Genomic DNA, 72,089 nt, shown 5'->3' with positions numbered 1-72,089 from the left:
ACCAAGCAACCTTTGCTGAATGTTTTCAATTTTATTAGTTTTTTAAAATAAAAATCAATTGCATTTAGACTCAGTTTTGTGTTTAGCGTGTTTCAAACCTTATACTACGAATACATTTTGGTGGAAGTTGTTATTATGTCTATAACTCACCGTAAAATAGTTTGTTTACATCCGATAATCGCTAGGTCAAAGGTCAAACAGGCGCGTCGCGCGTCTCCCGTATTCGGGACTCCGCGTACTATACAAAATACGGAAAGTTATTGGACGGTCAAACTCCCATAGGTTACGGCAGTAGGTGTATAATAATAGTAAGTATTCACCATCTGGCCTACCTATAACTTTTTTATATTATTTTATTGATGATATTAAAAAAAAGATATTCAATTCAATCAGAAGAGAGTTAATTAACTCAGAGACCACGTGAAAAATCGGATGTCGGATAAAAAACTTAATTCTTTGAGTTTTGCCCCACGCCTTGATGAATATTTATCAGATGTTCCCATTTCTTTACTGTGGTAATTCCAATCATACTTAAAACACAATCAGGATGGAAAATTGAAAATACCGACAGTATTCTAATAAAAACACATTTACTTTTGTTAAAAAAATCGGTAAGATAATTCACTGTAACGGTATTTGCGTTTACGCAAAAAAATGCGTATATAGAAAACTCATAACAATGACAAAATGCGTAGAGAGTCAATCCAATGCGTAATAATATTACGCATTGGATTGACTCTCTACGCATTTTTTCATTGTTATGAGTTTTCTATACGCAAACGATAATAGTAAAATGTTTGCGAAAGCACTCTCCGCGACTGAGCTTAGGCGACAACCAGACGGGATGAGTGCCCGCTTGACATTAAATTTGTTGCAACATTTCTGTCAATCACTCATTTTGTGTGGAAAGTTTCAGATTCTCTGGGTGTAGTCTGAAAAATCGGCATCGTAGCTCAGAGGCACGTTATCATGTCAGCTGTGCCTATGAACTTTCTACGTTGCTAATTTTCAGGCGAGCGATAGTTTCTAAAACTTATGACACAAAGTGAGTGATTGACAGAAACGTTGCAACAAATTAAATGCCAACTGTGCATGATCATCGCGTCTCGCTGTCCCCAAATTTGATCAAAGCAGATATGCAGCATGGCGTCGGAAGGAAACAACTCCGTTTTCTTCCAAATTTGCTCCACGAGTCCGTGAAAAAATGATTCAGAGGGTCCATCGCGATATATAAATATCGGGCAACCCAGCTTAGAGAACATGGAGAAGTGCAGTGAAATTGAACCCATGCCGGAATCCACGATGTATTGTCCTGTTTGTCTTAAACAACGAAGGATCAGCCGTGAAGCCGTTCGTGAGCCGTGACGCTGTTGCAACGGTCGGCAACGGTCGGCAACATACATGCCTGTGACCGTGGATTCTGGTACGTAAAAATAATTAATGAAATAAAATACCCATTCAAATTCTAAAACAAAATAATTTCTAGCTCATTTTTTTTAAATCTAGAAAATGCGTCGGTATTGCTCTGAGAATAACTTGATTTGTTGAGAAGATCATATTCGTAGTGACGTTGGCAGCCAGCGCGGCGGCGGAAAACTAGCTTGCCAGTCCCATGAACTTCGAATCGTCGATCAAAATCACAATTTTCGGCACTTTTCTCTCACAAATTCAGCGAAATTGAAGTTTTTCATACATAAACTAAAGGTGACCACCTGTTGAATCGCCTGCTGAGTCATCCGTAAATGCTTGTAATTTTTCTTGGTGGTGAACTAGTATGATCTATTTGTTTTAGTACACAGAGAATATGTTTTCACAAACTTGTAAGAATATTAAGCGTTTTTGTGCATGTGAACATATATAATAATAGGACTATAATAACAGATAGTGATTATGTAATTTACATTTTTGATGAAAATATTTGAGAAATTTGCTGAGTTTATACGAAATGAAAAAAAAGACAAAATCGTTTGCCGTATCTACTGTCATGCGAAGAAAATAAGAAGACATTTATCATCAATACAGTTTTGGTCACAATGCCTATTAAAAGTCACTTTAATGAATAGAATGAATATTGTGACTATCATTACCATAAGGCCACTATGCTTGAACGTTGTGAGAAGGTAAAAAAGAAAGCGATTCAAAGAACAGTTATGCTTTTTAATCAGACAGTCTGAGAGTGCTTTAACAGAAAGCGTTAAAAAATTACTGTTTTCCAAGTTCACTATAATTGATAAAATGAGCCAAGGAGGGATTAGGCCTACTTCACTAATATTTTTCCTCTAAGGATTTTGGACTTCAGTTAAGGGGTCTTGACAACACCTCCAGCGAATTTCATCGGACCAAATCTATCGACGTCAAGGTCCGATCGGTAAGCCTGACGATGCCGAGTGGAATTAAACGTAAGTCTCATTCATTTCATACTTGAACAGCTACCATTTCTGACAGTTGTAGGGCGTTCATAGCATTCTTTGTTTAGTTTGTTTGAATCAGTCAATCAACAAAATATTATGTCAAACATCATTGACAAGGATGCAAACTAACGTAGATTGATATTCAAGCAAAAACGTTGTCTCTAATCTCGACAAATAATAAAATTATCAATTTAGTTAATAATATTTCGCGTTGATTATAAGTCCCGATGGTCCAGGTGGTCTTATGATTTTGTTAATGTCTCTCCGCTAAGTTGGTATCGGGATGTAATCCCATGTCATAGTATCCATGTGGCACGTCGATTTATTTCGCGGTAAGATAAAATGTGGCGACCAGACGGCCATTTATTTCAATTTGCTTCAAAGTCGCTACAATGGCATACCTTCTGTCATACATATACAGATCAATACTCCTGTAAGTAAGACCTGCACAAGAACATAGTGCTAAGTACGCATATGAAAGCCAATTTGTTTTGCGATTAGATATGACATAGTATGGCCGCCACATGACTATTTTTTTCATAGTTAGAGCCGTAAGTTAGACATGCTTGGACCGATTTGTTTCAAAGCTAATACAAGGACACAATCCCTTATCACATTTTTTGATTGCTGTCACATTATGATCGTATATGGCCGCACAAAATCCTCTAGTGCCATCACCAAGTCAAAGTTTATACAAGGACATAGCCCTATGTTACAAACACGTATGTTATTTTTTTTTGGGGGGGGGGGGGTTATCCCAGTAAGGCCGCCGGTCCGCCGACCGGTAATTTCTTTTTCGTTGCAATTGTTCATGTCTGGTGCTATAAAACAGCATGGCAATATATAAACTGATTTCCTTCAATAGTGCAAGGATATGAACCTATTATTATGTCATACATACATATGCATATCGACGTTTTCCGTGAATATGGTCCGGTAATATACACCATGACTTATTCACTCATTCTTATGTGAACACGGTATTGACTTTCACTGAGTTGAAGTTACTTTACAGCATAACATACGGGGACCATTTCATTGGCAAGATTGTTTGGGCAATATATCAATTTGATAATTCTAATAAAACATTTTGATGCCGTTTAATATATGTAAGACCGCGCAACAATTATGTAAATTATTTGTAACATTCGGTAAAATATTTATGTTTTGGACATAGACAGAAAGCCTTTTCTAACACTGCTGGATCGATAATTGCAATCCATAAAACAAGTTTTTTTTAAAAAATAAAGAATGTTCATCTATTCTATGAGCAAGCTTCCATCTAGTCACCCTCTTACATTAAAATCATTGTTCGGTTGTTGGAATAATCTTAAGATCTCGGGAATCATAACATAGCTTGAACCACAGAACTGATGAATTTACTCTAATCTAACTCTACCTGTGATTATTACCTTTACATTCAAAAGGTTACATTACCTGAGGCTACCAAAGCAGTCGAAACTACAAGTATACTGTCTACCATCGAAGATGAAATCGTGGCCACGGAGAAATTTACTGGCGTCACCGTTGAAAAGGAATCGGCCAATATTAAGGCGACGTCCCCTCGGAACACAATAATCATCATTGCCGTTGTTTCAGTGATGGTACCGGTGATTGGAATCTTAATTGCCGTTTGCATTGTTAGAGTTAACGAAAGGAAACTTACATACTACAAATCATAAACTGTTGTGTGTGATAATTATGTCAGCATTCTGCGTACATTTTGTTGATATTTCGTCTGCTTTATTATTTTCAAACTTTCCTTTGTGTCTGTTTTGGATAACAATCGTATGATGAAGATTTTACCGCAGAATGTTTAGGCCGTGGGCTAGAGGGGGTCTACGTGCACCCCCACCCCACAGGACAACAAACCTGTATTTTTCAGAAGCCTTGGATCCCTAGAATACGAAATGGAATTTAACAGAAAAAATATAGGGATGGAATAGCTGGTATGGTCATGTTTTGAAGGGTACCGCAAAATCACGATTTTGCAACCAAATTGCATTTTCGTCAAATTTGTCGTCTTGTAAGTCATCTGTTAAGCTTATTTTTTACATAACCTCACTTGTTTGGTACCATTAGAATGGCAATTTTCTTTAAGATGACATATTGCAACATGCAATATATTCTACAGTTTTTATGATGATATGACCAAAACTTACCCCATTCCCCAAAGTTTAACGTAATTTACAGTAAATCTCAAATTCTACCAATTTTTAGCTAGGCAGAATAAAAAATGCAATGCTTTGTATAAAATTTGTTTTATTTGGTACAGGGACATGTCAGAAATATGAAATAGACTTTTAACAGAAAAAATATTGGGTCTCTACAGCTGTAACAGTCATATTTTGAAGGGTACCGCAATATCACAGTGTTGCAGATTTGCATGCATTTTTGTTAAACCTGTCTTTCTATAAGTCATCTGCTGAGCTTGTTTTTGAACATAACCACACTTGTTAGGTATCATTAGAAAGATAAATTACTAGTCTTTAAAATGACATATTGTAACATGCACTATCTTGTATAATATTCATGAAATATGACCAAAACTTACCCCATACCCCAAAGTTTACATTGACAATTGCAGTCATAGCTAAAATCAAATTCTACCAATTGTTTAGCTAGACACAAAAAATCTGGCCATTTGTGCTATTAAATCTGTTTTATTTGGTACAGGGACATGTCAGAAATATGAAATAGACTTTTAACAGAAAAAATATTGGGACTTTACAACTGTAACAGTCAGATTTTGGAGGGTACCGCAATATCACAGTGTTGCAGATTTGCATGCATTTTTGTTAAACCTGTCTTCCTATAAGTCATCTGCTGAGCTTGTTTTTGAACATAACCACACTTGTTAGGTATCATTGGAAAGGTAATTTACTAGTCTTTAAAATGACATATTGTTACATGCACTGTCTTGTACAGTATTCATGAAATATGACCAAAACTTACCCGATACCCCAAAGTTTACATTGAAAATTGCAGTCATAGCTAAAATCAAATTCTACCAATTGTTTAGCTAGACACAAAAAATCTGGCCATTTTTGCTATTAAATCTGTTTTATTTAGTACAACGACATGTCACAAATACGAATAAACTTTTAACAGAAAAAATATTTTGACTCTACAGCTGTAACAGTCATATTTTGAAGGGTACCGCAATATCACAGTGTTGCAGATTTGCATGCATTTTTGTTAAACCTGTCTTCTTTTAAGACATCTGCTGAGCTTGTTTTTGAATATAATCTAACTTGTTAAGTACCATTGAAAAGGTAATTTATTCTTCTTTACGATAAGATATTGCAACATGCAATATCTTGTATAGTATTCATGAAATATGACCAAAACTTACCCCATACCCCAAAGTTTACGTTGAAAATTGCAGTCATAGCTAAAATCAAATTCTACCAATTGTTTAGCTAGAAACAAAAATCTGACCATTTTTGCCATTAAATCTATTTTATTTGGTACAAGGACATGTCAGAAATCTGCGACACTGTGATATTGCGGTACCATCCAAAAGATGACTGTTACAGCTGTAGAGACCCAATTTTTTTCTCTTAAAAGTCTATTTCATATTTCTGACATGTCCATGTACCAAATAAAACCAATTTCATACAAAGCATTGCATTTTTTTATTCTGCCTAACTAAAACATGGTACACTGTAAATCTATGCGACGTGTGACGCGTTTAGAGATTAAACGCCAGCGTTTGAAAATTAAACACCTGTGTTTATTAAAGTGTCGATGTGTTTAGAAACTAAATGCCTGTGTTTATTAGCATATTCCAACTGTGAGTTCCATGATCACGGGGAACTCTGACATGTTTCCTATTTAAAGTTTACTCGACGAACTTGTGCGTATTGTAACATTTTATCATTTAACATACTTATCGTAAATTAAATGTTAAAATATTAACTTTCAAAATATTACATCATTGCCGTTCGTGTAATTTTATTTAATATCGATTCGGTTACATAACATTCTCATTAATTGATTATTTCACATGGAAAAATACACTATATAATATTTTTGAGCTATATTTTTTATGCTAAACATATTTTTCTTAAACGTAATGTACATGGAGCTAATGAATATAAACGCCGGTGTTTAATACGTCCTCTGTTGTAAACACAACCGTAAACACCTTATGTGTTACTCTCCCATGTTGCACTGCGGCTTTGCAGGGGGTAGCGCATGCGCGTAAGTCATAAACAGTGGCGCGTCCCACGAAGATGTCTGCTGCGTTTCGGACTCGCCGTTTTGACGTCCGTTTTCGACAGGAAAAGCATAATTCAGGTAATTATATTAATGTTTATCTGTAAACACCCAAGCTTATAAAGCGTTTGAATGATTATCGTTTATTTTTGAAGATCTCTTTATTGATAATGTTCACGCGCAGTTCTACGCTACAGTGTCAATACGATAGCAATGCAAATTGCCTATGTATACATCATAATATTGCCGTCACATTGAAGGTGTACGATGTAGATTCCGGACATTATTTGGGACATATGATGCATCTTCTTGACTGAAAACTATATTGTAATTCTTACCGATAATAAAACGATGCGGTTCTGTCATAATATTGGATAATACTGCGCGTGACAAACTGGTATTTTTATCAGTCTATATGCAAATAAGGTAATCGATATGCAAATTTAATAAACAAGGTCTTTGAGGGGTACTACTTGTAAATATCTCTTCGAGTATAAGACGCTGCAGACCGTTTATATTCATTTTATTCCGACGATTCGGACTTAACTGATTGCTGTTTTCAACATTTTGCCGATTCTAATGTTGGGTACTATTTTTAACCCAATTAAAAACCACATTTCGCTGCAGTTTGTTTTAAATTTACCTATGGTATTTAACAACTTATTTTCTTGTGCAATAACAGTCCTAATAAGTGATAATATGCAAACTCTCATGAATGTGTGGTTGACCTCATTTAGATTTTTTTCAAATGGTGGTGAAATATGTATATTTGTATTTTTAAGGTGATGTTTGTTGTTTTTTGGTTAAAAATATCTCAATATCATCTTAAAATCTACTTGCCAGATAGCTTTGATATTTGAGATTAGGGTGTATTGGGTTTACCTATTTCAGATTTATCAAATTGTGCAGAAATATGCAATTTTGTACTTTTATGCCGAAGGCAAATTTTGTAATTTTTGGTCAATGTTTTTTTTTTTTATAAAACCGCTTGTTTGATAGCTTTGATATTTTGTAAACAGGTTCAGAGTGATGATCGAAATACAATATATTAAAATTATGATGAAATCTACTACTTTGTATTTTGGGGCAATTTTTCCCATTTTTGGACAAATAAATTTGTTTCTCAAGATGTAATCATCTGATAGCTTTGATAATTTGGTATGCAGGTTCTTAGGGATTAACGTTAATGTGATATATTAGAATTACAATGAAATTTGCAATTTTGTATTTTCGGAGGAATTTTTGCCAGATTTTTGTAAAACAATTGTTTCTCAAAAACTACTCATCTGATAGCTTTGGTATTTGGTATGCAGGTTCCAAGGGATTAACAGTATGTGATGTATTGATACTGTAATGAAATTTGCAAATTACTTTTTATTGGAGAAATTTTGCCAATTTTTGGTCAAAATATTTTTTTCTAAAAAACTACTTGTCTGACAGCTTGGATATTTGGTATGTAGGTTTCTAGGGATAAACTATGTCTGATATATTGGAATTACGATGAAGTCTGTGATTTTGTATTATGGGGGGCTTTTTTGCCATTTTTTGTAAAAAAAATTCTTTCTCTGAAAGTGCACATCTGATAACTGGGACATTTGCTATGCAGGTTCCTCTAGGGATTACTTCAATGTGATATATTGACATTACAATGAAATCTGGAGTTTTGTATTTTGGGGGCAATTTTTGCCTTTTTTCTTTAAAAGCGTTTCTCAAAAGCAACTTGTCTGATTGCTTTAATATTGGGATGTCGGTTGCTCATGTGATAGTTTAATATTAGGTTTACAGGTTCCTAACGATTAACTAAATGTGATCTATTAAAACTATAATAAAATCTGCAAATTTGTTTTTTGGTGCAATTTTTGCCATTTTTGGTCAAAAAAGTACTTGTCTGATAGCTTTCAAATTTGGTATGCAGGTTCATAGGGATTATCTTAATGTGATAAATTTAAATTACAATGAAATCTTCATTGCGTATTTTGCAGATATTTTTGCTACTTTTCGTCATCCCACCCTGAAATGAGCTATCAAACATTGCCACCTTCATCAACACATGTGTCACAAATAGTTATTCTCTATGTAACACAACATAGATCTTACGACCGTTAGGTCGCTTGTTTCACTAAATTCAAAAGGATGAATCAACTGCCTAACACTTTTAGTGTTGACTTGAGGTATGGACTTGGAGACTATTTTTAAAGACGTAAAATCTATTGCGGTAATCTGATGCAACCATTGCGGAAGAATGAATGAAAGCCCATCATGTCTTCAAATTAAATCTTATGAGATACTGACTTTTTAGCTCTGCTATAAGTGACAAATCATTTAGAAATGTGTGTATTTGTATTCGGGGCAATATTTTGTGTTTATGATAAAAAAATCATCATCACTAAAACCGTTTGTCCAAAATTTGTTATACAGTTTGCTCAGGGTGATCTTAGTCAGTTTGGTTCAAAATTGTAGTAAAATTTGAAAATGTACATTATTGGGGCAATTCTTACTGATTTTGGTCAAAAAATCTTCTCTAACATCACTTGTTTGATTGCTTTGATACTTAGTGTTAAGGTTCCTTAGATTGTCCTCAGTAAATTTTGTTCAAATCATGCTGCAATTTGCCTATTCTTATTTTTTGACATTTTTTTCCGTTTTTCTGTAAAAAAATCTTAAGGTTCCAAGACAAGAAATTTACTTTTTTAATCTAACAATTCTCTGGTGGTTAATAAGCTCAGAACCCCCATAAATTATAATTTTCTAACGGCGTTGATATAGGGAAATGTTTTGGTAACCACTGTATCACCATTGTTACATAACTATCACGTGACAGGTAATTAGGATAACCTTTAAAAAATTGGTTTTTCCAATGTTTTGTCCCAATAGCCTACTTCAAAATATCTGACTCAAACTTTCTGGAATGCAAGCTGTCACAACGCTCTTCTATCGTCCTTAGTTTTTTTGAAGTACAATTTTAAAGAAATCAACTTGGGTTAACTCACCACTCTAGAAGTATTTCTGGCATAAAAATTATTTTAGGAGGTTTAAAAATTCTGAGACACACTTTGGAAGATCCTTAAGACAGCTTGAGCTCACACATATTTCAGCCACATATCTCAAAGCATTGAAACAAAACACTGGGGAAACCGATTTTTGAAAGCTTATGAAAATTACCTGTCACGTGATAGTTATGTAAACAATGGTAACTATGGTAACCAAAATGTTCTCATATATCTAGGCTTTCTGAAAATATAATTTACAGGGGTGTGAGCTTATTAAATACTAGAGAATTGTTATCTTAAAAAGGTAAATTTCTTGTTTTGGAATCTTAAATTGCTCATCAGACTACTTTGAAATTTGATGTGAAGGTTGGTGTGGATGATCAATATCAGTTTTTGTACAAATTGTGAAAAAATCTGCAAAACTGTATTTATCAAGTAATTTTTGCTGTTTTTGTTTTAAAAAATCCAAAATCATCTAAGTTCTTAGAATCCATTGTCCGATTGCTTTTGTATAAAGGTTTGTAGCCTGGGTGACCTGATTCAGATTTGTTGAAATTATTTCAAATCTTGACACATATTTTTGAGTATTTTTGCTGGTTTTGGTCATTCAAATGATATGTTTGTCTGGGCAGTTGGCTATACATGCTACATTATTCTTGCACAGATTAATGATCAATAGTACCACTATGCAATATTACATCCCATAATGTACAGGATAAACTGAATGCAACACATATCACAAGATGTATAAATTATGGCTCAATATCTGGTTTCATGTGCATAGAGTTCATCTGATTTCTTACATGTTTTTGTCTATCACAGCAGACAATTTATCCTGTACATTATGGGATGAAATATTGCATAGTGGTACTATTGATCATTAATCTGTGCAAGAATAATGTAGCATGTAACAATAGCTTGCTTTAGTCATACTTCTAATCACAAGTATATTAATCAATGCATTACACATTCTCTATTTCCAATAGGAGGTTCCAGATGCTGACATTGAAGTTTATTTCAAGAGCAGGGAACTTGAATCGCCGAATCTTGTCGTCTTTCTTGAAGATATGAAACTAAAACGCATTTTGTAAAGGCTGACAGTAAGGTTATTGACTGTTAATGTGAGAGTGTTGAATATGGTAGTTCACAGTGCCAGGTTTATGAACAATGGGACCTTTGATTATGTTTGCTTCTATACAACATGTTTCCTGTGCATTCCATTTTGCGCACTGTATCCAGTCTCTTATTTTGGAAACTACGTCCTATGACATGATTTTAAAGGTAATTGTTAGTGTGATAAACATTTTTGATAAACATGTTTATATGTTTTTTGAATAAACATGTTTAGGTCATAAACACTTGTATGTGTTTAAAAAGTGTAACAACCCAATAAACATGTAAGTCTGTTTAGTTGTTAAACGCGTTGACACGTTTATTAATAAAACCACCAGTGTTTAAATCCTAAATATGTGTGTTTATTTATTAAACATTTCAAGTGTTTACTATATCCTAAACACCTTAACGTGTTTAAAAAGTGTAACAGATAAGTGTTTATTTATGTGTTTAGAAGTTAAACACTTGGATTTACAGTGTAGGGTTTGAGATTTACTGTAATTTGCAATGTTAAACTTTGGGGTATGGGGTAAGTTTTGGTCATATTTCACAAAAACTGTAGAATATATTGCAATATGTTATCTTGAAGAGAAATAAATTGCCTTTCTAATGGTACCAAACAAGTGAGGTTATGTTAAAAAATAAGCTCAGCAGATGACTTACAAGAAGACAGATTTGACGAAAATGCAATTGGGTTGCAAAATCGTGATTTTGCGGTACCCTTCAAAACATGACCATAACAGCTATTCCATCCCTATATTTTTTCTGTTAAAATTCCATTTCGTATTCTAGGGATCCCAAGGCTTCTGAAAAATACAGGTTTGTTATCCTGTGGGGTGGGGGGGGGTGCACGTAGACCCCCTCTAGCCAACAGACTATTTAGCCTTTTGATATGGATATTTTAGATGTGATAACAGGCATGCTTCTCTATTATGCAATTCCTGTCAGCCGAATATACTGTGTAAGTTTGGTCACAATGCTTGGATAGAAAATTGTGGATTGCCTTTGTTGTGTATCATTCCACATATTTACATGTTTCATGAGATATGCTACGATAGTGTATGAACAAACAAGGTTTATTTGTAATATAAGAATCCAGACTTAAGAGTTTTCAAAAAATTAATAACTACTTTTGGAAACTTCCTCGTGTTATATATAAAACAGAAAGTTTACATCATGTAGAATAATATAAATTCGTATATGACACCACATTTTGTCTTTGTCATCTTTGCTCCCTAGTTCACAATTGTACGACGTCATAAGTCTCTTCACTCATGAAAATCAGTGTCAAGCACTCCTCACGAAACATCTAGAAATTTAAAATGCACCATCATGGATTGCAAAAAGATGCGCATACTTTTGATTGAATTTTACGTGAACAACATTTTGAACAATAACAGGTACAAAATGAAGAGAGCGGTTATGGAGAAAGTTTGATACGATTTACATATAAGAAGTCAATCATAATGCTAAATTATTGAATGAGCTTATCCAGTACTAATTAAAGGAAAACAGCACCGAAATAGACATTTGGGTTTCCTGATGACTGATTAAATGGGTTACCTAGAATCGAAAAATTAGACGACTGTGGCAATTAATATCGTCACTCTTCATTCTAGCCAACGACATGTCCTTGTACACTCAGTGTCGGTTTGATAAACGTATGCAGGAAATAGTATACATCCAAGTCATCCTATATTTATCCTCATGCAAGGGAATTTTGGTTTATCAACAATAAGAATATGATTATTATAAATATTTTGAACACTTTAATAAAAACAAACATGCAGAAATATATTATAAGCAACAGTGGCGTGTACTTTAATATATGAGTAATAAGCAAACTGGTTTGGATTTCTAACGTTGATATGATATAATGGTAATAACTCCCTCCACAGGCGGAGAAACGCTCGATACGGTCGCAGTTTGCTTCAGATAGCACTCGCCCGAGCAAGCAATCATAATTTACTGCAAGGAATCGGAGCAATTCGCCAAAAATGTCTCTGAGGTCTACAACTTATCCTAGCGATAGTGCTCTTCGAGGAACCTTGTACCAATATGGCCAGCATTAGCGGTCGTCCAATCAGACGGACGCATTTGCGTACTTGCTCGATTTCGACAGTTTTACACGTCTTTAATTAGATGCACCACATGCTAACATGGTATTTCTTATAATTATTATTTCAATTGTTAAAACATGGAAAATAAAAAAATATAGTGTGTATACTGGAGCCTTATGTAGGGCTCTACCAAAGCTTGAAGTAATACAGAGTATTTAAACTGGCTTCATATGACTTTGAAGGATAAGGTAAAAACGTGTTTTTTTATACTGGATAAGGGAAATTACCAGTGAGAATAGTAAATTGTCGGAGTTTGCTGATCTTTCGTATGGTAAATTTAAGACAGACAGGGATCTGTGTGTGAAGTAAATAGGCTTAAGCTATTATGTATGCAAATTTTAACCGTTTTGAGTATTTGAATTTATTCAACTGGAACGAAAGTTTCAACTTTTCGTCCACCGACGGGTTGTCTAACAGCCGATGGAGGCGACGAACTGTTCAAAATTCTCGATGAGTGGGACAGTTCTAGCGCTATCGAACAGGCAAGTAAATGGTCACCTTCTAAGTAATTTGCAGTCGCCATATGAGTAAGGGCCTGGACAGAATTACCCAGGGGGAGGGCTTTTGTTTTTCAAAGTCTTAGTCGATGAAAAATTGTGGACCTCCCCTAAGTTCTCGCACGAAGATAGTGACCCTCCTCTATTTTCTCGCACGAAAAATAGTGACCCTCCCAAACTTCGTTCATGAAAATGGACAGTAATGGCTTTCTGTATTAGGAATCTTTTTGAATTCTGTGTACCAGATTCATTCAGTTTATCGACTTTTAGCTATGTTTGATCATAAGATGTTTGGTCATAAGATTTTGTTATATTTTATGAAAATTTCCATGCAAAAAATTTAGTGAACCCTCCCCTAAACAGCTGCACGATAAATGATGATCCTACCCCAATCGCACAGCCCCCTTGTTAATTTTGTCAGGGCCCTAAGCTGATTAATCGGTCTAAATATTACTGGACAATTGCTGAATGGAAACGTTGGTCTCATAATCCAAAATCCGTAAATCATTGTCAAAATCTCACAGTAATGCGATACTGGAGGAAAAATTTCTATTTTACCTCAACTAGTTATACACCTGGCCCTTATTTTTGTTGTGTGGGTTTTTGGCGACGTTTTCTTGGTTCTCTCTGTGGCATCTCCGCTAGGCGACTGATGCCGTATGTTGTGGGTTCGAACCCGATTGAAAACTAGCCGTATATTTTAAACACATTTGAAGATTAGAAATCTTTTCATACTGAATACAGAATTCTTCAATATTCTTCTTCAATAATCTAATCTTCAATATGTTTCGACAATTTTCAACGTTTGACTTCCTGAGTTAGAGTTAAGTGGTCTGAGTTTCCATCAGTTGTCGACGGATGTGCTTAATAACAATCCACATTTCCCCTTTGGCCCCTGTAGTCTGTCAGGGTCTGATCTATTTGTGTTCACCGATGCAAGTGCCAAAGACAGTAACAGAACAGATGAAGTAATTGAGTTGGGTCAGGCCCGAGATATAGAGGCCAATTATCTGCTTACCGGTATTTGCGCTCGTCGTCGCCGATCTGCTGATTGTCAGTCTGGCAGTAATCTTTCTGTCACAAACGATTAAGAACTTCAAAACGCAAATATTCGCTTATGTTTTATGTTGACAGAATGTATGCATTCGCTGACATACAATTTTCTCATTATTTTAGGAGAAAGGCGTATGCTAAGGCTGTGTTGACCATAAATGGGGAGGGGCTGGAGGATTTTATTAATACCCGTTTATTATTTCAACCCTACACCGTAAGAAATTGGACTGTGTGATCAGAGCATTTCCTCAATTTCATTTTCCCGTTTTGATCTTGCATTGTCATCATCTTTGTCATGATCATTGTTATTGTCATCATCCTCATCAGCTTTGTTTTACTTTTGGGCGTGACTGATTATTTCTCCCATGTCAGTGAAACTGATAATAGCAGGTTTTTCATTTGTTTGTTTTTCTCTCAACCAGCAAATACCATGTCCACGACAAGTGGTAGATTTCGTACGAGGCGTAGTTTGGACGCTTACCAAAAGGTTTCCACTGCGACAGGTGGAGTCGTTCTCAAAGTTAACAAAGAAGAGCTATTAGAAAATAATTCTTTCGTTAACATAGTGCAGCCAGCGTAGAAACGGGCAGGACACCTGGCTACTCTCGATTTTCTGTGAATGAGAATTATGATCTCATCAAATATTTATTTATCTATTGATTTATTCATTTACCCCTTAACTTATCTGCCCCTTCACTAAGATTCCTAACTGAATATCATCGGGTAATAATGGCTATTATGCAAACTGTAGATCAAGGGCGGCTAGCTTGCAGAGTTGTTGAGCGAGCGAGTACTACTTTTGACCGACAATATTTCACTTTTATTCCTTACTGTACGGTATTCCACTCTGTGTTCTTTTCATGTGCTACGAATGTTGCTTGGCCGTGGTTGGAAGTGCAGTAGATTATCAATGTTCCATGTTAGTCAGGCCAAGGAGAATTTCAAGAAATATATCTTTTGCATTATTTGTGAGAGATTGCTGAACGCATTTCATATCGGATATCTTATGTATTTTTCAAAGGTTTGCTGCAATATTAGCTCATAAGATGTGAAACTTATAACTACTGTTTATCAGACAAAATTAGGATTAATAAGGGTTTTTCAATACGAATTTAAATAATGTGAAAAGTTGCTCCTGTCTCATTAGTGACCGTGGATGATTCAAACATGCCTGAGTCCTTGTGATGTACTAACTTCAATTTGTTTGGCTTCTTGCATTACTGTCTGTCAAACAGTATATTTTTTGAAAAATATTAGTTCCAAAAAAACAATAGAAATAGCTTTGTTACGATTCCATACATTATGCATCGTTTACATTGAAAATGACAACAGGGGCTATATCGGCTACCAGATTACGCAGGCAAACCAGTTTCGGTTGTGATGGAGGATTTGTCTTTCCTTGACGTTGTAGCTCAACTCAACGATTATCAAGTCTTCCTCAGATTTTCTGGACACCCCAGTTTTAGCCTAGGGTTTTTAGATCTTGCTCCTTGCATGTCAGATTAATGACAGGCGTTTCGAGCTCTGAGCAGTCTACTAACCCAGAGAAAGCATGGTGAAAACAACAGCTATAGTTTGGTCTGCCGAATCAGCCGGTTGTCTTTAAATTTAAGGAAGGCGGGGACGCAGTCACTTTGCTTGTCGCTAATGCTATCCTGGGTACACCTTTCCCTAGGGAAGGAGTTTGCCCATTGTTTTGGGGGCATTTCACTCATGCAGTGACGATATATTCTGTCATACCTACAATTTGGTTCTAGGGAGTTCCTATTTTTCTCATTCTGGTACCCAGTCATAGACATCAGAAAAGAACTTTCCACATACTCCTGGCTCTCTTCCTCCGGGTGTTCTGTTGGGATGGTATGCTGGTACCACTAACTTACCTATGTTTCCCTGTCTTTTATGTTTTTCTGGTAAGCCTGACCAATAATTAGAGGTGCCTCTGTTCAGTATGTGGAATGTTTGGTTTGCAATGTAGCTTTCCGAAATTTCGGCGGAGATAAGCTCGATGTCTTTATGTTGTCAACCTTTAGAGATGTGTCTACCTTTGAACAGTTATGTGTATTTTTGTTGTGTTTGTGAGTCTCGTTTCTTTCCCTGATGGATATGGCCTTGTGTTCCTGTCAATCGTCTTTTTTCTCAGATGGTTAAAATTCTCAACTAATGGCTGAAGTTAGTCAAATGCAGAGTATCTGACACACGTTCAATTCATTCTGTGCCTAAATGTACTCTGAATATGGGCAGTTATTTTGGAAACATAAAAAATACAAGTTCTTTTGTATTGAGGTAAGTTTTTAATGCTTTGGAGATGTTATTGGCAGAAAACAGGCATTCGAAACATTAGACTTTGTGAAAGGGGACTAGTTCAAATTAAGCTAATGTAAGTCAGGTACAACAGACGAGAATAGAGAATGGACTGAGTCATTAAATAATAATTTAAGTCTGCTTCATGACATCATGTATCATATCTGATATAATCTTTATGCACCATTCCCTTTTGTCAGTATCATTCACTGTAGCCTGACATCCCGATTTATGTTGTATTGATATGACTTGCATTATAAAAAATTCCCATCGTATTAGTGGTAATTCTACTGAAAATGATGTATCGAATAGTTGTGTCAAGTAACAAAGCAAATACGATAAAAATAGTTTGGTTTCTGACTTCAGTCTGATGATTTGAAAATCGTATGATACGCTTGTCTTCTAGTACGCCGTTTAGTACGACTCTGCTATGTAAAGAATATAATCGCATGATTAAAATAGAAACACTTAGCAATGTTATACTCGCGCAGCAAATAATGTTATTTTATTCTTTTCTCAGGCAAATACTATATTTTTAAGGTAGCTTTCCGCCTTTGCGACGACCTCTTTTCAAACGTGAAGTTTGCCATCAAGTTGTGTATTTCTACCCAAGTATTATATATCACCTGAAAGCTATTTCTATGAATTTTTTTTGTTTGATCAAGAAAATTAATGGGCGATGAATTTTTATGAAGATTTTAGTGAAAGTGTAAAGAAATTGGGTAAACTGACGTAAAAAAGTTTAAGTCAGAGTGGAAGGGGGCTATTGTCTAGGTGTCAACGAGTAATTGCACTTCAGAATACTTGCTACAAAACCGTGTCTCAGATTTTTGAAAAAAGCCTTAGTTTTTTTGCAGTGATGAATCAAATTTTATCAACTGATTAGTCCCATAATTCCATGTAATTAAGCAGCGATAAGTCGACTCTATTGAGCTTAATTAAAAAACTGAGACACGGTTCAGAGACAACCTATTCGACAAACATCGATCTCTGAAAATCCGGTGGACTTCCGTTCACGCGTTCACGAGTTAGACTCTTTTGAGCGTGCTGCAAAGTGACAAAATGCCGAACTGAGAAAAGGGCGATTTAGTAAATTGGTTCGGTTTTGCTTTATGAATGGCCATAAACAATTTACTCGACAGATAAAACACCAAAATAAGATAGTGCCATCAACGTTTTAGCCAAAACAGTATTTTCACTCCTTGAAATTAGTGTTAACGGTTAAAATAAAGCTAAAAAGAGCATTTTTCGGGAGCGACGTCCCCTCTCAGAACACAATTTACACAGTGGCCGATGACTGAATAAACTTGAGGAGTGCCCAGGAAGGTATTATGCATAATTATGACGGATCAGCTGTGAGATGTAGACAGAGTATTAACTGTTTGACCTAACTGTCGGGACTGCTGCGGCATCTCGCGCACAAGCGTAAATATAATGTCATTTTATGTCAGCTTTCGATCTCGGAAAGGGTTAATAGCCTCGGAAGGTTCTGATTGAGCGATCCCGATAATGAGTGACATAGCGAATTGAAAAACGGTTGACACCCCAACTAAAAGAACCTGTATTTAGGCCTATATGTAGATATAGTTTGGCAGTGTCTGTGATCATGAGGGTAAAAAAGACCTCCATGCTGTGATTCGGTCAGCTGCTATTTTTTCGAATTTCAGGCGCCTTGAAAACAGATACACCCACTACTCAACTTCGAGCGTTCCTAAGACAATAGTTTGCCTTCGCTCTCTACGACATTTCTGAGGTGAAGACCGTTTCTTGAGTCATTTTGGCTGACATAGTCAAATGCAAGTCAGCGGCAACAATGTCAAGGCAGAGAATTTGAGAAAACGTGAACATTAAGACAAGAACGTCATATTATCGAGGGCTGTCCCAAACTGTGTCATCGGTATCGTTACAAATGCTGTCAACGGTGATCGGCCATGGGCGTTAAAGTTGGCTGTAGTATGATCCTTTGTCTGACATTGTCAGGCTATCTTTTACACTCGTGGACATCGGTGCGGTTGTTTGGACTTTCGATGACCCCTTTTTCGTTTTCTTTCTTTCACGATGCTGTTTCTGTCGACGTCTCTGCCTTGGATACTGAACATGTACGGGTACGTCGCGGTATACATGTATTCGCCATCGCTATGTGGCCTCCAGTGGAACGTACTGTTTATGTATACGGGACGGCCGGAGCTTCTCCAACCACTTCTCCGGTGCTTTTTCAAACGTGCAAAAGTGTCTCAAATAAACATTTGGTATGTGGCAAAGCTACTAAAAATCCATGGCTTGCCGACACGACTCGTCTGACTCGGATTACGCTGGCAAGATAGTCTTATGATTCTGATCAAAACTACTGTCTGCCCCGATGATCATTGAAACACGGTCTCTCCACGTCACAAAACGTCATACGCGTCAATGGGCGGGCGATCTCTGACAAGCGAACTTGACCGTGACTTTTTATCACTTTTATTTGATAATAACTACAGGTCCTGCCATTACTCATGCTGTAGATTGTAACACTCTATATATGCTGCTATTTGTGATCCGTACTAACCTGAAATAAAATCGTCAACAATGTCACCCCTATGAGAAAAACGTACGATCACAGTCGTGGATAGAGGGACTGTGGTACGATCCACCGTTCTGTTCTGCGCCTGATCGCTACGCATACACACGCGTACGATCAGTGACGATGATCTTGACACACGCAGTTACGGTAGGTGTCAATGGGATTTTCACAGCGGATGTTGTCCAAGTGCATGCGACAATACAGTGGCGCTGCCGCTTAGCTTAATCCCTTGCCAATCAAGACTTAGCGGTAGTCTCAAAACGCAAAAACGTGCATCTGTTCCTCTTGTAAATTTTTATCGCAAAATTTCAGCCAGAAACAGAAACTTTCAGACCATGATATTCTTCACACATGAAGATCAATATTATAGGAATACTTTTAAGGGAAAATACAAATTTTCTTTGTTTTCGACATAAAATACCCGGTAAATGTGGAAGATACCTTAAGGAATCTAAAGTCATCCTAATTTGCGTAAACTTACGGTTATGTATTTTATTTGTTGTGTACACTTTGCTAGGAGGTAGTGAAATCAGTTTAATTTCCTTAAGCGATATACAGATGCGGACATTTAATTTCAGAACTCCTTCATTTAGAACGAAAGATTTTCGACAGAGAAGTAAATCACACCGTCGATCTAATGTATTTAATATTTATGTAGTATTTGCTTAATAATTATTGATTTACATAATCACTCTTATTGAGTATGTTTATTCATCAAGTCAGTTATTAGTAGAATGTGTTACTTTTGCTTTCCAAAATTGAATTTCGCCACTAGGACATAATGACATAATGACGTACATTGAAATTTGTTTTAAATAAGCCAAAATTGTGTTTGCAAAGTTTCCTTTACATATGTTCTCATTTCATGGAACTCACAGAGTAATAGATTCAAATGTTGATTACACATCATAATTTCAAGTAAGACAAGGAGGTCGAAATGATTTTATAACTCGCAAGCAGAGAAAGGTCACTTAGAAGTATAGATCAACCATATGCGACAGTGTACGTTATTCCGTCTTTCATTACATCTCTACTGTATTGTTCAGTTGATTTGGTTTGTACACCACACAGCGATATTCAACATGATAACGGAGTGGGTGTGGGCTCGAGCATACAGGTCAAACCTGTTGTGTTAGATATTACCCTCCCCTATCCTACTGTCTAAAATGTGACCCTTCCCTCTCGCTCTATCCTATGTTCTAAAAACTGACCCCTGTCACTGTGTGGTGAGACATTTCGTACTACAATATACATATATACATGTCAATGTTGCAGACAGTGATTTTGATGTTTATTAATTGGATATTTTTAAAGTTTTCACTGTAATATTACTGACTATTCCCAGTAAACAGCAACATGTAAAACAATTATCAACACGAATTTACATATGATCATCGATGGTTTGAGAAGAAAACATCAGCATTGTGAGCAATATATTCGTTCGGATTTATCAAGCAAACGTTCACAACTTTTTATATTAAATATGTATACATGTAGACGTACTTCATTTGGATTGACGTTCTTGTGAAGAATCGTCGTGAAAAATATCTTATGTGTTCCAAGAAATACTGTAGTAGAACTGCAATGAATTGGGGGTCACTGTATAGAATTGCTGAGATCATAAAAGAACCTACTCGTAGTAAATATTCTACTTCAGTTTCGTTCCCGCGAAAGTTTCAGTTTTTCTGACAATAAAGAATGTGATGACCATAAACATGTGAATGGATATATATGTGCATAAAGGCGGAATTCACAATATTTTCTTCTTGTGTATTTTTACGTGAATAATTTTGATGCATGATAAATTGATTAGTAAAATGCCACTCGTTTATTCATATTTTAGTTTCTGAACTCAGCACTGTTTGAATGTTCATTGAAGGTTTACAATTTTACAGAAGAATACAAGTTACACCTATGAGGAAAATATGACTATAATCTGTCTACCGGATTAAATGCACTGCAAGAAAAAATATACACTGCAAGATCCGAGGTTCAAACTTTTTATAGACTACCCCTCGCTACGTATTTAACTGTTGCTTTTGACGATAAATCAAAGAAACTGAATGTACAAATGTTACAGAATGCTTTACAGAATATAAACGAACACCTCTGAAGCATTTAAACTTTCAATTTTAGCGTTAATTTAGCTTCGCTTCACGTAGCTACACTTGTTCTCATTTGCATACAACTTCCCACCTCGCTTCTTGAATTAGATGAGAAAAAAAGGGACTCGTGGCAAGAGTTGTATAATTAACACATAGCTAACAACTATATATAAATATATATATATTTATATAAATATATATATATATATATATATATATATATATATATATATATTATATATATATATTATTTTTGTGTGTATGTGTGTATATGTGTGTATGTATTGTTATATAGGTCATTCTCACCCACACTTGACCTGAGTGTAATTAGTCTAGAACATTCTGAAGGTCATGAATGACCTTCAATTCAATTAGTCGTGTTTATAACTTTCTAGAAGGTCAAGTTTACTACAATTGAAGGTATTTTTAAAACACTAATTAGCATATCAATAGAGGTTCTAGATTGTTCTTATATTCTCTGGATAGAATCCTTTTAGTGTTAATCGCTTGAAGGGATATAGTCGTCGGAACTGTGCTCAAAGGTCGTATAGGACCCATACGACCCATGGCAACAATGTATCCAAGGCACAATGGTGATTGGTGACAATTAAAATATGTCTGTCATAATCTATCATCGTATAATTTAAATGTTGCAGATATGATGATGAGGTGCATCTTGATATCGTCTACGAAATACATTGTTTGTAAACAAGAAACTTGCACAGGCGCAGTTCTGAAGATTATATCCCTTTAATTCACCGTTTTTTTCTGTCGTACGAGTATGTGACTTAGACCGACTTATCCTTGGTAAATCATTGCAGCATTGCTGAAGTGTAGATCTGCATATCGCGTTATTATTTGACTACAACTGTCAACACAAACTCAGTATCTTCATCATGAAAATAAAAAAAAAATAAGACAATTCAACTTTTGCTCAAATATAAAGATTATCTCACAAAGACCTAACATGTACCAAAGTTCTATGCAATTGATTTAAAAATACTGTTGTCGTCATGGTATAGCAATACCGCGATTTTAGGTAGTCGTGTGTGTTTTCTTCTACATCGTCGGTCGTGAAAGAGGGGTTTTCGTTTTGTTGTTCCGCATTATTTCTGTCACGCAATTTGCTTTTCTTCGAATTCTCTCTCGATCTTCTTTTTAAATTCGTGTTTATGGTCAGTGAAGAAAGAAGAAAACGATTATTTCAATATAACATTCATTTTAAGTAGGATCAACAACTAAATTTGAAAACTTTGAATTAATTTTATATTTCTCGCCATTTGTAACTACACAACTTCGGTATTTTAAAAGATATAGCACTGGAGTGGCACCCAATCGACACACTGTTTCCCACTGAATGACAGCATACAGTTAAAGTAAAGATCCAAAGTGTGCATGCACCTGATCGATCAGTTTATGCAAGCAGGCGGCTAATTGGAGTGAAACACGTGTATATCTTTTGCGCATACAGTTCCGTCCTACCGTATACACATTCACATGAACCAACATATTACGTACAATAGCAGAAACAGAACATGGGCCTTTAAACGTGTATAGACGTGTTACCAGCCGGTCACACATAAATGTATAACATTAAAACTTGCGAGATTCGTCAAAACGTTTAACAGTTTACAAGGTGCATTCAGATTACATTAAAATAAACTAGTAAAGAGCAACTTTTCCCCTTGTAACAATTTCTCTATTTTAACTATCTCTAAAGTAAAATATATGCGTGACTAAAATACTAATTTTGGGTCATTAGTTCTTCAGTAATTAACAGAATAAAGCAACGACGTGAATAGGTTGATGACATTATCATGCGTTTTTTTATTTTATCATGGCAGCTTCAGGACGACACATTATGAAGGTGAAAATTTAGTGACACTATATTGAGCTTACCAGCGTGACATCTTGCACAGAACTTTCGTCTTCTTTTTTTTTGCTCTTTCCTGTTTTTCTCCTGAGATATCTCCATACCAGGACTTTAAGCAGCTTAGGAGGGTATAAAAAGGTTTGATTAAGGTGCAAGCGCATCAGAATGCGAATTTTTAATCACCTAAACGCCCTTTTTTCTCCATGGTAAGTTTGAAAAATTTTAGATGACAAACCGCTGATACAGGAAAATCATTGTGATATCGTTCGTTTAAACAGTAGATGTAAACATTTTGTCTGATGCAATGATATGAAATTATCTATCCTGCAAAACTCTTTTGCTTCTTTAAAAATGTCTGATAAAGTTTTATGATATACAGGATAAGAAATATGACGAGTCATACCTTCTCGTACGTCGGCTTCTTTTGGTTTTCGTTCTGGAATAAAGTCAGAAAAACCATCACGAAATGCAGTAAAACATCTAACCGCTAAGTTGGTTTACTATCGAAATATTGTAATTTTCAGACTTTTTCTGATTCTGATTGGTTTACTATCGAAATATTGTAATTTTCAGACTTTTTCTGATTCCTTACAGCACTATTGCACCCTTGTATGAAAACATTGTCGGAACACCCACTAACGAATAGTTTGCAATGGTAACTCCTCAGGAAAAAAGTTTATTGTGTGAAATAGCTACTTTAATGAAAACTTACAAGAAATAGGAAAATGGTTTTCATTATTGTGCGTGAATGATCTGATTGCGTTATTATAATGTCTATTCCCAAGTTTTAACTTTAGTGCAGGGTTTAACAATAGTGTTACAGTAGCTAAGTAAGCATTCGGTTTCATTTGTATTACACGAGCTCTTCTGGGATGTTAAGTCGATACGCTCGGCTTTTCTCTGCCAAATAAACATATCAATACGATAATGTGTTTTATAATACATGCTATGCCTGTATTGCCATTCTTCTATTGTTTAGACGGTACTGATATGAGCCCGTATTTAACATGTTAAAATACGAATTATATTTTCACTGCAACCGAACTACTTATAGCCATGCGTACGAGTGACCTACGCCGGTATGTTCAAATACATAAAACAGCTGAGCGAATATGACATATGACACTCGGAAACGTCATTGTGATTATTGTCAAAATTTTGTTGTTTGCAGTCAGTTCATGGGCAATTACAGTGAGGTACGAATGCAGTTGCACCAAAAACATACAGACAAACGCATTGAAAATTTGTACGTTTTGTGACCAACACCTGTCGTCGTTCACGGCCGGTCCCATACGGTGCAATGTTTTCATGTCGTCTACGCGCTGAAGATTACGGTACCGGTCGACAGTGCATCATGATAGAACCGCCACACAACAAGTTGCCTCTTGACGAGTTTAAGTATCTAGGTGGTGAATTACATCGTTTGCAGCCATAAATGAGCCACAAAAATCCAACCGCACTAAATATAGAGGGTGCACGTATTACTTCCGATTTGTACCTGTCAGTGAGATTCACAGGTCATAATCGTGTCCGGTGCGGATTTTGGATACAATGTAAGATATAACGGAAAGTTAAACTTTCTTTTAGTTTGTTAAAAGAAGTTTAGTTCTATTTAGGCAATCCAGTAACGAAAGTATGCGAACAGACGATGTAAATACCTTTGAAATGTTTTATTCGTTCAGCAACAAACTGTACACGAACGAGTTACGACACTATACAGTACTCACTTCACGTTTTACCTAACAAATTCCTTTCTAAGATGGTTAATTCGGCATATTTGACGTCTGAGGACATGTATAGTTCGTGGAGATAAATTGACTGGCAGGACTACTGTATCCACTTTGCACTCATGGATGTCGCAGAGCTGCTTGCTCGATTGAATCGAACGCTCGCCCGGCGCGAGTGTTTCGAGCAGATTTTTCGCGGGGCCTCATAAATTTAGCGAAGGATGAGGTTGTGTTTCAAAACACAAAAGCACACTCATTTACACATTGTAGCTTATGTTTTACATCCACCGCCATTCTCAACTTAAAATAAATCTTCTTCAAGTTGTGGAAACCTGTGTCGACCTCTTAATATTTAAAACGTTCGCGTTAAAGTGTACTACAAATTCTGTGGAATGATCAAACAGCGGAATAATATTGACAAGTGATACGGTTGCCATCACTTCTTTGCAACCCACTTTTTATGAGTACAGCGAGAAGAAAGTTGTCGATTTCAGTTGATTTCGTCGCGAATTTTGGAAAACAGTCGTAAACAAAGCATGCATGTATGACAAAGGGGTTATTACACGAAGTTTGGTCGATACAGAGTAGTATTCTCGTGATGTGTCCGAATTTTGACTCGTTGATGCGCAACTCGTCAAAATACGGACAACTTCATGTAATAACCCCTAAAATCGTAGATTCCATATCCGTAGCGGAAACTTACCGAACTTGTACGGGACGATTCAACGTCTACACTCTGTAAACAGATTGAAGTGAGAAAACTGGATAGAAAATTGTACGTAAAATAGAAGGAAAAAAAGATAGCAAGCAGCATTAACTTTTAAAATGATTAATGCTACACGGGAATTGATTTTAGTTTCTTGTAATGAAAAATTAGATATATTCCATATAAAAATTTGCAAAGTCCCTCTGAGAAGTTATCTGCTATTTCCTGAACTGCTTCAACATTTTATTTGTAGAAATTTTATCGTCAGTTGCACGCTTTTGAGTAAAGTTATATGAACAAACATACCAAATGGAAATGTTATCGGGCGAGTGAATTTCGATAACAGTCGTTTGACCAAAACAAGAATATTGGCGTTAAAATTGCATTGGTAAAATATCGACGATTTTAACGAATCTGAATTGAGTGATCTTTTGTCTTCTTTGAACCAAATTTTAAAATGCAGGAATTCATTTGTGAGGAAAATTAATAAGAACCTTCAAAATTGCACATACAAATTTTATGCTTATCCAAATTATTCAAGATACTGCCACATCTCAGAGCTACACTCTGAATTAAAAAGTTGGCATGAATAAAGCAAGTGCTCCCCACCAAAAGCTTCTTATTTCCTGCCATTTTAAAACATTATGAGTACCACGATTGACTCGAACTTCATTAGCCATTCTCAAGATACCGAGTCAACTAAGACACAACATAAGTATGATCTTAGCATGAGAAACTGAGAAAAAACGGCCCTAAATTTTTATTGCCATCTCCTATTTAACCACACCCTGAGGACGCTGACGATCTTCGTATCTGTACACATGTGAAACACAAAACAAAACTATATGATCATGTTCAGCATGCATGAAAAAATAGGTTTGGTCAAAACAAGAGAGTAAATAAGTATTCCAATCCTTGCAGGAAAATAGTGCCAGTAATTAGAACTGCCTACGTGACATACGTGAATCAACTAATTCAATCGCTTATCCAGAAGCCTCCAAATATGTGACGTTTAGAGGACATGACTTTGGCCAATGCAAGTTCTCCCTTCATCACTTCGAGATTTGCATTCTGCGCTAAACCAGTGTTACACATAGAATTATCCTGTAGCCGTAAGCTGAAAGTATCATGAAACAGTGTACAGCTTCAGTCAGCCTCATTGCCATTCAAAATGTTTATAGAAACAAAATCGCTTGAATTCCAATTTAAACACTATGACCACCATGACAGCTTTTCCTCATACAGATCTAGACATGGCCATTTGTGACTATCAGAGCCAAGAGTCACAATTGGTCACGTCTTTTAATATTCATAAGTTTACTTGATCCCTAGCCGTATTATCACACTTATGACACCAAAAAGTCAAATCTGGCTCTTACGTTTGAATGGTAACTCCCATACCTTTTACCTGACAACATTTTTAAATAAACTTGAAATCATGTCTAACTTTGTTTAACATTTTTTTAAAACTAGCCGCATGTCGATGCATGCTCTCCAGTATGTTTTCAGAGTAAACAAATAAGACTGTTAAAATGCACCTTGCCAAAACGAGGCAAAGCTATATGAGCTTTTCTAATTTACGGAAGAGAGGAAGGCGGGAAATATTAAGATTTGTCGTCAGAGAGTGGATTCAAATAAGATTTACAAGACTGTGTTAGAAAGATGTTTAAAGAATCGAAAACTTTCCATCTCACATAGTCCCGACGACAGCATTGTAAAGAAGGCTGAAATTGTCTGAAAGTAAAATGTGGTATGAGTTTCATCTATCTCGCTGCCTATAAATAACGACTGACAAAGGTAAATCTGTCAACATAATATTTTCGTGAGCTCGCATACTGTACTTTCAGTTAGTAAGATGAATGAGTTCATTTGCACATCCTTGTAATCAGAAGTATCCTTATATGCAAGTCGACCATTCGATGTCCCATTTCAATTTACAACTGCAAATAAAATATGTTCAAGCTCAGATCTACATAATAGCAAACGATATTTACCTCTGAAGAAGATACTCTTGCCGTTTGTCCTTTTTTACGGCAATCATTCACGACAGAAATCGTGCTATAAATCAGGCCAGCAGGAATGCACAAAATCAAAAGATAATGATCGCCAAACAAGTCAACGGGTTCAGATTCGTTCCTTTTGTGCCAATGTATGACATCCATATCTTTGACCTTTCGAACTTCCATTCAACATCAATATTTTTCTAAAATAAAATGAATAAAACTTTTGTGAGGTTATATTATTTTGTTTTATCGAAAATGGATACTTATGACCTGAGTTATCGTGGTTAGAATTTTATAACATGCAGGAGGGATAAAAGGTCAGTTAAAGTGACGTTCGACTTTTGCAGAAGTAACATTCAACAATTTTGTAGAAGCTATACTTTTGTAAATTATGAACCATTACAAAGTTCCGCTCGCTTGTACAATATAAGAGCATAGGTGGAGAACAGAGCCAATCAAAAGAGCTTATTTAAATAAGGTTTATCGTGTCGAAGCAAAAGACAAGTTTTTCCAAATTTTAACAAAGAAACTTTATGCCGTTAAACTGCAAAACAACTAAATGAAATTATAAATATCTTACTCTCAGATAGGAATATCTGTCCGATAACATGGCGATGCACAAATTCAACAACATTATAAGCACAATAATACCAAAGAATATATACAAAACGTATCCCATTGCCGTGTAATAGCTGGCAGCTTCTGTTGCAAATCTAGCATATTGAGTGCCAACCGAAACATTAACCCATGGTGTTTTGTCTACTTCCAATGCTTCGACAGCCGAATCTGCTCCGAACAACGAAGTCATTAGAAGTTTAATCGATGATGAAAACCTGTTTTACAAAGCAAAAAGAAAATAATTATGAGGAATGCATTCTACCAATTCTACCAATTCTACATATTCTCTGAAAACTTGTCTTTCGCACTTCAAACTTAGTAGACTATACGTTGGCCCTGACTGGTACTAAGCATGCAAGGCACAGTAATACAAAGTTGAGAATAATTAATCATTATAGAATCAATCAATTTGAAAAGCTATCAAAGTGCAATATATACAAATGGATACTTACTCAGCAAAATCTGTATGCTGCTTACCCACATCGGCGAAGAAATAATACATTGCCAAGGCATAGGCTAACACAACATAAACGAAAATTATAAGGAATTTGATAATATCATGTCTAATTTCAGTAAACACTAATAAAGTCCGTCCAATGTAATGGGAAAGGTAAAAAGGTTCCATAAACCGCAGTAAAGCACAAACAAACGTTATGCATGTTACCTTGCTACATGCTATGTAAATGAGGGGATTACCGTAAGCTTGCCCTACAATGGCGGGATTTGCTATGATCACAGCAACAATGAATGAAAGAAGAATTATCATATCTAACACATTCCAATAACTTCTGATGTAAACAGCAGGACCCATAGTAACAAACTGTATGAATTCCATTAATATGAGTGGTATGCACCATACTATTACCAGTATTAGTAATGGCCAATAATTGATATCAGATATTATAACAACTTCAGAACCATCAACACTGTAGGTGACATAAACCTCATACAGAAATATCAGAATAAGAAAAATAACATAATTAAAGTAATGACTAAGAAATGTAGTTTTTGGACCGTCATAGAGTTCATGCAGCCGTGTACGATTGCAAAAGAAAATATGAATGGGAATAAGCTGCTGGAGAATTCCGTATACGAGAATGCAGAATAGTGCATAAAGTATTGTCCAAATTAATCCTTTGTTTCTTGTCCACTCTGGTTGTCCACGAAGCCATTCTTCCTTAAGCAACTGTTGGCATAGAGTTTGCGTAATGAACTAGGATAAAAAGATATCGGTATAATAACGTTTTAGAAATAAACAACCATCTTGCATTCATATATTTGTGATAGGAAAGATATCACCCTGCATAGATTTCGTAATGAAGAAACACTGCTTTCTGAAATCCTAAATACTGTCATTACTTTTATTCACTACTGGTTTTTACATCCCATAAAAAAAATGTTATAATGCTAGACCAGTAGCGGTAGGTAAGTAACACTAATTGCTTAATTTGTTTTCTACGCAGGTAGAGAATGGCAAGCTAAATTTTCTCGAACTAATTTGAAAGGCGAAACTAAATGGTAATAATTATAATGACTACCACTCATCTTTAAAATGAATTTATTGGTCGATAACGATGTTGTGCGCAAGAGTAAGAATATGACACCATTCCAATTCCTGAATGATATTGCCGACCTTACCGTAACTTATAACAACGTACAAATACGATTACTTGCCGTCCGTAGAAACAAAAAACACTTTCCCATAGTTTTCACACATCGATACAAAGATACGTGATAGGTGATAATCTTATGTTTCATATCCCTACCTTCTTTTGTCCAGTGTCAATAGCCTTTTCCGCGACAGCGAAATGTTTTCCTTCGCGTACAAATATCTTCCCCGATGCAAAACTACGCAGATTCATTTACCGCTTTTTTCCTTAAAAACGCCTTGTAATAATATTTCGACTTCTTCGTTTGTTTCGCAATGATTCAAAAGATCGGTGGTGAAACCCTCCAGTTCTTAATACATTTATTATATTTGGCCTGTGAACCAAACAGATAAACATTAGTTTCACTTCCTTAGGATATCAATCCATCGTGGACAGAAATATCATTTAGACATAGTGTGAAACCAGATGTTTAGATAATTAACTTCTTGTAATTGCGTCCGCAGTCATTATTCGGCAGCTCTGGACTAATTTCATTCAAACTATGAACGATGAGATGTATGTACTATGAGGACTGTTCGTACGTACGACAATATTTTATAATACGATGCGATATGGCCGCAAGTCATCCAATCTGTTACGATTTTTCATGTCTGGAGCTATTTGGTAGATATGCCATTTAGCAGACATATTTAAACGTTCGTTTAATGACAATATTTTATGATGTCCATATGCACTTAAAATTGTGTTGTGGGATAATCAATGTACTATGAAATGCATGCAAGCTGTGGTACAGCCAAAGCCTTATAGTCTGTTGGCCTTTGTTATGCGCTGCCTTTTCAAAGTTCCGCTTGTCAATAAACTGCGACCAAACTATCAGCATAGGAGATCGACAGCCGCAAAAAACAGGTGACCTATTACATAATCATTGAAAATGCTATCATGTAAGTGTGATTGAATGGCCGATTCTTTAGCTCTCGCTTTTGGCCCATGTACATGTATATATATTGCACTGTAAGATATTAGTTTGAGCACACACACACACACACAACCACACACCCACACCCACCCACACACACACACACACACACACACACACACACACACACACACACACACATATATATATATATATATATATATATATATATATATATATATATATATATATATATATATATATATATATATATATCGAAGTATACAGTGTCCTCTAGGGAAATTACATTGCTCGATGCGGAAAGCACAAGTACAAAGTAATAATATATGTTACATAAATTCCATGTATCCTGCAATCCTCAGACAGATGCATGAAACTTAAGTAACAGATATTATTACTTTGTACTTGAAGTTATATATATATAATATATATATATATATATATATATATATATATAATATATATATATATATATATATATATATATATATATATATATATATATATATATATATATATATATATATATATATATATATCACATGAACCAGCCCGTATCTTCACCTGTGTGACGTACACCAGTACAGATGAAATTGAAATCCATATTACCCCTGTTGTACTTCATCAACCAGAATATTTTTTCCTCTATGGTACCGTTCATAATACAACATCATGCACGTTGCGATATACAGACCGATTTGAAGTGATCGATGCCGTGCTCTCATGACATTTTTACAAAAATTTGACCCGATAAATCCAGACATGGAGACATAAAAGGCATCTCGAACGACATTTGGAGTCGCTAAAACTACAGCTATTCCTGAGAATCGAATTGGGATACCGTCGATCGTTTTTTAATGGCTCAGTAACAGTAACATCGATCGCGACTCCAGTCGATTCGTGAGGACGAATGTGGAAGTCGTACCCGGTTGGCGATAAACTCGAAATCTACACGTCAATGTAAGTTCAACTTAATAAATAATCATCAGCAAAGTGATATAGGAGGCAGAAGCATAAATTCATTCGACTAACAACGATAAATTACCTTAATCACACAAAGAGTTCCGTAAATTCTCGCTCGGAATCAAACCTGCAGCGTAAGGCTGTAGCGAAGACATAGCTGTCGAGCTCGTAACTCGTGCAGTGCAGCGCTGTGGAAGCCAATGTATTTCGAACTCAGACAACACTCACAACAGAACACAGTTTCCGTCAAGTAACAAAACTAGGATCTATCTATGGGTGAGATATGTGCCACTGCAAACATCAAAGTCCGTTAAAGAAAACATTGACGACCGAGATCGGGATTGACGAGTTTAAACACCGACGGAGACCGGTGACGGCAGCGATGTAGCCACAAACATGCAATGGGGTACACTGTGTGCGTCATCGAACGGAATATTTCGCGCTCGCCAAGGTCGCAAACTTGTGTGAGATTTTCATAAGCCACAGCACCTCTAAGAGTGAGAATTACTGTTTCGATCGTGTCGTTGCATTTACTTCATAAATATACTTGTAAATATTCTAAATAACTCTGAAAACTATGGCTATCTGTCGCTAGCGCGATGAAAGCTATGTCCGCAGATAACCGACTTGTACAGAGCGAGACAATAATTGACACGTTCACGTTACCGAATTCTTGTGTCTGATTGGTGGAGATGCCAAACTTTCAACTTGATGAGATTTATGAATGAAAGTATCTCCCGGATGACGGGCCGCTTTACTCATAAAATGAAAGTAATACGCGTATATAAAACACATATCGCGACGAAATTCATGCAATTTGTTACAACAATTTTGATCCATCTACTTCAAAATAAAAATAAGAAGGATGTTCATGTGATAAATATATAATCCCATTGAATTTTTCTCTGTTTGATGTCATCGTATACTCGTGTTTTTCTCGAAGCCGAACAACTTCTCGCCTTCAACTCGAAGTTGTACGGTTCCGCGAAAAAACACCCGCATACGATGACGTCAAACAGAGAAAAATACCATAGGATTATATATAAATATATAAATAAATATATATAACAAAATTACTTCAAGTAAAAAGTCATGATATCTGTTACATATATACGACTGTTGAGCTAAGAATCCCTTCACTTCTTCTGTCTGATGATTGCTGGATGCATGAAACTTAACAGATATCATTACTTTGTACTTGAAGTAATTTTGTGTTTTTATATATATATATATATATATATATATATATATAATACATATGTGTATGTGTATGTGTGTGTGTGTGTGTAACTGAGTACATATGTGTCCAGGTATGTGCGTCCACTGAAAAAACGTAACGCTGTTCGGCTCAGTAGCAATCAGGGTGCTCTAGAGTGTTTCACTTTTGTCAAAATTTCATCTTGTAGACAGATATCTAAATTTATTACATTCACAAAGCTTGAGGTGTGGTACATTTTTGCTTGAAAAGTTTTGAACCAAACTTTCTTAGTATTTCCATGGCAACGGTTTCTTTATTGTGTTGGCACACCGTCACGGACACTACAAAATATGAGTTGATGGAGAAATAAAATAGATAAACTGTACAACATTTGTGAAACTATTGTTTTTGAAAGTTTAACCAGAAATTACATGCATCTGTTGCAGAAAATAAGGTGAATGTAAGAGGTTTTACCCAGCGTTGCATGATTTCCTGCAAAATGATTTATACGAGAAATAAAGAATTTTCATTTTTTTCTTCCCATGAACTTACGATTCCTCTAGTTTACAGATTTGCCCTTTCATACATTTGAGATATTTTTACTGCAATTGTTGAAGTCTTTGGACAAACATAAATAGCACTTTCAGCAAAATGATGCTTATTTTTTGTCAGTTTCTAGTCCTTTTGGTAGTATGGTAAAAGCGTCACGGACACTACACGTCAGGAATATATGTATGTGAAACAAACTATTTTTTATTATTACCAGTAAACCTGTAAAATTGGTAGAAACATGACAAGAATTGATCACAAACAAATTTTAAAATGTTATTGAGGAAAGATTGACATCCATCAATAATACTTGTAGTCCTGGTATTTTTCAATAACCAGGAAAATTTACCAGAAATACAGCACTAAATGCAAAAATTGTTGAGATTACTGGTATGTAAACAATGATACCTGGTATGTAGAAACTGCTACACAATGCAAAATTGTCCTAGTAACACTATAATGTGAACAATAAATGATTTACTAAACATTTTGTTTCCAACACATTAATTGTGATCTGTATTTCAGTAGCGTCACGGACACTACACACATAAATATTAAATAGGCAACTTCTTCATCAGCTTTTACAGGGAATATTAAACACAAATGCTCTTCATAACCATGTCGTCATGTTAAACAAACTTGGTAGAGCCGACGTGTGGAGTTGCCCTCATACCCTCCGGGTATCCATCGACTATCTCATATGTAACGCAGTAAAAAACCAGCAAAAACATGGAACATTTCAACCATTATCTTTGTGTAAAAAATATACACATTTTAACCATGGCTCTTACACGGAAACCATTGGGCAAAATAACCTTCATCAAAGTTTAGCCTGAAACCAATTAACCCATCAAATAATGGTCCACTTTGGCGTTGACGTAATGTGAATATATTCAAACCAGTAATCACATCTTGCCTTGCTACAAATAGAACAAGCTCAAAGTCTCATCAAACCAGTCTGAGACGAGCACAGATAGCGATGTCTCCGTATGTACAGTCTGCTCGCTTAAACTGAGCACATAAAGGAGGACTCTATCAACACACAGGAGAGAGAACTGAAAATCACTGCAGCTGAGCTTACTATGGGATCAATCCTCGAGTCGTTTTCTAACGACACTCCTCATGGTCAAAAAAACGACCATCTAAAACAAATCCTTCTTACAAAATCATAGCTCGTTAGGTCACTTTGACCAACATGTTAAGGAGTAGGCTAAGCATTCCGTCGATAACCGGAACGACAACTGAAAAATCCGGTGAATTAATTCAAACACACTTTGCCCACATCGCTCAGACAGTTAAAAGGTTTCACGATAGCGGTTTTAACAACGGGGACTCTGAATTTTTTTGCTTAATTTGTCTCCATTTTATGCCACAACTATCGTATTAAACCAAGATGCAATCTGTCATCTAATTGGTACTATAATCAACCAAACTAAAAGGATTACTGAGCAATACAAAAAACATCAACTAGCAAAGAAAATCAAAAACTGAGCAAGGTGCCATATAACTAATCAAAGTTGGCGGTATGAATTAAATAAACCAATACTCTCCTCGGACCAAACAGATTTCAAAGGCCGTTTACAGCAAATATTGTTTACGAAATCATGAAACCTGGGAATGGCTAAAAACAGAGAAATAAGATGATGTATTTCTCGAGATAGCCTTTCACAACATGCTGCGTTTCACACACCGTAAAGCAGGCACCAATATCGACCCGAAATCTATTACAAAGTCCATGAAAATTGACACAAAACCAAAAGTTCGGATAATCGATTTAAATGCCAAAAACAAAACTTATCGTTGACAGATTAGTACAACATTTACTGTTAACATAACAAGCACTAGCAACGCTCAAAACATGCCCTAAAACAAAAACCCTTACAAGTGTCCAGAAACTCCGGTCGATGCTGGTCATATTAATTATAATATGACACCACACATCGGATCGCTCACTATAGAGTCAGTCATTAGTGGCTAACTCTCTCAATAACGAATCTGGCTTCTCCTCTTCGAGGACGAAGATGACTTATCACACAACCAAAAGTAGGGGATACAGAACAAGCGAGCGACTGATGAAGGAACCCCATTTTTGGTTCTGGAACACCGTTAAGATGAATCACTCAATCAACAAACCGGTTTACCGGGGACCAATATCACATGACTAGGGTCACAGCACTATCGATTCACCGGTGTCTCGCCATGTATTCCACACAAAATAAATGCAATGATCCTTTATTCACCATATCGTAATATTATACAAACTTGTAGAGCCGATATGTGGAGTTGCCCTCATTTTCCTTTATATTTTCATTTGTTTATGAAAGGCTTTAGCATGGTCTAGAAAGTTTACTTTAGATCTCAGGTGCTTTTAAATGTAAATGCAGTAAAACTGTTTAACCACTTGTGAGGCGTAGTGTCCTCGACGTGGAGCTAGTTGCAAATGAAAGAGGTTTGATATGAAAGTAAATCAGTTTATTAAGTGTTATACTTTAATTTCACCATAAATACCATTTCTACTTTAATATTTTATTGGGAAACAACTGATAACACTATTTCTGTTCATTTTTTTTACCCATATACCGTTATTTCATAGGACCTTTTTTAAACATTACAATCTTAAAAGGTAGCACCTTTTTTAAACATTACAATCTCAAAGGGTAGCATAAACATCTTTCTCGGGTTTAAGATATTTTATTTGATGTCGTACTCTAAAACAGAGTTACTCTGTTATAAAAATGTAACTTCAGCTGGTAAACGATAGAATTACCTGCTTGAATCGCTGTAACAAGCAGTGTCTGGATTTAGTGTCACGGACACTACAGCTGTCACGGACACTACATTTGGCCACTTTTTGATATACTAAAACAATACAAGTGGTAAATGGATTATATTTTTATAACATATAAGGAGGGCAAACAGGGCCACTTTGGCTAATGACATCAGATCTCTACTATCTGAATATGGCTGAAAGTTATGGGGGTGTCACGGACACTACAACATTTTTGGACAAAAAATGTGGACAATTTTCATGATTTGTCATTCATAACCAATACGTTGATCCTATTAACATTTAGTACCAACTAATCACAGTTGGTCTTCCAATCAAATAGATGTTTTAGGAAACATTCTAGGGTAATGTTTTCCAAGTGATAATAAAGAGATAAATCAATGCTGTTGTCAAAAATATAAAAAGCGTAACGACACACCAATTTCACTTGTTATCACGCCCTTTCCATTGAAATCCATGCATTCAGATGAAATAACTTGTAAAAGAAAAAAGAAATGCTATGTGGTACTTGACATATTCTGAATAATCGAAAAAATTAATCTAACAGTTTCAAAAAGTGAGTTTAAAAAATGTGCTTTTTCAGATGAAACAGCGTAACGCCCATTTTGACCCATTTTTAGGACACTTTTCCACTACTCAGCTCAAAATCATAAAAAAACTCCATTTTTTTCGATGGGGCCTGTTTGGTTCTACTTGTTGTCTCATATTAAGAACAATGTTTCATTGAATTTTACTCAACATTTTTTATATAAGAGTGTAACATGTTGAAATCTGTCTAGAGCACCCTGATTGTGACTGACCCGTGTTGCACGTATCACTTGATAAGCTTATATGGAGCGTTATTTTCACAGACAGGATTTAGTTAAAACTAATATGCGAATCCACAAATTAGCAAATAAATGCGACAACGGTAAAAAAACGAAATACAACTTTCAATTACTCTGTACTTTTCATACGTGTATACATACGTGTACGTGTATATATATATATATATACACGTACACGTACACGTATGTATATATATATATATATATATATATATATATATATATATATATATTAATATATATTATATGTGTATATATACGTGTACGTGTATGTATGTATATATATATATGTATATATATATATATATATATATATATATATATATATATATATATATATATATATATATATATATATATATATATGGGATGCATGAAATCTAAGTAATGAATTTCATTACTTTGTACTTGAAGTAATTTGTATATGTATTCGGATAGTTTTCAATCGGATTCGAACCCACAACATACGGCATCAGTCGCCTAGCTGAAAGGCCACAGACAGAACCAGTCGGCTAAATCTCCACTCCCAAAAAAGAGTGGCTCAATAGCCGGCTAAGTTGTTACATTTTTCTGACTGAGGCCGCTCAACACGTTGTAGAGTTCGTGAAGCACTCACGCACGCATGCTCACTATCATACATCGCACATACACACTTTATCGAAGCGAAGAAACGAATTTCATCGCTTTAACTGGGCGAACGATAACCTCGGGGACAATTCTGTCCACCAGCAGTGTTACCTACCCAGGGTAGAAAATTCGGATAGTTTTCAATCGGATTCGAACCCACAACATACGGCATCAGTCGCCTAGCTGAAAGGCCACAGACAGAACCAGTCGGCTAAATCTCCACTCCCAAAAAAGAGTGGTTCAATAGCCGGCTAAGTTGTTACATTTTTCTGACTGAGGCCGCTCAACACGTTGTAGAGTTCGTGAAGCACTCACGCACGCATGCTCTACTTTGCATCAAGCACTGTAATTTCCCACGAGGACATCTCTATACTTTGATATATATAATATATATATATATATATATATATATATATATATAATATATATATATATATATATGTGTGTGTGTGTGTGTGTGTGTGTGTGTGTGTGGTGTGTGTGTGTGTGTGTAGGTGAGTGTGTGTGTGTGTTTGTGTGCTTGTGCATGTGCGTGCGTGCGTGCGTTGTGTGTGTTTGTGTGTGTGTGTGTGTAACTGAGTACACATGTGTCCTGGTATGCGTCCACTGCAAAAAAACTCAAAGCTGTTGCATGTATCACTTGATAAATATTGAGCGTTATTTCTGGAGACATGATTTACTTAAACTAATATGCAAGTTCCACAAATTAGCAAACTAACGTGGCAAATATATTAAAACAACTTTCCGATTACCCTGAATTTTTCATACGAGTATTTCTGAGGGATTCCCAGACTCGTTTTGATTCAACCAGGCAGGAAATGTTCTGAATGTTGATATTAGTACAATCGCATATACGCATTGTACAGTTGTATGGTTTTGAACCTCATCTTGTGATGGATATAGAGCCCAACAAAACGTGTTTTAAAATTAAATAAAAATACATTATTACCTGCCATATAACAAAATCGATTCTCTCAGCAGCCGCTGTCAAAGTTGCTCTTTCATCAAATGCCTTGAGTAAAAATTCTTTTTTCTCTCTAAGTGATGACAACGTAATGTACGCAGGCTTGATAGAGCCTTGTGCAAGTCGAACCTTTCATCTGCATGCAGCGCTGGGGAGGAATATAATTCAAAGTTTGCATCGGGGGTTATATTGATCATCAAGATGCAGTTCCCTATTTTATGCAAACTGTTCTTTTCTACGATTGTCTAGATAAAATATCTTGTGTACAGTGCTAACGATTTTCTGTCAATCTATACCCAATGTACCCTGTGTAGGCTATTATCATATCACACAGCTGGCTAATTCATTCCTGGTATTTCTTTTTATAAATATGTTTAAAGTAAGTTTTTATTATTATGTACTTACTCTATAGTAATTAAAGTCAGGGTGATATAATAGCGAAAAGTCAATGTACATAGGGCCAATTAAGCACTATGACTTACATTCTAATGCACTAGTATCGAACACATTAGCGCCTTTATGAAATAATAAATCCACAAGTTGAAAGTCATTTGCTTCGGACGCAATTTGTAGAGCAGTGGTCTTCTTGCCATGAAGTATTCCTTTTTCATTCACAAGAGCCTGAAATTAAAACAAATATGGTTTGAGTCGTAATATGCAATAACAGAGAAGATGGTTAAAGTATTAAATACGGCTAGTTTCAATTGGATTCGAACCCACAACATACGGCTCGCCTAGCTGAGAGGCCACAGACAGAACCGCTCGGCTAAATCTCCACTCCCAAAAGAGAGTGGTTCAATAGCCGGCTAAGTTGTTACATTTTTCTGACTGAGACCGCTCAACACGTTGTACCACTTGTCTTTCAAAAAGTGACTCATTGCTCATATCTACCACGATTTTGCTCATTCGTTGTTATGTATGAAAAAGTACAAGATGTTTCATTCCATGTAATTGATCTGTTTGTCAAAATGAAGATTATATCATTAATATATAGTGGGGCATCTGTAATACAGTTTGCTTTCTAGAAGGATAGAGATTGATGTCTCGTTAAGGAGTATACTGCAGCTTTGTTTGCCGTAACAAATCTGATTGCCTTCAACAATAGAATGCATGACATAAACTTTCCATCATAAAGTTAAGGAAGCAACAAAATAAAGCCACGGAAAGTCGTGCACACTTAGCACATTTGTTGCACACTTAGCAATAAGCCGTGGGCGAGAGGGGTCTACGCGCACACCTCCCCCAAAAGATAACAAACCTGTATTTTTCAGAAGCCTTGGGATCCCTCGGTAACGAAGTGGAATTTTAACAGAAAATTCATAGGGATGCAATAGCTGTTATAGTCATGTTTTGAAGGGTACCGCAAATTCACCATTTTCCAATCGAAATGCATTTTCGTCAAATCTGTCTTCTTGTGAGTCATGCTCTGAGCTTACTTTTTAGCATAACCTCATCTGTTTGGTATCATTAGAAAAGGAATTTATTCTTCTTTAAGATAACATATTGTATTATGCAATACCTTCTACAATTTTTGTGATATATGATCAAAACATACCCCATACCCCAAAATTTAACATTGTAAAATACAGCAAATCTCAAATTCTACCAAATTTTAGCTTGGCATAATAAAAAATACAATGCTTTGAATGAAATCTGTTTAATTTGATACAGGGACATGTCAGAAATATGAAGTAGACTTTTAACAGACAAAATATTGGGACTCTACAGCTGTAAAACAGTCATATTTTGAAGGGTACCGCAAAATCAAGGGGTTGCAGATTTGCATGCATTTTTGTTAGACCTGACGTCTTATAAGTCATCTGCTGAGCTTGTTTTAGAATATAAACTCACTGGTTAGGTATCATTAGAAAGATGATTGACTAATCTTTAGAATTACATATTGTAACATGCAATGTCCAGTATAGTTTTCATGAAATATGACCAAAACTTACCCAATACCCCAAAGTTCACATTGAAATTTGCAGTCAAAGCTAAAATCAAATTCTACTAATTTTTTAACTAGAAACAACAAATCTGGCCGTTTTGCTATTAAATCTATTTTTTATTATTACAGGGACATGTCAAAAATATGAAATACACGTTGAACAGAAAAAAATATTGGGACTCTACAGTTGTAACAGTCATATTTTGAAGGGTACCGCAAAACCGCAGTGTTGCAGATTTGCATGCATTTTTGTTAAACTTGTCTTCATACAGGTCATCTGCTGAGCTTAATTTTGAATATAACCTCACTGGTTAGGTGTCATTATAAAGATAATTTACTAATTTTTAAAATGACATATTGTAACATGCAATATTTTGTATGCTATTCATGATATATGACCAAAACGTACCCCATACCCAAAGTTTACATTGAAAATTGCAGTCATATCTAAAACCAAATTCTACACATTTTTTAGCTAGACATAAAACAATCTGGCCGCTTTTGCTATTAAATCTGTTTAATCTGTTTTACGTGGTACAGGGACATGTCAGAAATATGAAATAGACTTTCAACAGAAAAATAGTAGGACTTTACAGCTGTAACAGTCATATTTTGAAGGGTACCGCAAAACCGCAGTGTTGCAGATTTGCATGCATTTTTGTTAAACTTGTCTTAATATAGGTCATCTGCTGAGCTTAATTTTGAATATAACCTCACTGGTTAGGTGTCATTATAAAGATAATTTACTAATCTTTAGAATGACATATTGTAACATGCAATATATTGTATAGTATTCGTGAAATATGACTAAAACTTACCCTATACCCCAAAGTTTACATTAAAAATTGCAGTCATAGCCAAAATCAAATTCTACTATTATTTTATCTTGACATATAAAATCAGGCATTCTTTGTATTAAATCTATTTCATTCGGTAATGGGTCATGTTAGAAATATAAAATACACTTTTAACAGAAAAAAAGTTGGAATTCTGTAATTGTAACATTCAGATTTTGAAGGTACAGCAAAATCTCAGTATTCCTGACTTGCGTGCATTTTTGTAGAATCTATCTTCATATAAGTCATCTGCTGAGCTTTTTATAGAATAATAATGTAAGTTGTTAGGTATCATTGATAACATAAATGCTAGTCTTTAAAATGACATATTTTAGCATGCAATATTTGTAGAGTTTTTATGAAATATGACCAAAACTTACCCCATACCCCAAAGTTGACATCAAAAACTACTGTCATAGCTAATGTCAAATTCTACCAATTTTTTACGGAGACATAAACAATTGGGCAATTTTTTGTATGAAATCTGTTTTATTTTGAACTTGGCCATATCAGAAATACAAAATGAACTTTTAACAGAAAAAATATTGGGATTCTATAGCTGTAACAGTCGTATTCTGAGGGGTACTGCAAAATCTCAGTATTCATGACTCGAATACGGTTTTGTTAAATATGTCTTCTTATAAGTCATCTGCTGACCTTGTTATAAAATATAACCTGACTTGTTAGGTATTATTAAAAAGGTAATTTACTAGTTTTTAAGGTGAAATATTGTTATATGCAATATCTTGTTCAGATTTTTAGAAATATGACCAAAACTTACCCCATACCCCAAAATTTACATCGAAAACTACTGTCATAGCTAATATCAAATTCAAGCAATTTTTTCACCTAGACATAAAAAATGGGGCAATGTTTTGTATGAAATCTGTTTTATTTGTACTGAAACGTGTTAAGAATATGAAATAGACATTTAACAGAAAAAATATAGGGAATGTATAGCTGCAACAGCTGTATTTTTAAGGGTACAGCAAAATCTCAGTATTCCTGATTCGCATTCGTTTTTGTTAAATATTTCTTCTTATAAGTCGTCTGCTGAGCTTGTTATTGATTATAACCTGGCTTGTTCAGTATCATGGTAATTAACTGGTATTTACAATGACATATTGTAATAGGCAATTTCTTGTACAGTTTTCATGGAATATGGCCGAAACTTACTCCATACCCCAAGGATTAAATAGAAAGTACTGTCATAGTCAACGTGATCGAATTCCGCGAATTTTTAGCTAGACATACTAAAAAGAGCTCTGTTTTGGTATTAAATCTGTTGTATTGGTACTTGATCATGTCAGATATCTGAAATAGACCTTTAACAGAAAAAAAAATTCGGATTGTATAGTTGTAACAGCCATATTTTGAAGGAAATGCAAAATCGCAGTACCATAGACTGGCACCTTTTTTGTTAAATTCTTCTTGTAAATCATCTGCTGAGCTTATTTTGTTACACAACCTGGCTTGTGAGGTGTCATTAGTAGGGACATTTATTCTTCCTTAAGATGACATATTGTAATATGCAATTTCCTTCATAGTTTTTCTGAAATATGGTCACAAACTTGACCCCATACCCCAAAAGTTCAAATCGCAAATTACGGCTTATCTTAAATTCTACCATGTTTTGCTACACATAATACAAAAGGCAATTCTTGTATGAAATCTGATTTATTTGTTACAAAAGTATGTCACAAGTATAAAATTAACTTTTAATGGGAAGATGATACAATTTAGTAGCCATTTGGATCATTTTTGGAGGGGGAACCAATATATGTCAAATGTATGTGTTTCGGCAAATTTGCCCTGATACCTGGGTACCCTTCCAAATATGATCCAAAAGGCTATCAAATCATATTATATACCTGTTAAAAGTTAATTTCATATTTGTGACATACTTTTTTAACAAAAACACAGATTTCATAGATTGCATACAAGCATTGCCTTTTGTATACAAAGTTAATAAATTGTAAAAATGGTAGAGTTTCAGATTTGCAGTAATTTGCTTTGTAAACCTTGGGGTATGGGGTAAGCTTTGGTCCTATTTCATGAATGCTTAACAAGATATTCCATATGACAATATGTCTTTTTAAAAAAACTAGTAAATTATCTATTTATTGATACCTAACAAGCCAGGTTATGTCAAAAATCAAGCTCAGCAGATGACTTATAAGAAGACAGATTTAACAAAAAAGCATGCGAGTTGGCAATACTGTGATTTTGCGATACTCTTCAAAATATGACTGTTACAGCTGTATGGTCCCAACATTTTTTATGTTAAAAGTCTATTTCATATTTCTGACATGTCCCTGTACCAAATAAAACAGATTAAATAGCAAACAATGGTCAGATTCTTTTGTCTAGCTTAACAAATTATAGAATTTGATTTTAATATGACGGCAATTTTCAATGTAAACTTTGGGGTATGGGGTACGTTTCGGTCATATTTCATAAAAACTGTATAGGATGTTGCATGTTACAATATGTCATTCTAAAGATTAGTCGATTATCTTTCTAATGATACCTAACCAGTGAGTTTATATTCAAAATTAAGCTCAGCAGATGACCTATATGAAGATAAGTTTAACAAAGATGCACGCAAATCTGCAACACTGCGGTTTGAGGTACCCTTCAAAATATGACTGTTACAGCTGTAGAGTCCCAATATTTTTTCTGTTAAAAGTCTATTTCATATTTCTGACATGTTCCTGTACCAATAAACAGATTTAATAGCAAAAGCGGTCAGACTTTTTGTGTCTAGCTAAACAATTGTACAATTTGATTTTAGCTTTGACTGCAATTTTCAATGTAAACTTTGGAGTATGGGGTACGTTTTGGTCATATTTCATGAAAACTATACTAGATATTGCATGTTACAATATGTCATTTCAAAGATAAGTCGATTATCTTTCTAATAGTACCTAACCAGAGAGGTTATATATAAAACTAGCTCAGCAGATGACTTATAAGACGTGAGGTTTAACAAAAATGCATGCAAATCTGCAACCCCTTGATTTTGCGATACCCTTCAAAATATGACTGTTGCAGCTCTAGAGTCCCAATATTTTTTCTGTTAAAAGTCTATTTCATATTTCTGACATGTCCCGGTACTAAATTAAACAGATTTCATTCAAAACATTGCATTTTTTATTATGCCAAGCTAAAAAATTTGTAGAATTTAAGATTTACTATAATTTACAATGTTAAATTTTGGGGTGTGGGGTAAGTTTTGGTCATTTATCACAAAAACTGTAGAAGATATTGCATAGTACAATATGTCATCTTAAAGAAGAATAAATTCCTTTTCTAATGATACCAAACAATGAAGATTATGTTAATAAGCTCAGCACATGACTTTAATAGATACAAGAAGACAGATTTGACGAAAATGCATTTGGGTTGGAAAATGGTGATTTTGCGGTACCCTTCAAAACATGGTTGGAAAATGGTGAATTTGCGGTACCCTTCAAAACATGACCATAACAGCTATTGCATCCCTATATTTTTTTCTGTTAAAATTCCATTTCGTCTTGTAGGGATCCCAAGGCTTCTGAAAATACAGGTTTGTTATCCTGTGGGGGTGCACATAGACCCTCTCTGGCCCACGGACTACAATGTGTGCAAATTTTCAGCGGATATCACCCATTTCACTAACGCCGCCAATAATACCACCTATGAAATCAGTAACGACATGAGCTGTCAGAGTAAGAACACCATATATCTGATCACATGCAAACGTTGCTCAAAACAATATGTAGGAGAGCTAAGACATCTCATCTTTCAAAATACGCCACAAAAACAACCCTGTAGCCGCTCATTTTAATACTGATCACCATGAAATCAAAAATATTACAATTTTAGCAATAGTGCTAATCTATCAGCTACATGATAAGCTCTAGAAACATGTAGAATCACCGATGATCCAGAAACTAAAGACACTTTCACCCTGTGGCTTAAACATCCGCCCAATATTCAAATAAGTTTCTACAGCGTCCCCTCAGTCCATTTCCCGACAGTATAAATAATCACTCATGTGCATATCCACACGCCAGATTTCAACTTTTGGCGTCGGACTGCACGCTGAGTACATAAGTCTCAAAATCACAGATTATAACTTCATCTTTAATTGACTTAGTAAAACAATCCCATAGTTTAAAGTACGGTAAAATACTGGTTTTCTTTATTACTTACAGCATTTATCTATTAGGCCAAAAAATAAATTGTGCTGTTCCGATAACACGGTTTTTCTAAAGTAGGGTAGGTAGATAGGAATTTTTTCTACAAAATATTTATAATTTTAAATGCGCATTTTCAGGGATTCAAACGCTGTAACTGTTAACAGTTCAATCATCAGATTGGATTACTCATTGACATGTATCTTTGTCTGAATGTCATAGAAACTAAACTGTCTTGATCATAATTCCTTAACAGCACATTGTACTGTTAAAGCACATTCCGGTTCAGACCTGCTTTTCTTCAGTGGTGCATGGTTACGTTCTTGGGTGGTACAAACTGTCGGTCGCCCGCCATAATAGAACTTGAAATGCATCAACAGTTTACTTGGCTCTTGTAATTCCTCGACTTTCGCAGTCGCTCAAAATAGAAGTGAATCACGCTCACTGAGTGAATGTATTGCAATTTGACGTTCATTGTAGCGTCGCCAACTTGGATATTTAACTCCAGGATAAGGGAGCCTTCAGTAATTACAAAGGGGGTCACTTTTTAGAAAACAGTTCAGGGGGGGTCACTTTTTATAAACCTTTCTTGGAGGGGAGGGTCACTTTTGACAGAAGATGATATTATAGCCAAAACTTTGATTGTCCGTGAGATATTTCCTGAAAAGGAAATCACCAACAAAATACTCACACACTTATAGACCCTAATGCATAGTGAATTACACAACCATAGACTTGTAACCACTCTAGTCTAATCAAGAACAATAATCTAAATAATCAACCATACATAAATGCACATATTTATCTAATTTTGTGCTGAAAAAAAATTATTCATAGTTTCATCATAGACCCTAATGCATAGTGTATGGACATTTTGGTGAAATTCCAAAAACATATTTCTTGCACAACCAATAACTTGTAACCACTCTAGTCTAATCAAGAACAATAATCTAAATAATCAAGCGTACATAAATGCACACATTTATCTAATTCTGTACCGAAAAAAATTATTCATACTTTTATCATAGACCCCAATGCATCATGTAATGACATTTTGGTGAAATTCTAAACTCATATTTTATTATAGTCGAAATAGTTTGTTCTCGTTCTATATCGGCTTTTCAGGCTAATCGTGTCCACGGGGTGCCGATAGTAAAATCATTATCCCGTCTGATACGTGGTAGAGTAACCTTTTATAACCCTTCTGTAGAAAGAATTCCTGCTTTCACCGTACCAGACAGGTTAATCAACAGTAAAATGGCTACGGGTACGAGGCGCTAAATGTAAACAAAATAATTTACATACATACATACATACATACATACATACATACATACATACATACATACATACATACATACATACATACATACATACATACATACATACATACATACATACATACATACATACATACATACATACATACATACATACATACATACATACATACATACATACATACATACATACATACATACATACATACATACATACATACATACATACATACATACATACATACATACATACATACATAGAGCCTGGACAAGGGTCGAAATTTACATCGAGCCTCGCTTTCGCGAAAATTTTATATACATAGGACCTCGTTCTGACTTACTGATACAGCTGCAAAATTTTATATACATAGTACCTTGTTTTGACTTACTGATAGAGCTGCAAAATTTTATATACATAGGACCTCGTTCTGACTTACTGATACAGCTGCAAAATTTTATATACATAGGACCTCGTTCTTACTTACTGATACAGCTGCAAAATTTTTTATATATAAAATTGTTATATATATATATATATATATATATATATATATATATATATATATATATATATATATATATATATATATATATATATATATATATATATATATATATCAGAGTTCGCGTTTACGCAAAAATCGTGCGTATTTACGCATTGAAATTGACTCTCTACGCATTTTTTCATCGTTATGCGTTTTCTATACGCAAAGGATAACACCGAAAGCACTCCCCACGACTGAGCTTAGGCGACAACCTGACGACATTTGTTGCAACACATTTCTGTCAATCACTCATTTTGTGTGGAAAGTTTCGAATTCTCTGGGAGTTGTCTGAAAAATCGGCATCGTAGTCCACACGTTAAGTTAGGCACGTTATCATGTCAGCTGTGCCTATGAATTACGTTGCTAATTTTCAGGCGAGCGATAGTTTCTGAAAGTGAGTGATTGACAGAAATGTTGGGACAAATTATATAAATGCCAACCATGCACGATCATCGCGTCTCACTGTTCCCAAATTTTGATCCAGCACACATGCAGCATGGCGTCGAAGCAGACAAATCTGTTTTAATATCTTTCAACTTTGCTCTACGAGTCCGTGAAAAAATGATTCATTGGTACAGCTCGTCAGAATCCCGATAAATTTTGAACACTGCAGAAGTGTCTGGATGGTAACTGGTCGTTCAGGCACCAAGTCGTTTCGGCCCAAGTCGTTTCGGCCTCTCAATTTCCGGTCCCAAGTCACTTCGGCACCGCAACCCAAGACGTTTCGGCATCTGTGTTTCGATTTTTTTCAAACTATTTAGTAATTGACTGATCCGTCATATTCGTAAGCGTGACCTTTGCGTTCTGGCCAGTACTTTATGTGCATTTTGTGTGAATTTTGCCGTGCTGTTTCCTCACCGCTTTCAAACTTTTGCCGTGTCGGCGGCTATTGATATCGATAAACTTGTGTCACAGATTTGAAAATGATATGAAGTTTTTTCTTACGGTGTCTTCCCATGTTCTCACAAAGATTAAGCATGTACGTGAATGTTAGTTGACACTATACTTTTTAGTACTTTGATTTGTAACATTACGCTCCAGCACTAGTTCCCACAGGTAGCCTTCAGCGGTGTTGAAATGTCTTGGGTTGCGGTGCCGAAACGACTCGGACTTAAGGCCTGAAATTGGAAGGCCGAAACGTCTTGGGCCGAAACAACTTGGTGCCGAAACGTCCAGAAACCGTCTGGATAAGCAGCCATAACTCTAACTTTTGGGTTGCCCGATGTGTTGTGACGGTTGCATGTATACCCTTCTCTGTTACGTTTCAACATTGTTCAAGTTGTTCGTTAAACTGTTTTCATTAAAATAATGTTACATCGTACAATCCGAATATGTAGTGTAGGTTTATTCAACGGCACATTGTATTTTGCTGTCAGTTTTTTCATCAATCGAGTGCGGAAGTGAAATTACGCACTCAAATCCAGCCATTACGCAATTTTAGCAGACTAATGCGTATGCCGTACGCGAGGAGAAAAAAGTCACCGCGAACACTGTATATGTTCTGGCTGACTGATACAACCGCAAAAATGTATATAGACCTCGTACTCGTTATACAGCAACAAAATTTTATATACAAACTCGTTTTGAGAAGCTGAGATTCAGAATTTTTATATATATATAGATAGACAAGAGAGTACGAGGACCATAGAAGGACTGTAGTAGCCCTGCGTACGATGCTGTGTGCTCCTGGCGTATGTGGTGGTGGGCGGGAGGCGGTAGGCCTATATCACCGCGCTTGGAACACACAGTATCGTACGCAGCAGGGCCATAGCTCTGCCTGGCAGGGCTGTGTGTTACCGGCATTATACGGCCTTCCACTAGCCCTTCGAGTATGGCGAGAGTGTCCAGCTTTGGCTGCGCCGCACCAAGGTAGCGTAGCCAAAGTCGGACACTCTCGCCATACTCGAAGGGCTAGTGGAAGGCCGTAAAACGCTGGTAACACATAGCACTACCAGGCAGAGCTAGATCAACGTTACAGCCTCCCACCCGCCGTATAAGGCATTGTAGCCAAAGCCGAACACTCTCGCCATACTCGAAGGGAAGTGGAAGGCCGTAAAATGCTGGTAACACATAGCACTGCCAGGCAGAGCTAGATCAACGTTACAGCCTCCCACCCGCCGTATAAGGCATTGTAGCCAAAGCCAAACACTCTCGCCATACTCGAAGGGCTGTGGTGGAAGGCCGTAAAATGCTGGTAACACATAGCACTGTCACGCAGAGCTAGATCAACGTTACAGCCTCCCACCCGCCGTATAAGGCATTGTAGCCAAAGCCGAACACTCTCGCCATACTCGAAGGGCTGTGGTGGAGGCTGTGAGATTGAGGCTGTTTAACGCCTGTAACACACAGCCCTGCCACGCAGAGGTAGCAGGGCCATGGTGTCTGTATCGTAACCGTCAGAGTCAAAACCAGCCCGTAAAAAGGCAGGAATTCCATCTGAAAACACCACAGCTATGGACCCACACCTATTTGTTGACTGCAGCAGCCTCAGTAAATGAGGTGTTGCATGGTCAACGTTAGCTCAGCGTGGCAGGGCTGCGTGTTCTCTGGGTCGGCGTTGGTGGACAGGAGGCGCGGGCGGTAGGCCTATCCACCGCGCTACGAACATACAGTACCATACGCAAGGCCATAGTTTAGCTTGGCGGGCTGTGTGTTATTGGCTTTATATGGCATCCATGTGGTGGGAGGCCGCATAACGCCGGTAACACACATCCCTGCCATGCAGAGCTAGGCCATAGCTCTGCGTCGCAGGGCGGCGTGTTACCGGCGTTATAGAGCTGGTGGGCCTGGCAGGCCTAGCCCTAAGAGTATGGCGAGAGTGTCCAGCTTTGGCTACTCCGCCGGGAGGTAGCGTAGCCAAAGTCTGACACTCTCGCCATACTCGAAGGGCTAGTGGAAGGCGATACAATGCTGGTAACACACAGCCCTGCCACGCAGAGCTAGGTCAACGTTATACAGCCTCCCACCAGCCGTATAAGGCCGGTAACAAACAGCCCTGCCAGGCAGAGCTATGGCCATGCTGCGTATGATACTGTGTGTTCCAAGCGCGGTGGTATAGACCTACCGCCTCCTGTCCACCACTGTATACCCAGAAACACACAGCATCGTACGCTGGGCTACTATGGTCCTTCTATGATCCTTTGAAATACACGAGCCATGCTGTGTGCAGCATTGTGAACACAATGTTTTTTATGTAAATCCAGTTGCGACCAACATTATGAACATTTGGAAGTCACTATCTTGTTTCGAAAAGAAGGATGTTATATACACATAAATTTTCGAATCTCATATTCTCAAAACCAGTTTGTATATACAATTTTGGTGCTGTGTAACGAATGCGAGGTCCTTTTATATAAATTATTTACGGCTGTATCAGTCAGCCAGAACAAGGTCCTATATATATATAATTTTGCGGCTGTATCAGTAAGTCAGAACGAGGTCCTATGTATATAAAATTTTGCAGCTGTATCAGTAAGTCAGAACGAGGTCCCCTCATGTATATAAACTTTTGCAGCTGTATCAGTAAATCAGAACGAGGTCTATGTAAATAGAATTCTGCGAAAGCGAGGCTCGATGTTAATTTCGACTCTTGTCCAGGCTCTATGTATGCATGTATGTATGTATGTATGTATGTATGCATGTATGTATGTATGTATGTATTACGATATGGCACTCGTACTCTTTTGTCATGTAAGAAATACCTTTCTTTCGGCGTCTTGTTGCTTGTCGTCAGGTAAATAACTCTTAATTTTCTCGATACATTTGTCATCCACTGCTGACAGTAGGTTTTCAATTTTGATTTCTGCTCCTGTCTTGCCGGACTCGTCTTTATTAACATACTTGTAAGTGTCGTCATTCATCATGTGGTAACGTTTGAAAGAATCATGTGGGCTGGGAAAGCAACATTAACTCATAAATGATGCGTAATGTAAAGTTCCCTAATACAATGTCATAGTGTTTCTACTTGCAATTGCCACATTTATTGAATTTGACAAAAATGACAACATATGTCTGCTTTACACAGCATAACTAAAGCACTCAAGCCCTCATGGTGAAGTCCTAAGGGACAGGTCAGTTTTTTCGGTCGGGGGGGCGGTGGATTATTACATACAGATATCTCAGATGTATATATGTCTGATATATAAAAAAGTTTGCACTAGGACGGGGCTCTGAAACATATCTCTTATTATTATTATTAAAGATACGCGCCCAAAGGGCGCGCCGAAAAATGCAACTATATGATGTGGCTGGCACAATGCATTCTACGCGCAAGTATGAGCCGTGTCGATATTCAAAAATACCCTGACCCCATATTGGGCATTTCAAAAACATGATGACCCCCCTTATCACCCAAGTCAAAGACAGGGTGACCCCTTATGAATCTACCACCCCCCACCACCCAGGCCGAAGATACTGACCAGTCCCTAACGAAGACTCGTGATAAATACTATGGTTAACCATACGTGTTCTTGTCAACCTGGAGCGATTTTTATACCATTGTTAAAAGCTCATAAACATAGTTTGGATACCACCGAAAGTATTGAAGGCTTGAATATGTCTCGCTTGCTCATCTTCTAGTAGGAAAGCTACTCTTCCAACTGCCAATAAGTTATTAAAAGCACTCTAGCTATGTTGCAAGTGTGGCATTGGTATAATTAATGTTTTCGTCAAGTTGTGAAAATCATAATTGGAATTAGGAACAATTTTGCATAGCTTGGAGGGGATCCATTTCCATGGGTTGGCCGAAGAAATTGTATCGTGCAACAGAAAAGATCGTTATTTTGTCATTTTTTTACTTTTAATCACTATTGAATATTTAGTCAATGGATCAATGGACAGAATGACAAACAGACATAAGGATGACAGACATCACACTGATGGTAATGTCATCATGTCTATGGTGGGAGGGAAAGATGAAATGGACGTGTTAATAATTGTATAGGATGACTGCCTTGTTTCGATTTGCTAAACATTATGTCGAATAGACCAATTTTCTTCATCTACAGAGTTTGTGCTTCATTTGTGAGACTATGCTCATCAAGTTTAAACGTAGTAGTCAACGATTCATTTGAAAGTCACTATAAATTTTGACGGCCAAGAAGTTGATGTATACTATTTTCAAATCTGACAGAATATGCATTTTATGATGTTGGTAGCATTTCTGTTTCGACTCATCATGGTGATACATAGGTCATGATGCATTTCGTTACCGACAAATAAGGCATTTCATTGACGTTGGTAGTTTGCTGTTCGTGAATCCATAGTCATGCTGTCCATTTCACCATATCCTTTTGGGGGGACTGTGGTTTCACTGGCCCTTAGTTATATCAGAAGTATCATTTTCAGATACTGCGAACACAATTTTTTTTCTGGCATCATATGACTCTACATTACATCAACCGGTCACTGGATTGTTTCGACGTCATGGTATTATTATATATATATAAAGAATCCTACGACTAGTAATGTATTCGTATATTAATTTGAAGAACATGGACACTTCCCATTATGGTAGAAAGTAGTCTAGGAAAGCGCATTGTTCTCGTTTGTAAGAATAAATTTCAAATAATATATCTACCTTTCTTCTTTATGTGTTGAGGACAAAGTGTCATCTCTGGGAGAGCTGTAGAGAGAAGAAAAGAACCGATTTGAGTCCAATGTTTGGACACTCGTATATAAACTTTTATACAAAACAGAAACGGCAAATTGAGGTCGCGACAGTGTGCAAAACCATTTCGCTCTTTTACACTGCAGTGACTTTAGAGGAACAGACGACTTTAAAGAAAGAGATCCAATCATTTATATATACCTTTTTGTTGTTTGTGTTGGTGTTGGTGTCGCATCATTTGACGACGGAGTGTCTTTGTGTCTAGGAAAGAAGTATACAATCAATATGACACAATTTGTTCGTGCAAAGACTGTTTATTTTTTTGCTACAATATCATCTGAGTGTTTCTTGCAGAGCTTTTTCTAACCTTAGTTGGACGTAGTTTTATGATATTACGTATTTTTAATTTAGTTATTGTGGTAATATGCAGTCAAGTTATAACATTGAACAATGAATTGCTTATTACAAGTGCGTTCTCTTCTAATTCTTCTATGCATGACTAAAAATAATGAGCGTCGGTGTAAAGAAAACATTATAAAGTATGGAAACAATACTTTCAATTGTGAATTAATGGATGCGTATCTGTGGGAGCTGTCGATGACAGAGATTTTTTGAAGACCATTCTTGCATATCGTCCGGCGAATTTTCCATTTTTATGCATTTTTAAATAATTGCATTGTGACAACACGTGAAATTCGCAAGTAACCAAAACTTACCTGGACTCTTTCTCATATTTCATGACAGTGAATAATGATTTAAATTGACCTACCCTTTTGCATCCTTAACCTTATCTTGATCCTTTGATGACATGGTGACTGAATGTCTATTGCGAATCCTTCTGATTTTCGATTGAGCTGTAGAGTGAAGAATACACATGGCATTGTTATATAATGCCGGAGAGAACAAGCCAGTTTTTCTAGTGTCACAATCTGTGTAGAACTAGTTGAATATTGCTAATGTTAATATTAACTTGTTCTATGACAGAACCCCATGGCCGGTGAGTGCAAGCGCGCCGTACTAGCAGTATTTGCACGAGTGCTGCGATGTATTCGGCGGCAGCCGAATACACCGCAGTACGAGTGCAAATACCCCTAGTACGGCGCGCTTGCACTCACCGGTCATGGGGTTCTGTTTTTATTACATATGTTCTATCTTTTATTTGCATCATTTAAATCAAGAGAATCGAGTCAGTCAAGCTTCAGGGCGACCCTGCGGACTTATATAACATTGATATCACTGTAATGAGGCATCGAACCGGCTTTCACTTTTCATTGGTCAACGTCGCCACACCCTCTATTTTGATTGGCTAAACTGTTGTTTACTTGTTTATCAAGGATGACGTAAGAGGACGTCGGAGGGCTCGAATTCTGCTTGCGATAGCTCACACATACCGCGCCGTTACCACAAATAGCCAAACGAAGAGAACCACTTGACTCTTTATTTATTTTACACCCCATTACAAGGACGTTTATCTATCATATACACATCTTGTAATTAATTAGTCAACACAACTAATTATGCTAATCCGTGGACTTATCAAGGGTTGGTCAACATTGTAAAGATAGAGATGTAAATGAAAAAGGAGAGGTATGAAGATCTTGGGAAACAAGTCCCGAGGACGTCCGTACACCTAGTGGATGCTTATATATTCATGATATGCGCAAACAAACACTGCTCATTATTCAAAAATAAACGGGAAGTTGGATCGAAAGGAACGCTGGAAACGCGCATGCTTTTCGTTGCCAAGCGCCACATTCAAACATAACTAAGCAGAATGGTCCGGCTCCATGTAACAAATCCCACCCAGAAAGTATCGACCGACCAAGCAGAAAAGATCGCTCGAGTTGCCGTTTTATGAGTTTTTCAACAAAATTATATAGATGTATGTTTCACGTCGTCGTTTTTCTGGGAATGTATATACCAAGTACAATTTACAAATCGCGTCGCTGTGGTGACACATTAGCAACAGCACACTGGAGAATTTTCGACAGCGCTGTGAATTTTTAAAACCAGTCTCCGTCATTTCTCTGCACTCGCTATTATCTCCATGTCTGCCGGTAACACATCGTTATTTCCGTCTCAAAGTACGTACCAGCAACAGGCCTTTGACGTCAAAGTCGGTTGTTTTCTGATATACGGTAGCAACCAAGCTCATGACTAGAATGACTCTACGGCGTCAAAGAGTTATCTCACCGGTAACTTTTTCGCCTAATAGAAGAGAGTTGGTCGCTACATGGAGCTAGAATACTAGTCGCTACTAGTCTAAGGGAGCCTTCAGTAATTACAGGGTGGGGTGGGCCGGGGAATTGGGGGGAGGGTCACTTTTTAGAAAACAGTTCAAGGGGAGGGTCGACGGTGGTGACGGTCCGTTATGGCCACGTAGATTTGGGTCGCAGTAACTAAATTTTTCGGGCTCTCCAAGATGGTAAGTTCATGATATTTTGAAAGCCACGTCACCTCCCAGAATAAGAACTACTGTTTCGATCTTGTTGTTGTACTACTGCTGCCAGGCGTTAGAGCGGTGAAGCCCCCCCCCCCTTGCCAGCCCACTGCAGACTGCCCTTGGCGTCGGGACAGCGCAAGACAATGATGGACAGATTAACGGGACCAAATCCGTATGTTTGATTTGTTAAGATGACATTCTGTGTATAAAAATTCGACTTGATCTGATTAATTTATGAATTAAACTAATGAGTAAATTATGCATATCTCCAGGGAGATGGGCTGTTTTACTCATTATTGAAAGTAATCCCAGAAATCAGGAAATGAAACCAAGATCGCGACAATATTTGTGCAATCTTTGACTTTAATTTGGATCCATCCACATCAAACGAAAAGTTAGAAGAATGTTCACAAATATATAAACCGAGATTCAATAAATACTCATCCTAATGCCATCAGTCAGTGACAATACTGCTCTACAATGCCTACAATCATGAAAAATTTCTCAACTAAAACTAGTTAATTTGAAGGCTGATGAAGGTCTTTTGACAAACACATCTAGAGGGCGGGAGAATTGACCGGGGAGATTTGAAAAAAGTTTGAGGGTATGCCGGGACAGTATCGAAAAATACTGAGATGGTAAGGAGAACTTGAAATTGTATCGGCGTCCGTCTCAGAATGCACAAAAAGCACCATTTTGTCTAACAATTAAAAATATTTGACAGAAGCAGCCGGGACAGCCCCCTCCCATATCCACCCCTACTCACAAACTATGTATACCCCTTTCACCTATTAAAGAACGAGAGATGCCGGATAATCAAAACCCCCTACCTACTCATGCCACGTTTATCATATACATTTGTAATAATAGACCATAGAAACAGAAAGCAGCTAACCCATGCTGTCTGTAATATTGTGCACTTTTCAGTCACCCCAATATTAGGGACAATTGCTTCAACGTTTGACATTTTTTCAGTATTTCAAAGTTATGGAGGGAATGTTGTTCAAGAATAGCGCACTGTCGCTGAAATTCCCTGTTTAGTCGGATGTCGAGCTGCCAATTAGTCCAGTCGATCTACAAGGTGTTGGAATAAATAGAAAGTTGATCTCGGCGTGAGAAGTGCCTTGTAGAGTCGACTAGTTTTAGAAAACTCTATAATCAACAATGATGTAGTCGACTGCAAACCTTTCCTTTGCAAAAAGTCCAAACGTTACAAGAGAAGGTCACAAGGGCAAAAGAAGTTATCTGATAGGACTTGAATGGAAATCTGTTGCCATGACAACAAGGCAGACAGACCATGTAATATTTGTAACGTTTTGATTTTTGCTACACTGTAGATACCCAAATGTGAAAGTTTATTGAGAGACTCCCTAGCATCAAAAAAGTTACGCATGTTCATTTCTGTTTTCCTCTATTTTTGTTTCTGAATTTTCAAAAACGAACCTTGAATTCGAGACAATACTGCAGAACTAAATTTGAAAATCTTTCTAAGTTCTTAATAATGAGTACTTAAAAGCAATATCTGAATGAAAACTAACCAAAAAAATTGAAATTACGCCTAAAATGGAATTCATCGATTTCAGGAAATATTAGAATTTAACTTGGCCGCGATTAGTCACGGACCCTTCGCCCATACTCCTTGGCAATCGCCCATACTCCGAGAGTATAGGTGAACGCCCAAAAGACGATGGCCAGGAAACTTGTCGCCATGACAACTCGGCAGCCAGACACTGTAACATTTGTAATGTTTTATATTAATCTTAGCAACACTATAGACACCCAAATGTGACTTTTTATAGAGACTCCTAGCATCTAAGAAAAGTTAATTTGCTCGGTTCTGTATTCTCGATTTTTGTTTCTGAATATTCACAAACGAATTTCGAAATTCGTGACCAATACTGCAGAAGCGAAATCGAAAATGGTAGTAAATTCTTAATAATGACGGAATATTTGAATGAAAACTAACCAAGAAAATTAAGTTTACCTCTAACCGAAATAGTCGATTTAAGGAAATATTAAAATTTTACTTGGCCGCCATTAGCCACGATACCTTGTATGCTACAGAGATTTAATATAACTGAGAGATTTAAAATACATTACCTGGTCTATTTCTTAGACTGATGCCTTCATATGGTGTGGCTTTGTAGCCATGTTGATCTTGTACTGTAAAGGCTGTTCGAGAAAAGTTGCAACAGTAGTACAGTGTAGTTGCCGGGGCAACTAAGTTCGTTATATTACCACAGACAAAGAAAAAATCCTTTGTCTTTCTATCTCTGCGTTACAACTAATACAAGATTGTCGCTAGAGACGGAAAACGGCGTAATATACATTTATATCCCAGCAACACATGAAATCAGAGTTGATTTATTTCAATCGGGTATGCGTTCCAATTCAACCACACATTAATTTTTAACTTGTGAGCTTAGAATTTTTTTTTAAAGTTCCGTCTTCAAATTTAAAATACAAGTTTTAAAGGGGAAAAGATTGCATCAAATATTATGCCTGTGAATATAAGAGAGTGTTACTGTTCGACAATGGGTGGTATATTTGCATATTTAAGGAATGTACATCCATACATCCATAGCTGCACGGTGTGCACTGAAGACTTCAGGCTACAGCTATACCTGACTGCTGATGTCCCCGCTACAGTGCTATGCTTCGGGCAGGTTCGATTCCGATCGAGAATTTACGAATTTTTATGTGATAAAGAAAATTTGTTGTTCGTCGAATGATTTGATGTTTTTACCTTCTATGTCGCTTTCCGAAGACCATACGGTACTTACGTTGAGGCGCAGCTTTCGGGTTATTGCCACACCAGGTTAACGGGTAGCGCCTATCGATACGGCATCGTGTCTATAGCCAAAACGAGTTCAACGTGTCACGTTGACGTTGAGCCGTCCGTCCGAGTTGGAGCACTAGCCGCGATGGCAACTCCATTCTATTCTGTAGAATAGCTACAAAAGCTTGAGAGACTCGAAATTTCGTTTGACATGCCTTCCTTGTTTCCATGTCTAAATTCATCACATTAGCTCACGTAGATCACGGCATCGATCGCGACAGACCGGCCTGTGCATGAAAGCGTCACGGCGAAGTGCAGGAAAAAAGTTCTGGTTGTTGACGTAGGACAGGGATAATTTGGATTTCTTATCCGTCCTGTTCTGTCACACAGGTGGTGATTCGGGCCAGTTCATGTGATAGTTGCAAAAGTTGCAACAGTAGTACAGTGTAGTTGCCGGGGCAACTAAAGTACAGTGTAGTTGCCGGGGCAACTAAGTTCGTTTTATTACCACAGACAAAGAAAAAATCCTTTGTCTTTCTGTCTCTGCGTTACAACTAAGTCAAGATTGTAACTCGAGACGGAAAAGGGCGTAATATACATTTATATCCCAGCAACACATGAAATCAGAGTTGATTTATTTCAATCAGGTATGCGTTCCAATTCAACCGTACATTAAATTTTAACTTGTGAGCTTAGAATTTTTTTTAATAAAGCTCCGTCTTACAAATTTAAAATACACGTTTAAAGGGGAAAAGATTGCATCAAATATTATGCCTGTGAATATAAGAGAGTGTTACTGTTCGACAATGGGTGGTATATTTGCATATTTAAGGGAATGTTGCACATAATGCGATTCATTCAATCTTCAGTAATTTGTTAATCCAAGATTAAGATATTGGTCGGATTTACCTTTAGCATGACAAGAAGTCGTAAGTTGGGTGAGAAATAAAGAAGTGTAAATTTACGTAAATTTATGCAAATCAACAGATTTTTTTTCTCTCCCGTGTTCAACATTTCTAAAGAATGTAACCCCACTCTGGCCCTGTCAATTTTTCTTACATTTTCGCATTTCATTCTTTAAATGTTGTTTGCAATAATGCTCTTACATTTGGCATAAGAGTTATCACTATTATGCTCATCATGAGTTTAATCACTTTTGTGATGTCAGTCTTTCAATTCTTGCAATAGATAAAGCTAAACTAACGCCGATTTTTTTCTATGTAAACTCTAGTTTCGAATGAGATATTAAATTTCATAAAGTAATATCAAGCTTGACTCAAAATCATTTTCATCGTTTACACAAAAATTGAGATGTTTTACTCAACCAGATATGAACTGAAAATGCTCACGTGTTTCATTATATATTGCATTTATGTGCAAGTTTGAACCTTTGCTACATGCTTTGCTACATTTAAAGTGTTATGATCAACACAATGAATTTCACCACAGATCAATTCTAAAGGTCATTAAGTATTCAAATATGTAATTAGCTGAAATAAAAATAATTAATTTCTTTGAGTACTGTCATTGTATCACAATATAGCATGTGTAATTACCTTTGGTCAAGTCCTTCAAGCTCTATATGCCAAACCGTGAAAGCTTGTTAGCTATTTATGCAAATTATGAATTAGCTGACATGAAAATGCAAAATGACTTTCAATACTGTTATAACCTGGTATAATGATCAATGTACACAGCATGTTTCGCCAAATTTTATCAAGTAAATGCCAGTGTATATCCCTAATTTGGAAGGTTCATTAAATATGCATATTGGGAATTGGCTGAAAAAAATTTCAAATGACTTTCAATAATCTTGTATCATAGTATTTTAATGTACATAGCAAGTTTTGCCAACTTTGGTCAAGTCAAAACAGATAAATATCGCTAATAAATGCGGGATATCGGACCGCAGGCGGGCGAAGATTGCATTATAAGCGCGCCAACCCAAACTCACTGCATGGACATCACATTTACGAAATCGAAGTCCAAAGTCAACTACGTCATTGTTAGAATAAGAGAGGTTTTCCATCACACGGGAGCATACCACCACAAATTTTGCACAGATGGCGTTGCACTGGCATTGAAAAAGGGTGCATGGGAGCATGGGAACGCGGGCAGTTTCCCTCGCTATGGGTAGGAAATGCATTGAGCAAGACACACTTCCGGGTTCGCAAAAAAACGAGGATCCCATTTACGGGGCGCTCAAATATAACTATTTGCTGTGATACATAGCAGAGGCGTATATGTTTGTGATGCTGAGAATAACATCAGTAAATAAATGACGGGTTTTAAAAGTTGACGTTTTTTGCGATGAAACAGACTTCTGAAGGTAGCTCGCTTGGGGAACACGTCATCCCGGCCGCTGTCCGCTTTGACCCCAGTAATTCACACTGGTTTTGGTCGGCCCCAGGTACCCAAGTCACTTCGACCCCGTCACACTTTTGCCTACATGTCCACGGAGACGATTCAACATGTTCCACAACAAAGCCAAGACAAAAATTGAAAATATCAATAAAATGGCTTCACAAAGGCTGAAATACACGATACTCGATGAAGTATGAAGTTTATGAAATGAAATCAAAATTGACAACACAAGTGCTGTCTCGGGTAATACCACTTGAAGTTGAACTATTCTACAGACTGTTTTTCCATACAGTGCAGTATTTGTCAGTGACAAATTAATCTTTCCAATACATTTTTTGCGATGAGCTGGAAATTTGATTAATATCGAGTTAATGTACATAAATATTCCGTTATTTACTGGGACACGTTTATTTTCTCGATCCGCTATCTGCGGACTACGTGCTGAAGTACATTGACTGTTCATGTCAACGATCGTTTCTCCCTCTGCAGAGTTTCTGTATCCCGTTCAACAACGCTGTACCTCGATCACACGATAGTGACGCTATGTAGCTGTGCAGTATTGAAACTTATCATAAAATGGCCACCTCGTCTAACAGTACACGTATTGTCGGGATTATCGTACGGAAAAAAGACTGCAAAAGTAAGACTTATGAATCTTCATCAGAATTGAACACATCATGATTGTACACGAGTATCAACCGTGAATGCACGTTGAGCTCGGCAGTTACACAAGCATGGTACGCTACATGCATAGCCCTACGAGTATGGCGACAGTGTCCGGCTTTGGCTACGCCGCCTACCGGAGGTGGGAGGCGGCGTAGCCAAAGCCGGACACTCTCGTCATACTCGTAGGGCTAGCTACATGCACTGCCGCGATGCCGATCGTATGCATTCCAAGGCCTATCCCGGAATTTGTTTCACAAACAACCTCAAAGGAGAGCAAACATACTTCTATGGACAATGACGAACACGTTTCTCGGCGAAGCAAATCAAAACAGTGCAGAAGTACATGAAGTAGGTCATGGCCTTGGACTCTGTGCACGAACCTGATTGGACACTTCAATACCTTTGACCCAAAGTTATTATTCATCAGCACTTCCATGCCATGAGGCTAGGTAGAGAACGTATGTACTCATTTCTGGCGATCGAGCAGCGAGGGAAACAATCAATTACCAAGGATAAAGCTAATTTGCTAAACGATATTTTATCTTGAATAGTGAGTTGAATGAGTAATAAAATATCATATTTTTAATGTTCAATACGAGGTTGAAACACGGAGGGCCCGTGGTTGAAACCAGGGCTATCCAGCTGTAGCCAACCTGGGCAAGCACATTTCACAGCGCCCTCAAACAGTCGATTGTTTTCACTTGTCATACGCGGCGTAACAGAAAAATTAAAACTTTCATAACTTCATTAATATCCAAGCCACGCCCACCAAAACCTTTTCAGTTCTAGCCATTTGAATTCTGAAGATGTCTACCAAATTTGACTGAAATACGTTCAGCCGTTTTTGAGAAAATGGACCAACAGACAGACAGACAGACAGACAGACAGACAGACAGACAGACACACAGACAGACAGACAGACAGACATCGCTGCGACATATGCTCACGTGTTCACACGTGAGCAAAAAATATACCGCTTCATCCTTCCAGTGAACAACTGCTGCTACTTAACTTTGCTTTATGAAATGTATAGTATGAGGGAGATTTCATGCCATCTTTGATGAGAAATATTGCTTTGAAAAAATGTTTGTTGAGTGCCACGCCATCGTAAGCAATATTAGTCGATAAACCTCCCATACGATTATAAACCTCTCAACTGGTCTAGAGCACACTAAAACGAAACTTTCAGGAAACGCGATGAATGCGAGAAAGAAGGACGGAAACCCATGGTATGAGCAACACAAAATGGGGAGAATAATACATGTTAAGAAATCAGTACTCACGGCTGAATAAAACCTGTTGAGGAAAGCACGTTTCAGTTGCGAACTTCTTGAATGAACAGTGTGTTACTCTCGAGGAATGAAGGAGTACCAGTATAATAAAAACTGACTACGTGATATATTTATCTACCCTCGCTCACCGGCTTTGTTTCAGTGTATTGACATTGGACAGGAGACATGTCAAATGTATCCCCTTTCATGGCAACAGTTCAATTTCTTATCATGCAAATATTGCGCCACTGATCGGGTCAGGGTACACCATTGCTACTAGTAAACTAACTTGTTCATTCACTCGGTTTTTTACCAATCTTCAACACTACGAACATTAACAATGTAGTTTACTATCGGTAACTAACGTGACCATGCCTGGACACTAACATATCTGACACTTTCCAATCGAGAACGGGACATTCCATGGTATGATTTTGTTTAATTTTAAGACTGACGGAAATTCCAGACGTGGACCATCACGGTTGCCCTCACGGTTCCAATAGAAAAGGTTATCATATTCACGAAGTTAGATCAGCACTCAATTTTCTATTACAAGATCTGTTAAAATTGTAAGAAGGAAGTATGTACTGAAAATCGTTCTCTGCACATGTGTGTTTCTTGAGTACTTGGTCTATGATAAGGATAAATCTTGTAAATGCTGTAATTTCGATTGTTGCTTGGCTGCGAAACAATTCCCTGTCAGCTATTTTATGTTTGCTTTTAGTTTAAACTGTTTTACTCAAGAAACACACATGTGCAGAGAACGATTTTCAGTACATACTTCCGTCTTACAATTTTAACAGATCTTATTATAGAAAATTGAGTGCTTATCTAATTCGTAAATAAGATAACCATTCTCGTAGAACTAGATGGCAAACGTGATAGAAATTTCCGTCAGTCTTTGATTGTTTCTTAAAATTAAACAAAATCATACCATGGAATGTCCCGTTCTCGATTGCAGAGTGTCAGATATGTTAGTGTCCAGGCATGGTTACGTCATTCCCGATAGTAAACTATATTGTGAATGTTCGTAATGTTGAAGATTGGTAAAAAACCGAGTGAATAAACATTTTAGTTTACTAGTTCCAATGGCGTACCCTGACCCGAGCCGTTTGGGCAATATTTGCAACCATGCTACTTACTTGTAAGTTGCTCTTACTCAGCGGTATAGTTAGACCAGTTCTACGATCGTAGTGGGCCATTAAACGTAACATTTTTCAGTTTAAACTGTAAAACAAACATAATGTTGAATATATTGCATATGTGACACTCATCTGTCGGCACACAAAAAATCATTCCGTTTCATCTGAAGTTACTCTAGCTGTGGGTCCATAGCTGTGTTGTTTTCAGACGAGATTCCTGCCTTAACTTTTATGGGCTGGTTTATGACTCTTACGATGTGGTGGCGGATTAAAAATCGTCAAAGTCAAAACCAGCCCGTAAAAGTTAAGGCAGGAATCCCGTCTCAAACACCACCGCTATGGACCCACAGCTAGAGCTACTCAACCATTTACTTCCTTCACTGTACTAAATTCCTTGAAACGATCTTTCTTACTCTACATGTCAGAATTTTTAAATCCAGCTTATATTTTGATTAAATTACATAGGTCATGAAAGCATGTTGTGTTGAGACGTCGGCGAGGAGCAACAGTAAAGATATTACCTTGATATTATTTATAGTATTTATAGTATTGGAAATATTATTTATGGAGACCATATATTATATTCGATTGTTATACCAAGACCTGCACACTTTGTGATATGTGTATATTACCAGGATCACTGCTTATCTAATATAAGGGGATCTGATCTTAAGGCAGGGAAAGGTCTAAATGAAAACACCTTTGTAGACTAGTAATTATTACCTGCTAAGATATTTGGACTTGGTATGACAAACATTTGCAACGGTCATGCATAAACACTTTGGAGCCATATATTCAAGTGCCGTAGTGGTCGGTTGTCCTTGTTATAATGGTTTGCGTTGACATGTTGGCTTTAGGCGAATCTACGAAGAAATTTCGCATAAAAATAACAAAAAATACATGAGTACTTGGTCTATGATAAGGATAAATCTTGTAAATGCTGTAATTTCGATTGTTGCTTGGCTGCGAAACAATTCCCTGTCAGCTATTTTGTTTGTTTTTCAGTTTAAACTGTTTTACTCAAGAAACACACATGTGCAGAGAACGATTTTCAGTACATACTTCCGTCTTACAATTTTAACAGATCTTGTTATAGAAAATTGAGCGCTTATCTAATCTCGTAAATATGATGACCGTTTCTCGCAGAACTAGATGGCAAACGTGATAGAAATTTCCGTCAGTCTTTGATGTTTCTTAAAATTAAACAAAATCATACCATGGAATGTCCCGTTCTCGATTGCAGAGTGTCAGATATGTTAGTGTCCAGGCATGGTTACGTCATTTCCCGATAGTAAACTATATTGTGAATGTTCGTAATGTTGAAGATTGGTAAAAAACCGAGTGAATAAACATTTTAGTTTACTAGTTCCAATGGCGTACCCTGACCCGAGCCGTTTGGGCAATATTTGCAACCATGCTACTTACTTGTAAGTTGCTCTTACTCAGCGGTATAGTTAGACCAGTTCTACGATCGTAGTGGGCCATTAAACGGTAAAAAACTCAACCATTTTTCAGTTTAAACTGTAAAACAAACATAATGTTGAATATATTGCATATGTGACACTCATCTGTCGGCACACAAAAAATCATTCCGTTTCATCTGAAGTTACTCTAGGTGTGGGTCCATAGCTGTGTTGTTTTCAGACGAGATTCCTGCCTTAACTTTATGGGCTGGTTTATGACTCTTACGATGTGGTGGCGGATTAAAAATCGTCAAAGTCAAAACCAGCCCGTAAAAGTTAAGGCAGGAATCCCGTCCTCAAAACACCACCGCTATGGACCCACAGCTGGAGTTACTCAAACCATGTACTTCCTTCACTGTACTAAATTCCTTGAAACGATCTTTCTTACTCTACATGTCAGGATTTTTAAATCCAGCTTATATTTTGATTAAATTACATAGGTCATGAATGCATGTTGTGTTGTGTTGAGACGTCGGCGAGGAGCAACAGTAAAGACATTACTTTGACATTATTTATAGTATTTATAGTATTGGAATTATATTCGATTGTCCAAGACCTGCACACTTTGTGATATGTGTATATTACCAGGATCACTGCTTATCTAATATAAGGGGATCTCAAGGCAGGGAAAGGTCTAAATGAAAACACCTTTGTAGACTAGTAATTATTACCTGCTAAGATATTTGGACTTGGTATGACAAACATTTGCAACGGTCATGCATAAACACTTTGGAGCCATATATTCAAGTGCCGTAGTGGTCGGTTGTCCTTTGTTATAATGGTTTGCGTTGACATGTTGGCTTTAGGCTAATAGATGAAGAAATTTCGCATAAAAATAACAAAAAATACATGAATATCATCTTTGAGGATGTCACTATCATATATCCAACTAACAACGTGCATGAATGATTGACATTTATATCATGTTTTGATACCTAAAGATTAGAATAAATTTACATGTTTACACGTAACGACGCCGGCTCCGTGTACGTGGAGAACGTACGCACAAGTCGATGACATCATTGCAGAAATTCGAGACGTTACACGTTCACGTTCGTGTAAAACGTGCAGCCAAACCTGTCTACCAAAAGACCCTTCGCTCGACGACGCTCACTAAGCTCTCCTCGAGCGACGGTTCAGTCTAATGTGGTGTGTGGATCGATCGGTGTTGTTTTTACTGCGTCGTCTGAACTCCTGCTAGGCAATGTTTCCACTTTTGTAGAGTTTATTCCTGTATGACCGGCTCATATTACCGCTCAGCTAATTGCACCGGACAGTGTTGGCAACACCTTGATTTAGACAATATGTTTGGTTTGTCTCATGCCAACGGTCAACGGAAAACCCCGGGGGTACTTGTTCAGAGAGGTGGTAGGGGTGTGGGGGCCGCAGGTATAAAACCCAGGGCCCATTTTAGACCTTAAAATCTCGTTATTTTAAGATCCCATTTTAGACCTTTATGACCTTTGACCCAGGTCAAAATTCATAGTGTCAAAATTTTTAAAACGGAAAAAAGCAAATATTTGCCCGGCAAAGCCTACCACTGTACTGCGTTTAGAGCTATGTTGTTGCTAGCCAAGCCATGATTCCGAAAAACATCAGGAAATACTAAAAAATTTGGTGAAAGAAAATGTCTTTCACCCTCACCAAATTTTGGTCCAGCTTCTACAAATTATCAGTTATCTGCAGTTACAGTCTGACTGATGTTTTTTTTAAATTACAATTCACAACAAACCTCGCTGTTCGTCTGTAAAGCAATACTACTAGTACTTCATGTGGCCATGGTCGACCTGTCTGTCATGATCAATACTAGGAGCAGTAGAGCCACTTTGTTTGGGTATTTTCTATTGGGCAAAAATCTGCCATATATAGACAGGGGTACCTAAGAAATTGTTATTCTGACATTTAAACTGTAGCCCTGCATCCTAACACTGTAGTTTATCGCTGTTATCTGGATGTGCGGACTCCGAAAAGTCGTACAGCCCCAAAAGCCATGTCGTGCTGACTCGAAAAAGCTAGTTCAGAACTGTTGGTGTTGCACACAACATGGCGGACAATACCCAGGAGAACGGCGACGGTACGTTATTTATTCATTTTTAACATGAGTATCGGAAATTTTGGTCAAATATTATACATCATTCAGTGAGGTCGAGATTGATGATTTGGTCTGTGAAGTTTCAGAGTTCAATTTGACATACTTTCCATGAAATTCGTGTTCCCGTTTTCCAATCGACATGTCAGCAAAGAAAGACCATAACATCTGTAACATGGTGCACACAAAACGTTGAACGACCAAGTATGAAAACTATCACCTTTTTGTCATTCTTTTATTGTTCATTACTTGAACCAATGATATCAGTTGCATGAAAAGTTCACGGTAAGTTATTGAGTAACTCATATGGAGTGCTATGTTGTAAAAAAATATGAGAATAGCTGAATATAAGATATAATGTTTACTTCTGGCTCAGCCAAACCTATTTCTGCCTGAGTCGGTTTTCAAAGCCCCTTGACAGAAAATAGCAGTGAATAATTGAAAGATTTTACATAGTAGCACTGATTTTTAAAATTGAAGTGAGCATCGGATGTTTTATATAGTTTGTGAATTACAAAAACAGTCGTTCAAATGGTCATTCATTAAATTCATCCCTTTCTTGCTTTCTAATCTATGTACAAGGTATAGGACCACCCATTTGATAACACAAACAGCTAGACGTCCCGGCAGGTGGAAGTTTAAAGGCATTACCAATCTCCATGAGCCAGCAAAAGGAGTGACAGGAGTCAGAACAATTATCACAAGATATGAGGGGAGACGTCATGGCTTGACTAGATTATGGAAAAGTACAAAATTATATTTGTAATACATGTTACATTGTTCATCTCTCCAGAGCATACTGTAATGCTGTTTAGCTTGGCTGTACACTTAGTTTCACAACATACTAAAATGTCAGTGTACCAGTACTGATAGTCAACAATAAACTATATATTCTTAAGAAGTAGAAGGGTTTATAATTTGTTATCAGGCTTTCTCTGTGGTCTTTATGCACAGTGTTCACCATAACTGTTAATGTCTCCATCACTTTTATGATCAGAATATTCATTACAGAGTCCTTGCTGCAAATATTTCATGTTTTCTGAATTTTCAGGATATCTGGACCACAATTATTGGTATTGAGAAGTTTCAGACACATTTACATAGATGTGATGCCATCACCAAAGGAAATTTATCAGGCCATATTCCTTATCACTGACTGAATATATGATCTTGTCATTTTCATTTATTTCAATGTTCCCAATGGTGGTCCATAGAGGTCACCGTGTAAACTAAAATCTCCTTAAAGGTAAAGTATTAGTAGAAAAATTGCAGTGTTCATTTAGTTGTGAAAACTGTGCATATCTTTGAGATGCTTTCTATGTGTTTGTATGAGATGATCTTATAGAAATTTATTTGTAAAATCAAACCACTGAACAGCACCTTTTGTCGAAGATTTTTCGGTATTCAACTTGAAAAAAATACTGATAAAGTGAATGAAGAGATACTGTACATTAACTGTGTTGTGATAGTTTCTTTGCGGAAGTGTATAGTTCTCTGTATATACCTATGGAACACTTAACAGAGCTATGAGTTTCATGTTGCATTACTGAATGGAGAGACTGAGACGAATGACGTAATTACAGAAACACTATGCAACAGTGTTATAGGTAGGTACATTGCTTTGATAAAAAATCTGATCATGTAATAATACTCATGAATGTATTTCAATTGTTACATGAAAAAAAACATAACATTTTAGAACACAAGTATTGCTTTAAAGGAGAGTCTCTTCTCTGATAAACTCTCTCTTTACAAGTTTGATTTCGCATGTATGAGGTAGTGGAGTGCTTTATTCCAATTTCTTTCCATTTTGAAGTACAAAACAGTTACTATTAAAGAATCTAGAACTTCTTAATACTAAGAGCATAAACACATTTAAAAACGGAAAGAACATCTATCTATTAATTCCTCAAAACTTATTTTTCTCAGAACTCTGTTAATATATCTTAATATTCACTTCACATGCACATTATGTCATTCAACAGTACTGAAAAAAACTTGTATTAAACTCTTTATAACTTGTGTAAGAACTACAAATATGTCAGTCAAATTGATCAAATGAAAGCCCCTAATATTTTCTAAGTTAATGTCCCCCTACAAGAATAATTCCTGTGCGTCATTGCAGGGAAATTGCAGAGACTCATGTTTTGAGAGTTTATATTTTAAACCTTGGCCACACAGGGTACTAATGGAAAGGGTCTCCTTACTGTGTTTGTACATGCCGTGTTTCTTCACGTCTGCTTTTCCACAATTTTCATAACTACTGATTGACACATGAATTCTCTCTCCCAAGATTGGATTTTCAAAAGGTGCATTGTGCCTTGATTTCAACCAAAAGAATTTCCAACAAGAACAAGTACAGTTTGATTAATGACAACCTTCTTTATGTTGCTTAAGGACATTTTTGAAGTCCAACTTTGGAACATTCATTACGTGTGTAAACATCAGGTCTCGTTTGGTGTGTATGCAAGCATGCACTTTGAGTTTTAGTTTTTTTCAGAAAACCCTGCACCACAAGAGGAGTTGAAAGGATACTGCTATGTGTGTTTTCTGCTGTATTTTCTATATCCACATTTTGGTTTATAGACCTTATCGCATACATCACATTTGTACTCTCTCACTTTCTTGACACATTCTGGCTTAATTTTCAAACACTTCTTCGGAATCATCGCTTGATATGCTGGCTCTATCTCCACCAACCATACCATCTACATCTGTACCATATCCAACAGCTGCCTCATTTGATGTAACAGCAAACAACTGTTTCTGGACACAAGTTAGTGACAGGTACAGCTTCAATACCATGCAGCAGTTGCATTGCTATGGAAAAAATTATCATATAGAAACACTTAAGGAATACCATGACTTTTTCATATTAAAGGCATTTGGTAAGATGTGCTTTCTCAGATTTTTGACACACTAGTGAGTTCCCATGATAAATTCTGCATGAACATGTAGACCTCAGTACTGTTGTGCAAGTATGATTGTACTACACAGTAAGTGAGGCTACCCACAATTCTCCATGATCAGTACACTCGCAGATCACTCACTGAAGTGAAGCACATTTCTTCTGTACAGAGAACAACCCGGTCCATATTTCAAAATTCTGGCAACATAGTTCTGATAATCATGATTTTCTGATTTCTCACTGTGAATAATGAGAAGATCAACCCCTTTTCCGCGGAGGAGATAGCAATTTTGTAATTTTGTCGACATAAAGTTTTGACAGCCATACACAATATTTTCAAGGAAACTAAGGGAATAAGTTGCATCTGTGTTGGCAAAAGAAAGGGTATTGATTTTTTTTAATGTTCGTAACAAAGGAAATTTGCATGTCTGACAGGTGGTATGATGAGACCATCTTAGTTGCTGATAACTTTACCTTGAAAAGTGTGAAATTTTTAGCACCTCCAAACATCGACTTCTCATTCATTTTACTCTTGAATTTTAAACATAATCGAAATTTTGGAACATAATTTTAACAAATAATCCTGAACTTAAATTGTAAGTTTAAAATCGTTAAGAAACTGATAAAATTGAAAAAGCCTTTAGCAAAAAATGTCTGAGTGACCAAATCAAGGGGAATTGTGGGTAGCCTCACTTACTGTGTACTATTCCATGAGTATTATGACCTGCACATGTACATAGTATTATGTCCACACATTAAGAAATGAACTCGTTACTGGTTACATAATTTACATTTGAACAGAAGTTTTTAATGGGAATTGTAGGGAATAATAATCAACAAATTTGAAATCAGAGCAAATGGGTATCTGCAGGCAGGAGGAGAGGGATAATGGTTGCTGACAGGCAGCAAATCACACAGCATAAACAAATTTCAAGACTCAGTTACCAAATATGAATACTTTCGAATAGCTACAAGTTGTTTTCACAGATTTCCGACGTGAAATCTTACGTTTAACGTTAAACAGCTGCATGCATGTTTACTCGCCGGTAGCCGTAGTGCAAGGGAATTATGATGATGTTAGGTTCGATTGAAAAACGGAGACACGGATTTCTAGGTAATTATCGCACATTGGACCACGAAACTTCACAGAAATACATTCCACTGTCAACCTCACTGAATGCATTACATTACGGTGCCAAACATTTCTAGACAATTACGAAAACAGAGTAAAATACTTACTGTCGCAGTTCTCCTGAGTGTAGTCTGCCATGCTGTGTGCGCCACCAACAGTTCTGAATTTGCTTTTTTGGAGTCAGCACTACATGGCCTTTGGGACTGTACGACTTTTCGGAGTCCGCACATCCAGATAACAGCGATAAACTACCGTGTTGGGAGGCACGGCTACAGTTTATATGTCAGAATTACAATTTCTTAGGTACCCTAGAGTTCAGACCAATCAGTGACCATGTTTTAAAACTAAGTCGATAATTACTTTGGCTTAAGCCACAAAAAAGATATCGATGCTTATAGATGCTTATAGAGTTCAGCTCAGAACCCTGCTAGCGACACGGGAACAGACAGTTGAAATTTGTTCGTGTGTGGCACTCAAAAATCAACCCCATTTTAGACCTTGGTTTACAGTGGAATTGATACCCCCATTTTAGACAAAGTTGCTGAAATACCCACCCCATTGCAGTCCGGGTCATTTCCAAAATTAGCGACGCTATACCATAATATTTTCCCTCCCATTGGCCAATTAGCGGCCAACGCGCCATCAGTAAAAATTGTATTTCCGGGAAACCTGC

General features: G+C 36.7%; 1 protein-coding gene across 1 annotated transcript; it reads right to left on the bottom strand.

Moving 5' to 3' along the window:
• Positions 1–20,421: 20,421 nt before the first annotated feature.
• On the bottom strand, positions 20,422–62,770 carry LOC139117446 (uncharacterized). Its single transcript, XM_070680564.1, has 15 exons — positions 62,695–62,770; positions 53,929–54,013; positions 53,361–53,420; positions 53,130–53,174; positions 51,253–51,442; positions 39,247–39,385; positions 38,750–38,912; positions 30,068–30,284; positions 28,754–29,514; positions 28,264–28,516; positions 27,675–27,883; positions 25,678–25,710; positions 23,651–23,683; positions 23,274–23,366; positions 20,422–22,528 (listed from the first exon to the last, which is right to left on the bottom strand). The coding sequence occupies exons 2-7, from the start codon at positions 53,967–53,969 to the stop codon at positions 38,788–38,790; spliced, it is 600 nt and encodes a 199-aa protein (XP_070536665.1). The 5' UTR covers positions 53,970–54,013; positions 62,695–62,770; the 3' UTR covers positions 20,422–22,528; positions 23,274–23,366; positions 23,651–23,683; positions 25,678–25,710; positions 27,675–27,883; positions 28,264–28,516; positions 28,754–29,514; positions 30,068–30,284; positions 38,750–38,787.
• Positions 62,771–72,089: the final 9,319 nt, after the last annotated feature.

The sequence above is a fragment of the Ptychodera flava genome, chromosome 18, assembly GCF_041260155.1.
Source record: "Ptychodera flava strain L36383 chromosome 18, AS_Pfla_20210202, whole genome shotgun sequence".
NCBI lineage: Eukaryota > Metazoa > Hemichordata > Enteropneusta > Ptychoderidae > Ptychodera > Ptychodera flava.
The sequence above is the reverse complement of the archived record's forward strand: the minus strand, read 5'-3'. Positions and strand labels throughout refer to the sequence as shown.

What these genes read in the sequence shown, in the direction of transcription:
- LOC139117446 (XM_070680564.1), bottom strand. Translation starts at nt 53,969, where the DNA reads ATGTCATCAAAGGATCAAGATAAGGTTAAGGATGCAAAAGG. An exon ending in AACAAGACGCCGAAAGAAAG is followed by an intron (nt 39,386 to 51,252) that starts GTATTTCTTACA and finishes TTTTAATTTCAG; the next exon opens with GCTCTTGTGAATGAAAAAGG. An exon ending in CGATACTAGTGCATTAGAAT is followed by an intron (nt 38,913 to 39,246) that starts GTAAGTCATAGT and finishes ATTCCTCCCCAG; the next exon opens with CGCTGCATGCAGATGAAAGG.